This window comes from Topomyia yanbarensis, chromosome 2, assembly GCF_030247195.1.
Source record: "Topomyia yanbarensis strain Yona2022 chromosome 2, ASM3024719v1, whole genome shotgun sequence".
Classification (NCBI taxonomy): Eukaryota; Metazoa; Arthropoda; class Insecta; order Diptera; family Culicidae; genus Topomyia; species Topomyia yanbarensis.
The window spans coordinates 7,111,892-7,183,803 of NC_080671.1; the positions used below are offsets into that span (position 1 = coordinate 7,111,892).

Here is a 71,912-nt window from a genome sequence, read left to right on the forward strand (position 1 = left end):
CTGGTAGCGAGTGATGTCTCGGTTGTATACCATTCGATTCAGTTCGTCTTTTGTTTCCTTTTCGGTATGATGAACCAAAAGGAAAAATTTAAAAATACTGTTTGAAACCGTAATTGACTCCCTTCTAATACAATGTAATGAATATCCTTATCGGAATTTCGTTCTCACACGATATGAATAACGTTTTATGAAAATTATCTTTAGTAAGTCTCGAACAGAGGTACCTTGCCTCGTCCCTCACGGCAAGTGCACTGGTTTTGCTGTCTAGGCTATATTGCATATGTTCAAATGAAATGAAATATGCCGAATATAAATTTCAAGAGGAGCTGCATAACGAATAAACCCACAGCAGTACGATAGCATTATATCGGCTTTATATTTGCTCTATAATGGCACTAAATGCATATGTAAAGCATACATGCTTAAAAGATTCTTGAAGCATGACGCGTCATATCAGTTTTATATCCGTATACAGAGCAAGTGATGATGCTATAGACGAATTTCGCGCCAACTCGAACAAATGTTAGCACCCTCTCAGATTTTAATGAAATTTTCTGTACATGAGAACTTTGTCACAAAAAGCCACTTTGCATACTTTGTTTTTCCAAAAATGATCTAGACTGTCTTTCGAAAAGGGTCAAACTTTTTCTACCATTTTTTTCGAATGGCTATAGTCTAAAAATGACAAATTCTACAAAAAATATTGTAGGAGTAATTTTCACAAAATTAGTCAAATTTTTGAATAAAATTATTGAAAAAAATCTTCATCGACTCCTACACTGAAAAAAATCGATTTTAAAAATTTAAAGATGAATTACAGAAAAACCCCATCTTTGATTTGGATGGAATTTTGTTCCAAGTTAGGTAATTATGTTCCCTACCTACCGTCGAAAATTCAAGTTGGGCACTTTCAAGGAAAAAAGTTATTGGAAAAAAAAAATTCCTTGTCCAAACTGAATTTTTTTTCAGTGTATTTTTATCGAAAACTAAACCAATGAAAGCCATAATCATCTCAGAATCCAATTTTCCAACATGCAAAAAGTATCGCTTCAGGGTACATCTCCGCGAAATCTGCAACATTTACATTCTTCACGAATTGAGTAGTTTATGTTGTTTCTGCTTACGTTATATGATAGGGTGCGCTTTTCCATATTTTGAACATCTTGCGGCAATATACATGAAACTAGAGCTTCTTTATGACGACACATAGATGTCCGTACCATAATATATCCTCATCCCAGTAAATTATAACCGGAAAGAGATTCGGAATATGGGCTGATTTATGATGGAATTCCAACCGAAGGCAACAACCCATCCTGAACGAATCGGTTTTCGAATCGGTTGTTACATTTGCGCTCAAATTCTAAAAGGAAACATTCCGACTGCAATGAGTTGGGAATCTGCTGTCAAAACGAGTGAAACAGAGAGTTGTGAGAGAAAGAGTTTCAACTTTTCTTGGTGGAAACTAATAGGTAAAATGTATGGGCGCAAACAGTTTTTTAAGATTTTATTTGAAAATTTTCAAGTAAGTATCTAAATTAACTTCTACAAACTGTTCCCATATGTTTTCTGCATCAAATGTGTATCCATTTTACAACTACAATATTATAGTTTCTCCGAAATCCCAAGTTTTAATATCTTTTCCATACATTTAAATTCACGTTAGCCACCACCGAAGCAGCGCCATCTCTTAAATATTTTCATGAAAGTATTACCTAATTGAACTGAGTGCGAGCACGTGGAACCAAAGGTAGTAACGTCCATAACGCACGCCTATGGAGCATCTTAACTGTTCGCTCGGAACAAGAATCTCTGCGCCTGCTTATCTCCAGGTCTGATCCGGATCTGATGATATATTTCTTGAATGTCTCCATCAAATGCTACTAACCGTTCCCGAAAATTGCAGATTAGTCTGGATAGTGAAACTAGCACCTTTGAGTAACCCGGTTTCTTCGGATTCACCACAACATTCAGCAGTAGGTATCACGCAGCGGTTTGTGGCGTACCCTTCAATTCAGCATCACTCGCCTTGTGCGCGTAGCGTTTAACTTGATAGTCCTCGATCTGCTGGCACACGTTCTGAATTCCTGTCCAGTTTACGGTCCAGATTCATCCGGCGAACAGCCATCCGATAGCTGTCAGGAAATCATCAAGCGTCTTCACGCCACAGCAACCCCGTTTCAAAGCGATCACCCATTCGCTTCGTCGTCGTCTGAAACATCTCTCGAGCTCTTTTCTTCTCCATGGGCAGCTTCGCAATCGCTGTCTCATCCGGCATGTATTGTTCTCGCTTCATGGTATTGAGATCTTGATTGCCTGCTGCAATAATCGAGTAGTCAGGTAAACGTACGCACTCGGTCTTCGGCTCTCCGAACCTAACACTGTCCAACCAATCTTCGACCGCACGGCAATCGGTTCGTTCGGGTTACCGACCCGTGACTCCAATGGTCCAGAATAATTGAACGTTGTCTAGCCCGAGTAAGATTCTAAGATTAGATGGGAACACTTTTTCACCACATCTGCGAATCGTACGTTCTGCTTCGGCAGCCAACTCCTAATACTGTTCGAGTGTTGAACAGCGGACACTTCTCCTTCGAACCCTTCGTCGACATCATCACCTTCCTCGAATCATTCTCAACGTGGTTGATATTGCCCGTCTACGTCACTATCAACGGTTCTGCAGTACCTTCGACCGCCTGACCACCAGATCATCTACCAACGTAGCCGACGATCCTTCGTCAAAAACCGCAGTAGTATTGAACTGCCGTTTGCCGACGTAAAGTGTTACCTGCATCATGCGGAAAATCACCGCATACCTTTCCTCCACTCGATGCAAAAGGGGATGATGGCTTCCACGACAGTTTTGCATCAAGCATCGAATATTCAAGGTGCTTGTTCAAACAAAGACCACACAGGTTTTGCCGCTCAACCTCTCTTAACCTGGCGGCAATATTCATTCGCTTGAACTCATCACAGCACCTGATGAGATGATCAGTTCGTTTACAGATCCAGCGCGGCTTAGTTACAGGCTCTCTTCGAATTTCATCAGAATTCATCTGGTTCGCGTCATGAAGATGGACGATTCCCTTTCCCCATCTGCGAAGGCTCGCGCGGGACAACGTCGAGAACTCCGTCACCTCCGACACGATACCACTTGTGAAGTTTCGTGAACATCCGCAACGGACTGTCCACCTTCTCGCGCTTATACTGGACTTGTGAACTTGTGTGTTTGGGTGGTCGCATAGTTCCGACGGTTCAAGGTGATCCCATAACTGCTTCACCGTAATCCCGAAACTGATGAACTTCTCCAACAGATCAGCTCCCGGTGACGGAACGTTCCTAAACTTCGACAACAACGTTCGGGGCAGCTTCTCCGGTTTTTCGAACAGATTCCGAAGATCCCTGATCACATCCGGAATAGAATCCGACAGCACTAGCCAACTCCTGACCGCCTCAAGTGCGTCATCCGGTAGACAGTCCTGCAAACGCTTCAAATTCTCTAGGTTTGAGAACTCACAAGCTGCAGTCGTGTACTGCTGATAGAGTGAGCTGATAAATAGCGACCACTCTTCTGGTTCTCTTTTAAACTTGTAAAAGGTTCTGATAAACCGCTTTGCGAGCAGCTAGCTGATCTCTTGTGATGCGATCAACGATGCACCCCGACCCGTTTCCTTATATCTGAAGACTGTTGCGATTGCATCTACTCGGCGGGATCTCCGAAACTTCATCGCCACTCACATCTTTGTCACTTCGCTCGGATTTGCCGGCTTCGATAACGAACGACCTATCTAACAGCACCTGATTTCAGATTGACGAGTTTTTCAGCCATCTGTCGATATCCTTACTTTGGACAGGCTTCGTGTTAATCCACCATCCAGTCCTCCACCTTCTGCTCCCGTTTGGAGGCTGAAGCTCCTGGTGACAGCTCCAGCTATTCTGCACACTATCCGAGAAGCAATTTTTGATTTTGTTCGGATGGCAGACGAAAACAATATTTTTGAAAAATCGCCTTTTTATTTACACTGAAAAAAAATCAGTTTGGACAAGGAAAAGTTTTTTTCAAATATCTTTTGTTCATTGAAAGTGCACAACTTGAATTTTTGACGGTAGGTAGGGAACATAATAACCTAACTTGGAACAAAATTTCATCCAAATCAAAGATGGGGTTTTTTTGTAAATCGACTTTAAATTTTGAAAATCGACTTTTTTCAGTGTAGGAGTCGATGAAGAATTTTTTCAATATTCAAAAGTTTGACTAATTTTGTGAAAATCACTTCTACAACTTTTTTTTTGCAGGTTTCGTCATTTTTAGACTATAGCCATTAAAAAAATTGGTAGAAAAGTTTGACCCTTTTCGAAAGACAGTCTAGATCATTTTTGGAAAAACAAAGTATGCAAAGTAGCTTTTGTGACAAAGTCTTCACGTACACAAAGTTTCATTAAAATCTGAGAGGGTGCTGCCAACTTTGAATACGATTTAGCGCGAAATTCGTCTATATGTTGGCTGTACCTGTATGCATTTATAATGCTAATAGAGAGCTATAGTGCATTGTAAATGCTATAATAGAGTCTCAATGCAACATTAGTGCAAATGTATTGCCAATATTGTGCAATGGCTTAATGCTTATGGTTAGTTGGGATCTTATCTAACTTTAACTTATTTTCGAATGATTTATATATCACCTAGCCTAGTGGCAACAATGTGAGTCAGTTCTATTGTATGACCTAAATTTTCATGCAAAAAGCTTTTAATAAATCTGCGCTACACCCCCCGACCGAGTATTTAATTTTTAAATCCTGAAGTTACCCACACTACTTTTACAGTAAACGGCAAGTTACGGCGGATAGCCTAGAACAACGTTTCAATAGCCTACCGATCGTCAGCATCTAGTTTAACCTGCCTGTCCGCCATTTCGTTTACTGGGTAGAGATGCCGATTTTTTTTAAATAAAGCTGTTGGAAAACGACTTTGCAATTAGCGTTGTAATATGTCGATGCAAGATGCGTATTTTTGAAATGTTCGACAGATCATAGAATAGACTGTGGAAAATGTAAATTGTTCTGCTTGTTCCAGTGGTAATTCCAGATTAAATTCAACAAGCGATTTCGGTAGATTTCGTACCCAAAACCGATCGAGTTAGAACGATTCGGAATGCAGCCGGTTTGACGAAATTCAATTCGCACCAGTCGGAAATAGTTATACTGCAATCGGAATTTTTCGAATTTGTTTCGAAATATTTCGAATTAATTGCGAACAAGGGCTATTCGGCAACCGATGATTAAACTAAATGAAGTAGAATTGACCTTTAAGAAGGTTGAACGCTTGTTGTGCACTGACACACATTTATTCTACCGAATCTCAACATTTTTCGCATGTTTTACCGAATCCAACAAAACCGAGCACTCAGCAAAGACCTCTGTAAAAGTGACATTTGTTTTGCTTACAAACGCATTAGGTGTATGTTTCTTTGCTTAGTTCAGTATTTTTTTCAGTTTGCTCATTCTTCGATAATATTGGTAAAAATTCAACAGACGATCGCATATAGTGTACATTTATCAAGTCATTAAATTAAAACATTTTTATTATCAATTAGTATATGTTTTGTTGAATTATCTCATCTAACCTTTGCATTCTTAAAGTAACTCAAATTGAACAAATCAGGCATTATACATACTAGATAATAGACAAAACTGATCCTGTCAGTTTGTTGCATTGTAAAAACATTAAAGTGAACGTGAGTTAAAATTTAGTATTTAAAATGTTGTAGAGAGACAACACTTCAGTAAAGATAATATGATTGAACAAAACAATCAAACAATTGTCCATCAAATAAATCTTCACATAAAAGTACGTTCCTTCGAAAACGGGAAGGAGCGACATCTGCCACTCGATAGGGCGCAATAGTTCATAAGACAAACAATAGATATTTAGGTATGTGCACAATAACAGCGCACATACCTAATCAAACCGGATCAATTATATAAGCAAAATCAATAAACCACAATAGATCATTACAGCGGGCGTACACAAACACATTGGAAAATCGTGCAACACTTTGGTTTATTTCTTTCTTTATCACTTAATCCACATAATAAACAGAAATAACAGGTTCTTGTAAAAGCAATCTATAGCAACCAACCAAACAAACAGACAAACAATGGTTTTCGTGCATTACAGCATTTTTGTTACACAAACTGCAATATCCAAATATGTATAATCAACTGACTTATATATATCTACAATACAAACATAATCCAAAAATATTGAGTGGCAGATGTCGCAAGTAACAGACCGTCTTCAACTTTCAATCAACAAATCGCATTTCAACATAAATCAACTTCTTGAGATTTGAATCGAAAATCGTAGGTGCTTCTCGAGAACAATCCAAGTTCAGCAGATGGCGAAGGTTCATGGCGACTTACACAGGAGTACGATGGGTTTAGAAAGCTAGTCAACATACAGAAAGGATATTTTGATAGAAAATTTATCGAATAGGAAAGAAAATCCAAAGCAACACGAAATACACTATCTGATGGGAATAAAGCAAGGTCTAAAGATTTTGAGCATTCAATACTGATAGTGTATTTCAAACAATCTAACATGTTTTTACTCATCAATCCAATCAAACATCGGAAATGTGTAATTGACATGGATTGATTTGATATAAAACAAAAATTATTTAAATTAAAAGTATCTACAAAGTATTAGTATGGACTAATGATGCAACAATTAAGAGAGAGTAAAACAGAGAGAAAATTTCAAAAACATGGAACCCTACTTTAATTCATATACTTGTTATCAACATTTTCGTTACTACATACTACATGTTTGCGTATTCGAACAAAAAGTAATAGCTCAATTTCCTCAAAACCAAAAAAAAAAGTCTCATGGATAAAATTAGAAAATAAATGTAGAAGAATAAACGAGTAAAAAATGTGAAAATATTCGGGGTCAAAACGAACATTTTTGAAGCAAAAATAAAAATTAATTTATATTCTCACAGTGAGTATTACAAAAAGTATGGCTGTTTTATTTGGTAGTGAACAATATTTCAATCCCAGTAATTATGTGGAGGCGGGCTGATATCGGTAACCTTGACCTTTAATATTTTGTTTCTTCTTCGATCAAATCGATTAAGTTGGTGATGGTACATTGTAGAACTTCTTTTTCGTTTTGTTGTACGTACAATGAAAAATAAAATATTTTATGAAATTGAACTAGTTGGCAAAGAAAATATTTGTAGTCCTGAGAAAATTTGCAAAATGTTTGTATTATGAGAAAACTATAACTATCTTCAAATGTTCAAACCCTTAAGATGAAGCACCCTTCGAAACGTTGCACTATGGGGAGACAGGTGACCAAATATCTAAAACTACGTCAACTCCAATTTAATTCAATTCTATACAGAGCGTTCATATACCTACACTATAACTAAGAAAATCCTTGCTATCTCAGAAAAATATTATACTTAACTGGGTAATATGGATGTTTGAAGATGACAATTTTGAAAAGAGACATTTCACGTGCGATTTTTAAACTCTTCGTATCTCTATTGAATTTTGAATAAAACATATGCTCATCATACCGGCTTGAACCTTCGTTCGAACCGGTCACAAATCTAGATAGCTCCTGGTTTACCTAGAGTTTTTCAACAGCAACAGTCTTTCTCAAGGCTACCTATATTTTCGATCGATCAGTCTTTCTCAAGACTACCTATATTTTTTCGACAATTAGTCTTTCTCAAGACTACCTACTTTTCCTACTCAATCAGTCTTTTTCAAGACTAAAACATTTTTCAAGAATAATTAATCTTAAAGAAATATTTAATTCTTCCAACATGTCTGGGTCCTCCCAGAAAGGCCGTGTGCCAAAAATTAAAACTAAACGGAAAAGGGTAACTTCTCCACCCGCAAATTCAATTGATTGCAGCAACTCATTCGATGCTTTATCCGAATGTGAAGCTGACAAAATTTGTAAATTTCCTCGTATTGTGCACAATGCCAATGAGAAGAAAAAGCAATCACCTCCGCCGATGACAGTGATGATCTCAAGGCCTGCCGGACTGAGCTTTCGACGTTCCTTCCGGACGTAAAAGTCTCTTTTCAGATTGGCCGAAGAGGAGAATGTCGAGTTACAGCGGAGGAATTGATTGGTCACAAACGACTACTCCAGTATCTTACGGAGAAGTTATATAAATTTTATTCATATAATTTCAAGACAGATAGACCATTCAAGGCTGTCTTGAAAGGGCTACCACAAGGTCAAAGTTTGGATGAAATATCCAACGAATTAAAAAATTTACTTGGCTTTTCTCCTTCTCAAGTTATTCTTATGAAGAGAAAAGCTAGCGGCGATAACACGCCAGTACGCTCTGGAATTATCCACGAGCTTTTTTAATTCATTTTAACCGTAATGAGGTTAATAATTTGAAAGTATTTGAAAAAGCACGTTTTATGTTCCACGTGCGAGTAAAGTGGGAACATTATAGACGACATGGGGGCAGAATTCAAAATCTGACCCAGTGTCGTAGATGCCAAGGCTTTGGGCACGGCACAAAAAATTGTCATTTGGATTCCAAATGTATGATCTGTGGTGATAAATCGCACACGAAAGATACTTGTCCGGTGGAAAAAACCACAAAAAGTTTCAAATGCGCTAATTGTAGCGAAAATCATAATTCGAATTTCTGGGGTTGTCTTGTTCGAGAAAAAATTATAAATTCTCGGTCTAGACAACAAAAACAACAAATACAGGTCAGGTACACTTCAGGAAAACACGTTCAAACGTGTTAATCCGCTTCAAAATAGATTAACAACTTCTTCTATCTCCGTCACACCATCCTTCAATGGTGTGTCATCTTATGCTTCAGTGGCAGGTAACAATGCCAAAATAACGGCTACTCCTAGCACGCCTATAATTTCATTTAAACCCAACGCTTCCTTTAGTCCAATGGATCTAGGTAGCGTAACGGAAGAAAAATTGAAATTCTTACAAGACTGTATGATGCAGCTTATGATTTCTATGTTAAATTCTACCTCCATGTTTGAAGCTTTTCAAACTGGGTGGGAATTTGCTAATAAAATTGTAATGAAATTAAAATTTAGCAATGACTTTAAATAATCATTTAAATTTATTAAATTGGAATGCTCGTTCATTAAAAACGTGCGAAGACGAATTTTTCAACTTCTTGAGGATACATAATGTGCATATAGCCGTTGTGACCGAAACTTTTTTAAAACCAAATATTAAATTGAAGACTAACTCTAATTTTGTTATTCATCGATTTGATCGAATTGTTGGATTCGGCGGAGGAATCGCAATAGCGGTTAATCGCAGGATCAAACATTGCATCATACCGTCTCTTGACATCAAGGTGATCGAGAGTTTGGGTGTCGAAGTTGAAACAGATCTTGGTATCATTTTATTGCTGCAGCGTATTTGCCTTTTCAGTGCACTGGCGAGCAAATTAATTTCTTGAAAGGAGACTTACAAAAACTTACAAGAAATCGGTCGAAATTCTTCATAATCGGAGAACATATATTGAGAATAATTTCAATCATGATCATGATTTACAAAATAAAGCTGACATTGATACGGCATTACAAAATTTAAGTAATTCTATAGTTGATGCTAGAAATTTATCAGTACCAACAACACAGAAAAAATTTAATACTCCTATTATTGACGACGATCTTCAACTTCTGATTCGCTTGAAGAATGTTCGAAGACGTCAATATCAACGTTCTCGTGATCCTTCTATGAAATGTATCTATCAGGATCTACAAAAAGAAATTAAGCATAGATTCACACTCTTAAGAAATGAAAATTTCGCGAAAGAGGTTGAACAAATCAAGCCAAATTCTAAACCTTTCTGGAAACTTTCTAAGGTTCTTAAGAAACCTCAGAAACCAATTCCAGCTTTGAAGGAAGGTGACCACATACTTCTTACAAACGAAGAAAAAGCTCGAAAACTTGCTCAGCAGTTTGAGAGCGTCCATAATTTTAATCTCAACATTGTGAGTCCTATTGAAACCGAAGTCTTACAAAAATATGAAAACGTTGCAAATCAAGTATTGTCTCTAGACGAGATTGTTGAAACAAACTATGACGAGATCAAATCCATCATGAAAAAGTTAAAAAATATGAAAGCTCCAGGTTATGATGGATTTTCAGCATTCTTCTTAAAAACCTTCCCGAAATCACCATGAGATACTTGGTAAAAATATTCAACAAATGTTTTGAATTAGCATACTTCCCTGAAAGATGGAAAAATGCCAAGGTTATTCCTATTTTGAAGCCAGATAAAAACTCAGCAGAAGCATCTAGCTATCGACCAATTAGTTTACTCTTTTCTATTAGTAAATTATTTGAAAAAATCATCCTAACTAGAATGATGTCACATATCAATGAGAATTCTATTTTTCTTCCTGAGCAGTTTGGATTTCGTATTGGACATTCAACTACTCATCAACTCGGAGAGTAACTAACATGATAAAGGCTAATATTTCAGAGGGCTATTCCACTGGAGTTGCTCTTCTAGACATCGAAAAAGCTTTCGACAGTGTTTGGCACAAAGGGTTAATTGCCAAAATGTGGGATTTCAATTTTCCAATTTACATAATAAAGATAATTAAAAATTATCTTACTAACCGTACCCTACAGTTTTCTTATCAGAATTGTAAATCTAATAAGCTACCTGTTAAAGCAGGCGTCCCTCAAGGATCAAGCGTCGCACCAATCCAATACAATATTTTTACCTCTGATCTTCCAAATCTACCTACAGGCTGTAAAAAGTCACTTTTCTGTGATGATACTAGTATCTCAGCCACTGGTAGGAGTCTTCGTATTATTTGCAGTCGACTGCAACGAAGCTTGAATATTTTCAATGATTACCTGAAAAAATGGAAAATTTCGCTTAATGCGGCAAAAACACAATTGATTGTGTTTCCGCATAAGCCAAGAGCTTCTTCTCTTAAACCAAATAATAACCATATTATTAAATTTAATGGTTTGAATTTAACGTGGTCAGATCAAGTTAAATACTTGGGTTTGATTTACGATAAAAAACTCACTTTTAAGGATCACATTGAAGGAATCCAAACAAAATGCAACAAATATATAAAATGTTTATACCCTCTTATAAATAGGAATTCTAGGCTCTGCCTAAAGAACAAACTATTAATTTATGAAAAAATATTTAGACCGGCAATGCTATATGCAGTACCAATCTGGGCAAGTTGTTGTGTTACTAGGAAGAAAACGCTTCAAAGGATTCAGAATAAAATTCTGAAAATGATTTTGAAGCGTCCTCCCTGGTTTAGCACAAATGAGTTGCACAGACTCGCAAACATAGAAACATTAGAAATTACGACGAACAGTATTATAAGCAACTTCCGACAAAAATCGTTGCAATCTTCAATTGCAACGATTAGCTCTCTTTATAGTTAATAAATTAGTTTATAAGATTTGTTTAGCTCCTTATTCACAAGACAAGTAGGTTTAGAACTCCCTACTGAAAAAATCACTTAACTGCGAAAGCATATTATATCTTAATAATAATTAACTGAATCATGTAAACAATATTCTATTCTATTCTATTCTATTCTATTCTATTCTATTCTATTCTATTCTATTCTATTCTATTCTATTCTATTCTATTCTATTCTATTCTATTCTATTCTATTCTATTCTATTCTATTCTATTCTATTCTATTCTATTCTATTCTATTCTATTCTATTCTATTCTATTCTATTCTATTCTATTCTATTCTATTCTATTCTATTCTATTCTATTCTATTCTATTCTATTCTATTCTATTCTATTCTATTCTATTCTATTCTATTCTATTCTATTCTATTCTATTCTATTCTATTCTATTCTATTCTATTCTATTCTATTCTATTCTATTCTATTCTATTCTATTCTATTCTATTCTATTCTATTCTATTCTATTCTATTCTATTCTATTCTATTCTATTCTATTCTATTCTATTCTATTCTATTCTATTCTATTCTATTCTATTCTATTCTATTCTATTCTATTCTATTCTATTCTATTCTATTCTATTCTATTCTATTCTATTCTATTCTATTCTATTCTATTCTATTCTATTCTATTCTATTCTATTCTATTCTATTCTATTCTATTCTATTCTATTCTATTCTATTCTATTCTATTCTATTCTATTCTATTCTATTCTATTCTATTCTATTCTATTCTATTCTATTCTATTCTATTCTATTCTATTCTATTCTATTCTATTCTATTCTATTCTATTCTATTCTATTCTATTCTATTCTATTCTATTCTATTCTATTCTATTCTATTCTATTCTATTCTATTCTATTCTATTCTATTCTATTCTATTCTATTCTATTCTATTCTATTCTATTCTATTCTATTCTATTCTATTCTATTCTATTCTATTCTATTCTATTCTATTCTATTCTATTCTATTCTATTCTATTCTATTCTATTCTATTCTATTCTATTCTATTCTATTCTATTCTAACCCTTACACAGCCAGTATTGAAAAGCATCCTGGAAAACACTCCAGTTATTCTGTAGTGTTTTTCTTGTCAATATTAATATTTGAAGCATATTTTCATATGTCGCAAATATTAAAACGGCCAGGCCTACTGTGCAGAGTTGGGTTTGAAGATGTTTCAAAATTAGACGGCAATTAAAGTATTCATGTAATGAATAATTTAATTAACGAATTATTTTGAATCTTAAAGGAGGAAGAAACGAGGACAACCGTACCGACCGTTTCAGTTTAAAGGGGATATAATAAATCGTTGGGAGTGACTTGCCTAAGAAGGTTAATGTCACTCCTTTGGTCCTTTAGGATGCGACAGAGGTATTTACACCTTGCCCTGGCTAATAAGCCTAGATTAAAGCGCCTTTGCTCGCTCAGATTAACTGAATCATGTAAACAATAGGGATGAAAAGTCACTACTTGTGGCTGTACACCCAATATACTAAATTAGAAATGTAATGCAAACAAAACAATATAATCAAATAGAAAATAATATAAAAAAAAAGAAAACATATGCTCAAATATGTCATGTGAAAACTAAGAATACCTTTTTGGGATGATATTATTCAAAATGCATGTTCATTGTATTGCTATGGACTTTTATGAAAAATTACGGATCAAAGTCCAAAAATGTCTACGAATTAGATCCGGGAAAAAAGTCTCTCAAAGACCCCCTACACTCTCAATGGGGTATGTAAGTATATTGTTTCTTCTAACTTACAGCGAAGGTTTCAGTTGTCCATATTCGCTCTATACTGAGAACACTTCAATTGATGTTTCAATGGCAGTCACAACTAGTAGAGAGGCAGAATTCAGTACAGTTTGAATTCTCCGTGTTGTACAAGTAAATTAGCGACGGTTACAATCAGACTTTATTCATTGTACAGATAGTGGATCTGACTACATTCTTGTCATACACATTACTGTGTAGCAACAAATGACACTTATTTGTACTGAAAACCCCAAGGTCCTTTTTTCATGATCAATGTGGCTAGAAACATATTTATTCGCCAAAAATTAAGACTTGCAATTTAAAGCATGTTCATCCATCAAAAGCAGTTTTTTTTTGTCCAGAGACACTTTCAATGGTTACTTGCTTTTCCAAGAATTAAAATACTTATTCTGATAGTTAGAACCATTTATTTTTACTAGTATTGGTTTGTACAGGACTCCTTTATCCATATCTCCGAGCCGAGAATTCCGAACGAAACAATTCGCAAGCTATAAGAATGACTGGAAAGAGACTGCATTGTAATCAACTCAATGCACGGCTTTTGTGCTATCGATATGGCCTAGACACTTCAAAAGAATACTTCGAAATATCTACCTGTCTCATTCACGAATCGCATTCTCCCTCTATCGCTCTCTATTTAAAGGCTTGAAAGTACAGGGAACTCTTTCTCACTTTACTATTTCTAATTGCGCGTTAAAATAGTGATCCAAAAAATTCTATTCTGCACAAAAATCTTTTTTTTTAGAAATCTGTGACCAAAAAGACATCTTTGAATTCCAAAACTAACTAACGACCATCAATAAAGTAGAAACACCAGCTGATCTTAAACGATGCCATCAAGAAATGAAGAATGAAAACGAAAAGGTGAAAACAAAAAGGAATGGAAACCCCAGAAAGTCCATTGTATATTAATTAGCCATTTTTCAAATAATGGGATTTTCACAAACATTTCAGAACTTTTTGAAAATATGGTTCTCAAATTCGTACAATCCGGTTCATTAGTTTACTTTATTCAAATATTTTTTTAAATTTCATTCTATAAACTCATTTTTCAGTTTCTTTAATTCGTTGATTTTATTCGTCTTGTTTATTTTATTCATTTTGAATATTTCCCTAATTTTAAATTTATGAATTATTTATTTCATTCAGCATTCTTTTTATTCATTTGAGTTCATTTCATCTATTTTATTCGTTTCATTCTTTGGATTTACTCTGACCAGTTTATGCTTTTCATGCATTTTATGCATAACATTCATTTAACTTACTTTATTCATTGTTTTCATTCTATGCATTTTATTCAGAATTTCCTCTAGTTTGTCTACTCTGACTGCATTGAAAGTATTGGTAAGGTCGACGCAAATCATTGCAGTGACGTTGTTCTTTCGTTTGCTTTGCTTGATCCAATTCACCACGTAGGATGTGCACGTCTGGGTGGACAAATTTTTGCGAAACCCAAAGGAAGTTTGTGGGACAATGTTGTTGTTTAAGAGATATATTTGTAAGCGCTCAAGGACTGCGGTGTTTGCAATTTTGGTGAGTGTGGGGACCAGAGATATCGGTCTCTTGCTCGATGGGTAAAATTTGGTCTCTGCCAGGTTTTGGTATAGCTACCACTTTAATTTTTTTAAGCTCATCTTTCAAGCAGCTTCTTCTCCACATGCCATTCAACTAGGGTGACCACACGTCCTGGTTTTGAACAGACTGTCCTGGTGTCCTGGGAAACCGAGGAAAACGCTTGGATTGTCCTGGTTTATATCCTCCAAGCATAATTATTTTTCATAAGGTCTTTTGATTTACTCTGATCCAGGTCGCGGTTACGGCTGACCGCAACAGTAACTGCAACGTAAACTCCGAGGTAAACAATCTTTCAAGTAGAGTACAATCAACAAAACCTAAAGTACTCGAAGTTCCCAATTGTCGTCGGACGGTCTCTGGCAGTCGGCTGATAACCATTAAAATTTCGGCAACTGTTAAAATTTTCAAACTTGCGCTGTTAATTCTACTATAACTCAGCCGCACCTGTTCACTTTTATTTCTCTTTGTTCGAATTTCGCCATGTTTACGCTTTAAATGTTAATTTGCAAAGATGGAAGGCGGGCAAAAACAATAAGAGACAATTGGATTTAGTCCACCAAAAAAAATAGGCGAGACAACGAAACGATAACTATTAGCGAATAACTTCAATGAGCGCTGTCTCGAACTGGTGGTTACGCAACCACTTCTGAGACTAACCTGCCATGTCTAACATCGTACATAACAGGTAATATGGAATGTCGCGCTCAAACTGATATTGCTTACACACCTATCTGCCGCTTTTGATAGTACGATATGACAATTACTCACAGGAATAGCTCAGGGGGGCTACTTACACTTTTGATGTTACTACTTTACTTCAACGACATATATTTAGTATTAAAGACTCCTCGGTGGTCCTTCGGAGACAATTTAAAAATACTTCGTCTCATCCGCTCAATTCGGGGTTGCAGATTTCTTCAACATCAGCTTTAAACTTTCGGTGATTGTGTTGTAGCAATAATCGCGTGTGTCTAAATCGAAAGAAGTGCTCGGTGAGCAAATTCTCACGAAAGACATTCTGGTAGACCCCTGAGGAGAGTATCAACAAGCTCCTTCGAGCGAGGGGCAGCGGGGGGGAGGCTCTCTCTTCGATTGTCCTGGTTTTTTACTAGCCTGATATGGTCACCCTAATTCAACTGTTCAATGATCTTGTTCACTATTTCAGGTTGTAGTAGACGAAGTATCTCATATGACAAGCCATCCGCACCTGGTGCCGAATGTTTCTTTTTCGAATTAAGAAGCCTCGTCCAGCTCTCCATAAAAGGCAAGTTATCCTCAACGAACGGTACTGGTAAATCAATGGAGCGTGTTTTCCGAAGTTTACATCCAAAAATGCTTGCGCTTCCGCCTCATCATCGTATAGAATATTATTTTCTTTTTTATGTACACGTTAATTTGCCTACTTTATACCAAATATCTTTAGAGCTAGTAAAAGGCCCAACTTCATCAGGAAACATGTCTAGTTTTCTTCTTATCTCCTCTCACTTTTTCCGTTGAAAGATGGCCACCTTACCTTTGTGTTCTAGTAAATTTTCCTGACTTGAAACGCGGTTGAAGTTTCTTCTTGCCACTGTTTTCTCTTTCCATGCTTCATCTACTTCGGTGGAACACCAGAATTTTGGTTCTTTGTTATTTTTCCTCCTGTTTTTTTTTATTTTGCTCGCGTGACTAACAAGATCTGCAATTCTCTTGACCTTCCGACTGCATGATCAAGAACGCTCCATTTCATGTTTCCAAACAGATCCGGCGAACACATGGTGATGTCTATGGCTGTTGATCGGCGATTTTGTTGCATCGGAACAAACGTATAGGAACCATCATTCAAAATTAAGAATTTGCTTCCATTTACATTATCCGTAAGGGCTTCCCCCTTTTTATCACAATGATCATCTTCCCTAGTTATGTGGTGGGAATTAAAGTCGCCGCCAATAATTACTTTCCTGTAGTTTTCCAAGTATCTAAAAAGCTGCTTGATATCCTGATCGTATTCTATCGTTGAAATTGTTGGACTAATGTATATAGATGCGAGAACTAAGTCAAACTGTATAACGTTTATAATAACTACTTGTGTATGTCGTGAAACTGTTGAAGTTGGAATTTCTCGGTAGTTATTGCTGTTGCTGTTTAAGTATATTCCTAGTTCTGCCCCCTGGAATGTGAAATGAAGTGAAAATTTGCAATTTTATATTGTACAGTATCCTCTAATAAAACATTTGTCGATGTCTCAGTTAGAAAAGCTGCTGTGTAGTTGTTTCCTGAACACCCGATGAATCTCAGCTTTATTTTTGTACAAACTTTGAATATTAGCTTGAAATATTTTGAAATTTGTGTGCGCCCCTTTTTTTTTTTTCAAATTTTAAAATGCGGTATTGTATGGGTTGTTCAGCACGACAGTATTGGCCAATTTGAAATGTTTTTCCATACATTGTTTAAACATATTTTTGATGTCTTCTTGTGGACCTAGCATACTAATGAAATCTGAATAAAAACTTATCATGGATTCCTGTAACATCTTCTTGCTTTGCACCTGTGCCTCCTTTACCATTCCTTCCCAGCGTTCTTTTTCCGTAACACTATTCCGATTATACATAGTTGTTCCATTCGAAGATGAACGCTGTGTGTCAGTAATCAATGCATTTCGTTGTGCTGTTGTTGATTTTAGTTTTCCCTTTTCTTCCACTCGAGGTTCGCTTATTACCAATAGATTTTTGTTCTTTGTGGATTTTCACCGCTGCTTGGACCGCTTTTCTCTCTTCGTTTGTTTTGATCCATTGTTGCTGCATAGGATCCTTCCAATTGTATCTCTCTTTTGTCATATTCGCGTAACTTTCTGTCAGTTGTGGAAATTCTTCGGGATCAACGTTTAGAGGTTCATACATATTTCTGAGAATGATTGGTACCTGCTGATTTGCCTCCGTACATGTGAGGTTTTGTCTGGACATTAGAGCCTTAATATCCATCTGCCTTTTTCTTTTCGGGCATGACTCATCCTTAGAATTGTGATCACTGCTTCTACAATGGGCGCATTTCTGAAAATTTCTGCAGTTCTTAAAATCTGCCTCGTCATCATGGCGCACTTTTCGCATCTCTTAACGCCTTTGCAGTTCTCCTGACGGTGTCCAAAATGCAGACATTTCAGACATAGCACAACCCGCGGAACAAATGGACTAACCCGACTTATGCAGCAAAATAGACGCACTTTGTCTGGAAGCTGTCTAGCTCTAAAAGTGATAATACGATTAATTGGAACCCTGGCACCATTTTCCTCACGTTTCGTCATGCGTTTTACGTCCATGATCGGCACGTCGCAGTCCAGGTCTTTCCTTATCTCGTCGACTTCAAGCTCTGCTGGAATACCTGCTACAACACCAGTTATACATACTAAATGCAGCGGTGCGTAAGCTCGGAAGGGTCCGTTATCATTATTAATCTTTTCGATAATTAGATTTGCCCTTAAGTATAGCTGCTCACAAACACTAGAATCTTGTGTCGACCGACGTACTTCATATCTGTTATAAACTGCTTGAATCCTTCCATCTTCTGCAGTGTAGCTCCTAGTGAAATTTTTTTGATTTTCATCGTTCCGCCTTTGTTGTCTCGCAACTCGACAAAAATTCGATACGGAGCTGAGTCATTGTTGGTATAGGTTATGTTGATGTGTTTTTTTCTCTCCTAATGCAGCAGGTTCGGAATTAGAGTTAAAAAATTCTTCATCTCCTTCCATCTCGTGTCGATCCTTTACGTTTTTCTTCGCTTTTGTAGCAACGATTTTTATTCCTCCGCCTGGATCTACCGAGTACTTTCTTTCAACCATTTTATCCTAAACCTACCACTGCTGCGTACTTCCACGTGTTGTCAAAGATGGCGTCTTTTCGCCCGAACGCAATTTAATAATTTTCTGTGTGATCGCTAATTTCTTCCTTCAAAGCCACCTCTGATCGAACAGTTTTTTGTTGAGCTTCAACGAGCACGTAACGTACAAAATATGTATCGAAAACTTCAACCGCGTACTTAAAACCACTTCTATAGAGCGTCGATTTCAATTCACGACCGGAACGATGTGAAGTTCATGCTCGAATGATTCTAGAGTTAAATCACTTAGCGTAGATATGAAAAACACAAACATCCACCAGTTGTACACAAGGTCAGTAAATAATTAAAAAAAAAAGTTTAAAAAACAGCCGAAAATCAATATAGTTACAAAATAATATTGTGATTACATTTTCCTCTGTAATCTAACAAAGTTTCTCTTCATTGACCTGATGTAAAGTGTAATTAACAGGCCGTCGTATAATTCTCGACAAACATATGATTAGGGCCTAAAAGCCAACTGCCAAAACTCACTTTGAGTGGAAATTCCGGACGAACCGTTGCTCGCCAATCCCAGATGTTGGTAGTAAACAAAAGAGAAAAGTTTTCTCTTTCATTAACTGCTGCGAACTGTGTTTGGCCATTAACGGTTTGTCCGGAATTTCCTTTCAAAGTGAATTTTGACAGTTGGCTTTTAGGCCGTAATCATATGTTTGTCGAGAATTAATAAATTACAATTACAGTTACAATTACAAAATACTGTTAATGATTATGCCAAAGGAACTTTATACCAAACGGCTTGCACCCTAATTTTGTTGTCAGCGCTATTCGATGCAGGGTTGTTACTTGAGTTATTTCGTGTGTCGTAACTGGTGTAACACTGTTTTGACTTTTCGTTTTTAAATTTTTTGGCGTTATTTTTCTTCATCCTTTCGCCGCGCGACCAGTTGATAAACGAATCAGCCGTTTGATTTTCATTAGTTTGTTTTTTAACTGAAAACTTATCTTCGTTCAAATCGTTTTCTATGTGAAATAAAATTGTGAACGTGCTGTGATATTCAATATATTGTTTAATTTGTAGTGTTTTAATAATATTGATTATATCCGTCTACAATAAACTGTCAACTGCATTGCGGTTTTCGTTTACGATGTCCTCATATATTAGTGATTTTAACAACAATATTCAATCCTACTTCATTAGTAGCACTTATGGAAATGAGACTCTGGTTAACAACAGTTTACAAGTAAGTTAAGCATCTAATCCGTTTCCGGCATTGTTTTTAAAAAGTATTCTCATTGCAGTACCTATCTCTTGTCACGGACCAACGAGTGTTCGATTTGTCCGCATACGGGAACAATGTATTTTTCATCAACCTGCACAAGTTGATGAGTTCGGGTACGAAAAAGATGTCCCTTCTGTGGTCTGCCGTGTCCGTCTTGGAAGCGGCCACCGCCAGTTGTGAGGAAACCCGTGAAGCGTTAGTTAAGAAATTTCACTATCTTCCAACGTTGGCCAAGATGCTAGAAGAAACTCACAACGCAGAACAACAGCAGAGACTGTTGGCACTGATTGAGTTGCTGACGTACGGAGTGCAGCTGGAGTGCCACGAGCCTTATGTTGAAGCCTTGATTCTGAAACTGTTGGCTGTGATGGAGCAGGGTCACGGTCAGAAGGACAAAACAGAGCTCGTGACGTTGGCTTTGTCGATCTTGGTTAATCTCTGCTACATGAACCTTCCGATGACGTATCTGTTAACGAAGAATATTAGCACTTCGACGTTTTGTGGCCAAATTAAGCAGTTCGGGCTGGTGGCTTGTAAAATGTATATTATTTTGGAGAAGAATGACTACATGAAAGAGATGGATTTGCATTATTGGCTAAAAATGAGTTTTAAGGAGGTGAGAAATGTGTTGACGTCGAGGTAATGATTTATGTTTTAAGCTGTTTGCGTATACTTTTTAATGAATAACCTAAAATTTACAGAAACAGTATTGTTTTGCGCCATGTAGTCGATTATCTGCGATACATCCGTCAGTGTAATGCTGACGAGGCTTCAAAGGAGAACAGGCGGAGTACTGTCAGCATCGAGGACAATTTTTTCCGAGAAAACTTGAAGGAGTTTTTGGAGGACATTGAAAAACATGTCAGCGGTCAGTCGAAAGAGAAGGATGTTGTTCACACGAGGAAAAAACGAAGAGCCGAAGAGAAGGCAGTTAGCAATGCCGCAGAAACGGACAAAGACGACTGTATGGATATATTATTCGAGATTTTAGAATGTATTGTTTCGTTAGAATCGGTTGGCGAAACTTTCATGAATTCAATGGTAGAAGTAGCCCTAAAGTGGATTCGGTCGAGGCATAGCTGCTCAAAAGCAGTGGATCTACTGCGAGCGATTCTTGAAAAACTTGGAAAATGTGAGGAAACCAGTAGTAGTTTGGCTACTGTGGCAGACTCCTGTCAGAATGCATTGGCTGAGCTGAAGTTAATTATAAAGGATAACGACGATCACAAACTTCTGATCTCAATCTGCAAACTACTGACCACGATGGTGAAAGTTCAAAACACGTCTCATTCGGATCTTGATCAATCTGCCGAACCAATCTTCCGGCGCATTTTTGGACCCATTTTAGACGGCAGCCAATCGTTCGACTATTTCCTACCGGACAGTGAAATTCGAGTGTATCTGTGGGCTTTACACACATTTAACGAATTTGCAAACGTAGCTCCCACGCTTTGGTTCGCAAAGATTGGTAATTTGCTGAAGCAGAAGCAACTTCACTTTCTGATCGCAAAAGGATTAACCTCCGGTGAGGAAGATCTTACGGAAGCCATGCTGCATGTGTCCTCATCAGTGGACTTTCCTCGCCGGGAAGTATCTCATATGGTTAGCATGCTGAATGCTGGCTGGCGAAATGCACTTTCCGATTCACAGAAGCAGAAAGTTGCTAGCAGCAATGTTTCTAGCTTTCCCAATTCTGCGGCACTTAGCCGCGATATGCTGGATCGAATGAATCGAACCGTATCGCACATACAGGATATGGCTTCGGCCGGTCACATCAACGACGTGACGAAGGTTGAACTGATTGAATTCTACAATCTGAAGATCAATATGGAGTCGCAAATGATGGGCGATTTGCGAACTAGTCTTGGCAGCATGTCGGCGCAGATATGTACGTTAATGCATCAGAATCAGCTACTGACAGCGGAAATTAATAAGGTTCAGCGGCAGAATTTGCCGCTGGTGCTGAAGGTTTCTGCGTAAGTGTTTTTTGAAGCGAAAAATTGCAAACTCATAACTCTTTGTAATTCCCCAGACAAGAAGCAGAGAATCGTGTGCTGGAGAAGGAGCTTAACAACATTAAAAGCGCTACCGCTTCGTACGACAAGAAGATTAATCAGATGAAACAGGATTTGTCTGATTACATACGAAAGGCGAGTGAAAAATCCCAACAGTGTGTTGCTCTGGCCAAGGAAGTTGAAAAATGCCGAGCGCGGAATGAGAGCTACGAAAAGGAAAATACGCGGTTGCAGCACGAGTTGGTGGAAATGGTGAAAGAATCTGTTTATTGTATATTCTAAACTGAAACTAAATTTTATGCCTTTCCATTTCTAGACCAAAAACCGAGACGATTCGCGCACGCTACTGAAGGTCTCCGAAGACACCTGTCAGAAGTTAAGCGAGCAGAAAGAAGCCGATAAGAAGATGTACGAAACCAAGATTCGTGAAAGGGAGAGAGAAATTTCCAAACGCACCGATTTGATTGGGCAGCTGGAGCAGCAACTTTCAAAACGGGATAGTGATCTTGCCAGGCAGGAGAGCGAACTGAAGGATCTGTTGACGCAGATTGCAACCAAGGAGGAACGAATTGCTCAGATCGAAGCGGAATTGAAGGAGAGTGAAAGTATACAGAAGGCAATTTACAGCTTGATGAACAAGGGGAAAAAATGATACATGGACAGAGTTCTTAATCAATGTTAGTTTCTACTCTAGTTTGCTAGAGAAAGTCTTGACTGTTTTGAGTTTACTAACCTTACATTTGGTAATATTCAATTCAGTGCGTTGTGCTGCTGATTGTAAAATACTGATACAAATATACCGCAACATTTTAGCAAGTGAAAACCATGCCATACCTATGAATTAGTTGTTTTTAATTTCAAGGTTAATACCTCTGTAATCAACAAGTTTATCGATTATTTTTAACTTTCTGCTTACCTTCCGTGCATCCGTCTTACTTCATCATAAGGACCTTGGCTGTTTGAGAAAAGTGCCATTCAGATGTGACTATCTTTAAACTCATAGCAACAGAAAGTTTGAAGAAGATTCAGAACTGGATGAAAATTCCCAGTAAATGGAAGTTCAAGGGAAGTAATAAAGGAGAAGCGATCGTAGTTAAATCAAGTAGCAAGGCGTATGCAGGGTTTTTTAATGTCATGCGGGAAAGTACGGAAGTCAAGGAGTTAGGTGCAGACGCGCGGAAACTTTGGCACATTCGCAACGGGGAGATGGTACTCGAGCTGAAGAAAGATTCGAAAGCCAGTAGCTTCTTCTACAAGGAGCTAACCAGAAATCAAGGCGCAACGCAGTAGCCGGAAGTGATCCTCAAATGCAAGGATTTGGATGAGGTTTCTACGGAGGAAGAAGTACTGTTAGCTATGCAGTAGCAGTGCGAGTTGGCGGAAGCGCAGATGGCCATCCGTATGAGAAGGGGACCGTGTGGAACACAAGTTCCTTCGATTAAACTTCCAATTCAAGCAGCTAACAACGTACCAAAAACCAGAAAATTGAAGTAGGCTGGTCGGTGTACCCGCTGAGTATTAGCCCACGGAGGTATGTTTTAAGAGCCGAGAATTCAGTCACATTGCACGGAACTGCAAAGGGCCGGATAGCAGCAGTGTCTGATATGTGCCCAGAAGGAAGGCAAGGCAAACAGCGGCGGCTGCTAAATCACAGTGAAGGTAACGCAAATAAACCTCAACCACTGTGACATGGCTGTTATGGGCCATGTTCGGAGGTGACCGATAGAGAGTTCACACGACCCATACGTTAAAACATATACTTTATTAAAATAATAACGCGAACTACACAGAGTGATAAAAACGCGTGTTACTGCTACTGAACTACATTACATTCTGATCCAGCCAACCGGATGCTGTTCGTTGCGTCAACTGAGTGACAGGCGGGCTGCCACCAGTGAGCCCAGCAATTCCTATTGGGTTGTAGGGATGGCCACGTCTCCAACATCTCCCCTCCTAATGCAGCTGATAGGGATCGGACCATAGCGGAGCTCTTCGGACTCGCGAAGAGCGACGAGGTATTTGAACAGCTGAATCGGCTTCATTTGCAGACTGAAATTCTGATGTCGAACTTGGCGATGTTGAAGATGAAGAAGACGATACTGATAACTGTGACGATGACTCCGATGACAAGGTGGGCCTTCTCACCAGAGTATTTGGTGTTGACGATGGTCTCAAACTAGAGCAGCTTGCAAGAGGTGCTACTGGCGTTGAGTGTGTTAATGGATCCGTTGTGCGCCGAACCGGAAGATTCCAAGCATCAAGTAGAATGTTGAGTGGAAGTTTCGTACTATCTGTCGATGTCGATACGTTGAGACTTTCCGAAACAGTGCGATCTCGAAGCTGGTTAACATGGGACCGAACAAGCCTTCTATTGTCGAGCTGAACGTTGTACATTGCACGACCTACACGTTCCAGTACTGTTCCTGGAGCCCAGTGCCATTGGTTTTTAACGAAGACTTTTGCGTATACCGGATCTTTGGCTTTGAACTCACGCTTCAAGAGTCCGCTCTCGCTAGGCTGTTCAAACTGCACAGGATCTGGTGGAGGACGGAGGAGATCCAAACTGGTACGGATCGGACGACCGAACATGACTTCTGCTGGCGATTCTCCACCCGGAGAAGAAAAACAAGGTGTGCTCCGGTATGTCAGCAAAAATGTACTAAGTGCTTCACGCATTGTCGCTCTCCCCTCCTTAATTTTCTTAACTGACCGTTTGAACGTATCCACAAACCGCTCGGCTTGGCCGTTCGATTGTGTGTGAAACGGCGCTGTTGTGAGATGCTCGACACCGTTATCCGCGCAGTAGGATTGAAATTCTGCACTGGTAAACTGTGAGCCGTTGTCGCACACTAGTGTCTCTGGCATTCTCAAGCGTGCGAACAGTTCTCTGAGGATTTTCACTGTGGCGGCAGTAGTGATGCTGCTAGTCTGCACAATCTCAGGCCACTTCGAAAAAGAATCCACGACGACCAAGTAGTATTCCCCGTCGATCGGTCCAGCATAGTCAAGATGAACACGCTGCCACGGTTTTGTTGATTTAGGCCAAGACAAAGGCGCTGACTTCGGTGGTGTTTTCGCAGCCATCGCACATTGATGGCAGGATTTTACATAATCAACAATGTCGTTATCGAGAGTTGGCCAACAAACGTAAGACCTGGCAATCGCCTTCATTCGCTGGATTCCTGGGTGGCCACGATGAAGCTGCTGAAGACTGCGCTTGCGATGGGGCGAAGGAACAACATCGCTAAATAGTATACAGCCTTGTACCGTGGTAAGTGACTCACGTCGTACATAAAACCGCTTGTGCTCTGCATCAGTAACGGTCTCAGGTCAACCGTCAATCAGGTATCGATAAACTGCTTTGGTGATAGGATCGGACTGTGTAGACCGTTGTACAATTCTAAAACTCAGAGGGAGAACGGTTAATGTATCTTGTGTAACTGACCTTAAGTCATTCTCCAAAGAAACCGAATCAATAACGTAATCTTCCTCAGGGCTGACGTGCTGGTTGATCAGACGGGAAAGTATGTCAGCATTGCCGAATTTCGCTGTCGGGACGTACTCAATGGTGAACTCATAAAGCAATAGCGTAAGAGCCCAACGTTGTAACCGGTTCGATGTGTAAACAGGAATTCCTTTTCTCGAACCGAAAATCCTCAGCAGCGGCTCGTGATCGGTCTGAAGATGAAAGCGACGGCCAAACAACATTTTGTGAAATTTAGTCACTGCAAAAATTATTGCAAGTCCTTCACGATCGGGCTGACTATAGTTTTTGTCTGCTGCTGTCAGTGCTCTGGAGGCATGCTGTACCACCTTGAGAGTACCATCCGGAAACTTGTGTGCTAAAGTTGCACCGACACCAACAGATGACGCATCTGCCGACACAACTATATCGAGCGCAGGATTGTAGTGTGTCAACAGTAGATCGGATTTCAACACCTCCTTAAATTTGTTAAATGCCGCCTAGCATTTTTCCGTCCACTCAAATTTTGTATCCGCCTTGAGCAGCTCATCAAGAGGATACCGAAGGGTGCGCATACTAGGAACAAACTTGGCGTAGTAATTTATTGCTCCTAGAAAAGAGCGAACACCGGAAACGTCAGTGGGCGGTGGCATTTCGTTGATGGCTTGAACCTTTGATGGATCTGGGCGAAGACCGTTGCGGTCAAGCAGATGGCCTACATATGTAATTTGCGGTTGAGCGAATATACACTTTTGTACCCGAATGGTAAATCCAAAATCGCTGATCCTTTGCAACACTGCACGAAGGTTTGCTCAGTGATTTTCAGAATTTACACCACCAACAACGACGTCATCCAAATAACCACACGTATGAGGGAGTCCTGCCAGCATAGTATCGATAAGTTGCTGGAATGCTCCCGGTGCTGCTTTAACTCCCGGTGTCAGACGGTTGTACCGGTAGAGTCCCCGATGGGTGTTGATGGTTAACAATTCACGGCTGCTTTCGTCCACTTCTACCTGCAGGAATGCATCCGACAGGTCAATTCGGCTAAACACTGTGCAATTTGCCAATTTATTGAAAACGGCAACGGCAACGGATATTGATGCGGTTGCAGGGCATTGTTGAGACCGGTGGAATAGTCACCGCAAATTCGAATAGATCCGTTCGTTTTTCGGACGACAACGATCGGAGCTGCCCAATCCGAAAAGTCTACCGGTGTGATGATTTTTGCTCGTTCCAGTCGGTCGAGTTCGTTATCCACACTACTGTGTACCGCATAAGCCACTGGACGCTTTGCACGAAACACTGGAGTTGCACCTGGTTTCAGTTCCAATTCCAATTTTTGTTTTCGTACACAACCCCAGCTCGTTCCTAAACACACTCGGGTATGCTGCTTTGAATGACTGCAAAGTGACAGAAGAGACAGTGACGTTGTTGCAGTACGTGCTAATGGGCACTGACCAGAGATCAAATGTATCCATCAAATCGATGCCAAGGAGGTAAAGCGGTTTTTCAACAACGTAAAACTGACCGGTATGTTGTTTGCCATTGAAGAAAATGTCACAACTGAACTTAAACAAAAACTGCAAACGGTCGCCTGATGCTGTTGCGGCTCGTTCGTTTGCCGGTACTGTGGGTGGCTTACCTATTTTCGCTCACAACCGTTTCGAAACGATGCTTATGTCAGATCCCGTGTTCAACTGCAGACGCACATTTACACCGTTCAACATCACTTTAACAAAACGGCGCTTTTTGTCGACGGTATTTATTGTTGATAATACCGTAAGAAAACTCCAAGTATTTCTGTAGGTAGGTTTGAGATAACTTTATTTGGTTCTTGTTCGTCAAGTTATATAATGCTAACATAGTTCGATATCGATTGATATTTCATGCACTGTTTATCACAGTCCCTTATTGACTGTCGTACCCTATCATACCATCTGTCTATAGTAAACAACACATCCATACGCGGCGTCCATATGCAAAAGCTCAAGTTACCCACTTGAAACTCTTGTCACATGACGTTCTGTCAGATGACATCTCAGAGCTTTTTATAGCACGTTCCGTATGACAGTTCTTACTGTCAACTGCCGTTCCGTGAATGGCAAATTGTTTATACACAAAGAATATTTCGTACGTATATCACTGCGAAATATTCTTTTTCAACACTTCCCCACAATTTGCACATTCAATACACCGAATAACCTTCTGTGTGTATTTTTAGGTAACCCCTTAGTGAAGGCATCTGCAGGTTGATCGACGCTCGGGATGAACTGTAGTTTTACTCTACCATTTTTGATGAGATCCCGGATGAAAAGGTATTTGATATCCAAGTGTTTCATCCGTTGATGTGATCTTGGCTCCTGTGCTATGTTGATACATGGGATGCTGTCTTCCATTATGATGAATGGTGTTATGTTTACATCCAATTCATTGAGAAGTTGTGTTAACCACACTCCTTCTTTCGTAGCAGCGCAAAGTGCTATCAGTTCTGCTTCACTTGTTGATGAGCTTACCGTCGGTTGTCGTTTCGTTGACCACGAAATAAGATTACCGTATAGTAGAAATGCGTATCCTGAAACTGATTTCCTATCATCAGGATCATTTGCAAAATCTGCATCGGCAAATCCTACTAAAGCAGGATATTCGCTATTTGATGAATAAATTATTTTTGTGTTGCTCGTTCCCCTCAAATATCGCAATATTCGTTTTAATCCTGACCAGTGCCAATAGGTGGCGCAATTAGCATATTTGCTTAGGGTGTTTACCGCAGAGCAAAAATATCAGGTCTAGAAGTTAGTGAAAGATATTGTAGGCATCCCAGCAGTTCTCTGTATGGCTCTTCAGTGATTTTTGCCTCAGATTTTGACCATTTCGTGTTGATATCCAATGGTGTCCCCATTGGTTTACAATCAGCCATCCCAAATCTACTAAGAAGTTTCTCCACGTATATTGTTTGAGAAATTTCAATAGTCTGGCTTTCCAAATCACGATTTATCTCCATTCCCAGGAAGTGCTTAACCTCTAACATGTCTTTCATTTGGAATAACCTTCCAAGTTTCTTTTTAATCCACGTAATTGCTTCGATGTTTTTGGCAAGTAGCAAAATGTCGTCTACATGTAGTATTACTATAATGCCTCTAGATTTTGACTTGTAGATGCAGTTGTCATTTTTGAGAGGGACAAAACCTAGTGTTTTCATTGCATCATCAAAATGTTTATTCCAAGATCTGCTTGCCTGTTTCAATCCATACAAACATTTGTGTAGACGAACAGTTTGTCTTTGCCCATTTACGTTTGGTGGAAGTTTCATGTATATTTCTTCTTCTAACTTCCCATGTAGAAATGCAGTTTTGACATCCATTTGATGTACTAACAATTTATGCTCGTTAGCAAGGGCTAGGGCTAACCGAACACTCTCTAGTTTGGCGACTGGTGCAAATGTTTCACAGTAATCGAATCCAGGACGCTGTGAACACCCTTTTGCCACTAATCGTGCTTTATATCTTCCATCTACTTTCATTGAGAAAACCCATTTTGAGTTAATCGGTTTAACTCCTTTTGGCAAACAGTTAACCACTGTCCAAGTGCCATTTTGATGTAATGCATCAAACTCTTCTTGAATAGCATGCTTCCATTCTTGCCAATCAGAAACTTTCTTCAATTCCTCAATAGTTTTCGGAATCTCTTCGTTGAAAATCATTGCTGTTTTTGCTGTATAATCGGAATACCAACCCGGTATCTTTCTCTCCCTCTTGCTTCGACGCAATGATTGACCATCATCGTCGTCCTCTCTTTCGTCTGTTGGATTTTCATTTGTACTTTCATAGTCATTTTCGCCAACTGATTCTTCAAGTGAATCTAGATTATCTTGCTCTGTTTCGATGAGTGTGTATTCTTCATGCTGTTCTTCATCAGAAGGATGTATAGCAGCATCCTCGTCTTCGTTCTGTTCTCCTTGGTTTAAACGTGTACATATAATTAAATCTTGACCAGATGATTCTACGAAATCCATGTTTGTGTGGTCAATATCTTGATTGGCTCTGGTAGATTCATTGAATACTACATTTCTGCCAATTTCTATTGAACGCATATCCTTGTTCCATAATCTAAAACCATTATTTGCGTACCCCACAAATATCAAAGGTTTTGTTTTGAAATCTAATTTCTGACGCCTCTCTTTAGGTATTTGTTTAAATGCTTTACACCCAAAAACTCTTAAATGATTCAAGTTTGGTCGCTTTTTGAACCATTTTTCATACGGAGTTTTGTCCTCTTCTATCCCACTTATTGGAGATCTATTGATTAGATATGTTGCTGCATATAATGCTTCTCCCCACATATCTTTCGCTAATCCACTTTCGTAAAGCAAAGCTCTGACCTTTTCCATTAAAGATCTGTTCATACGTTCACTTGCACCATTTTGCTGCGGTGTGTATGGAACTGTGAACGTCATTCTAATACCATTTCTCTTGCAATGAGCTTGAAATTCGTTATTCGTATATTCCCCTCCATTATCACACCTTAGCATTGAAATACGTCTTTCGAAGAATGCTGTCGCCATTGCTTCGAATTCTTTAAATTTCTCGAAAACCTCCGATTTCTGTTTCATGAGGTAAACCACGAGAAAGTGCGTATAATCATCTATAAAGGTTACAAAGTAACGATAGCCATCATAGGTTTCCTGCTCCATGCTTCCACAAACGTCCGAATGTATGAGTTCCAGTGGTCGTTTTGATCTTGGCAGCTGCAGTTGTTTAAATTTGGATGCAGCCTGCTTCCCCGCCATACAACCATCACATAGATTTGTTTCACTAATATTTCCAGAAGTTAGATTGATACCCTCAACCATTCCCTTCTTAATTAGTTTCTCCAAACTCGTATCACTGATATGGCCAAGTCTTTTATGCCATGTTTCCAAACTCACCTTCTTTCCAAACAATGCCAAGTTTGTTCCATCTTCCGCCGAATTTTCTTCCCGAAATAGATCAAAGTGGAATAAACCATCAACGAAGATTCCTGAAGCAATAACTTCATCTTCAAATTCAAAGATAACCTCTTCATCTGTAAAAGTAACCCTTTTACCATTTTTGCTAACCCTTCTAACCGAAAGGAGATTTTCTTCAAGACCCGGAGTAAAAAGAACGTTGTACAGTTTCAATTCTTTTATTGTATTGTTACCCACAACACTCTTTAATCGCATTTTTCCAATTCTTCTTCTCTAATTCTTGGACATCTTCCAGCAGCTTCTCGTCATTAACCATATGGTCGCTTGCTCCTGAGTCAATCACGAATCTGACTCTCCTACCACGATCCGCTTTGGTCATCATTGCAAAGCTCTTTTTAGGCTCCATCTTTTGCTGCTTCTTGAACTTATCTTTCTCCTTCGCGTTAAACTTTTTCATTAGTGGGCATTTATTTTCAAAATGCCCAGTTTCGTTGCAACCGAAGCATCGGGTTACCTCTCTCCTTGGCTTGTATTTTGAAGAGAGCGCAACGTTTTTCATTTCTGCTTGCTTCTCTTCCCCAGCTTCAGCATCAATAAACATTCGTTTGATCTCCATGATCGGCTTGGCACACAGTTCTTCATTCGTCAGTACCATCAGAGCGCCTTTGACGTGTCGGTACTTGTCTGGCATGGAGATTAGTAGAGCATGAACTTTTTCCGATGCTGTCATTTTTGAACCCATACGATCTAGCTCGCGAATAATCAGATCGTATTAATCAAAAATCATGGACAATTTGTCGTGATGTCTTTGTTTGATGGTATACAACCGGTCCCGCATATTAACCATAGCGGCAGTACCGCCCTTTTGGTACGTTCTGACCAGAGTATCCATGGCTTCTTTTGCATAGTTGAGTCCAATGAGTTTATTTAAAACATCATTGTTGACCATCATGACAATCTCGTCCAATGCTTCGACGTCGTCATCAAGCCGTTTTCTGAGCTTAGCCTTCCTGGCTGTTTCTAGCTCTTCCGAGGCACCTACTACTGGTTCGTAGAAGTCCTCTTCTTCGGGCGTTCGTAGCAACGTGTGCTGGAGTTTCATCTTTATAAGATGATGTTCCATTCGCCATTTCCAGGCTGGGAACCGCAACTCCGAACCGTCGAATATCGATTCGCGGTTAATGCTACCGAAGTATGCCGTTGTCGGCACGGTGCGCTCGAGAGTTCCCCTCTCGTAGCCACCACCTCTTCTGTCCTCGAGAGTAACCCTCTCGACAGATCCTCCAGCTTGCTGCTGGGTTGCCATTCTCTGCTTGCTCCCGAAACGCTGGTGCTCGCTGGATGCCGTTTCTTCCCGAAACGCTGGTCCTCGCCGGATGCCGTTTCTGCCCGAAACGATGCTTCCCGCTGGCCGTTTCTACCCGAAACGCTGGTCCTCGCCGGATGCCGTTTCTGCCCGAAACGCTGGTCGTCGCAGAATGCCGCTGCTACCGGAACGATGGTTCTTGTCGGCCGTTTCTACCCGAAACGTGTATCCTTCAAAACAACTATTTTACAATAGAGTCCAGGTGGCTTGTTCCAGTTAACTACTGGGCCCATAACCTGTTGATAATACCGTAAGAAAACTCCAAGTATTTCTGTAGGTAGGTTTGAGATAACTTTATTTGGTTCTTGTTCGTCAAGTTGCTAACATAGTTCGATATCGATTGATATCAGTGTTGCTGAACTCGTAAAAATAACTCTTGTATTTCTCATTCGCGTGTTCTCATTGCGCCCAACACTCGTATCCGAGTGTTCTCCATGCATGCCTTTCTTTCGTTCACTCCCCAGCCGGGTAGAATTTCTGCGAGTGCCAGTCGGCCAAAAGCGACTCAAATTGCACATATTGAAATCCACTCTTTCGTTCGCACCCACCCATTGGCGCTCACTCCTACTGCTGCTATCACTCGTCCGTGCTCCCACTCGCCCATGCTCCCGCTCGCCCATGCTCCCACTCGTCCGTACTCCCACTCGTAGCCACTCGCGCTCTTTAACCCACTCGTATCCTCTCGCACTCTTAAACGCGTTCGCCTTCACTCGCACTCTTGCAGTCGCTAGCGCTCTCGCTCCCACTCGCATTTCGTTCTTCGTTGGTAGACCAAGAATGTAGGAAAATGAATTTATTCGGATATTTTATGTACAAAGTCTAAGCCGCGGCTGTTTGAAGATCGATTTGCACAATACGCCTGGCTTTCGTCACCGGTACAGCACGTCATGGGAACGTCAAAATTAGTTATATGCAGTTAAATGGAGTTATTCACACAAAACATCAACAGCACGGATTGCTTTGACGTACGGGAAGTGTGAACGAGAGACGCATTCAACTTATCTTGATGGAACGACGACGTGGCGTTGACGGACATTTACGTTGATGGAAGCTAATGTATCGTCTGCATTGAGGTTGATATGACGCTGGTATAACGGAAAAGGAAAATAAACGCACCCGAATGAAATGCAGTTGCGTTAAAACGTAAATTTAAAAAAAAAACTGCAAAATCGCTTGGATTGACACTTTTAAATATGTGGAACCTTAACATGTCAAATATATATAATTCCCCTCAATGCTGCATATATGCACTTCTTAAAATAATTAGTTTTTGGTCAAATATACTTATATTGAAGTTTGAGATTTTTTGTGGGATAATGAAATGACAGGAACAGTTTTTATTGTCAAATATGTCACTGAAAGAATATATGCATAAATCGCTCAGATAATTTTCGTAAAATATCGAATTAAATAATTACTACAAGAGTCAGTCCCATAAAGATAGGAAATCCCAAAGAAAACGGGACAAATATGCAATCATGGGTAGTGTTACGACGCCAGTATGCAGCCAATTGAGCTGCTCATTTGCGAGCGGAACCCTAACGACGAAATCATCATTAATCACTGAAAGCAATTGTCAAAACAAAGACGATAGTGGTTCGGCAGAGTAAACCTAGTGCAAGTGCCAGTTATCAGCTCAGTGAATTTTCTAATTTTTCCTATTATTTTCTACCTTATTAGTTGAATTTTTTTTACTATAATTATATACTTCTACGAGAAATTCTTAAGCTATGTTATCATAAAGTAAGTAACATCTATATCGTTGTTAAAATTCGGATTCTATATATACATATTTACACATGCATTCTTAAACTAGACATAACCTTAGCGAATGAGTCTGCCTAGTGAGTCAGCAAGAAATAGCTAAACGATTGGAAAGGTAACTTACAGCTTACTTAATCGCAATGCCCTTAAATTATTATTATAATTACTATAGGAAATAGTTGAAGTTTAGTTGTGGCGAAATAGGAGATTAAGTCTCATACCGCATGAAAAGAATTGGCCTATCACTATAAAATTGTAAGTAGGACTTACGCTTAAAACTTTATTGCATTAATCAAATCAAAATAAATTTCAGCTACAGCTGATCCTAATACGACTACGGTTTTTGTGATCTGCTACGGGAAATAGTGGGCTTCTCGTTACTTGAAGTAACAGGTAGTATACATCTATGACCATTCCTGGTACATTTTGCATTAAATGAATCGGATATTCGGATTAAATACATGGTTTCGAGATAAACGTATTTAATGCGGTTCACTACAAAAATTCAAACCCATTAACAAACATTGGCTTCTATAGAATATGTATGTATGAGATCGACTACCGTCATAAAGTGAATTTCTAAACATAAGGACTTAATTTATTGAATATTTCGTGACCAATTCCAATATACGCTGTCGTTGTCCTCCAAATTACGACAGAATCAGAGCAAATCTATCAGCTGTAAGAAAAGTACTCTATGCGTTATATATTATAAAACATTCGTTCACAGTACTAAATTGATACAACTAGCGGACTATATTAGAAGAAATCTCTAATGAATGATTTTGCGCACTTTCCACTAACCTGAACTCTGCACTTCAAAAGTGTGAGTAATCAAGCTGCTAATGAAAACTGCGAGCTGTCAAAACACATGTATTTGAAGTTATAGAGATGGTACTCTCATAGACAAGCCAGTCGAACTAACCAGTCTTTGAGATAATTTTTTAGTAGAATGTTAAGTGCGAATAGTTTTTGTGCCACAAGCAATACTTGCATTGAAATAGTAATTTTTACTTGCTCGTCAACTCCTCACGCTGGCTTTTCCCAGATAACGAATTAACTGGTTTATTTTGCCGATTGGTATTTTCCCGAATGGGTTGTTTTGCCGAATTAAGTATAAAAAGTTATTTTCAATGGCAATTAAATAGTATAAAGGATGATTCAATATTTAAATTTGACAAAAAGCATGGATGTGAAATGATAAATTATAGAATAAATGTAAAGAATAGTTAAGGTAATTATTAAAATCAAACTTTAAATGAAAATAATTTCTCTTTGAGCGTTTTGGTGGAATGCTGAAAATGAAAATTTTGAAAATGCTGAATTTAAATGAAAATTAAAATGCCTAAAGAAATGAAATATCTCTGCATTAATTCCTACTATCGTGATTCACTTGCTTCTCTTATTCATACACATAATCTTAGGTTTAGATCATTTCAGCAAGTATATACCAAAGTTTTATAAATCTGTACTAATTGAGATTTGAACACGACTGAACAACATTGTTACTACTAATAATACTGTAATACTGATTCTTCTTGACGAAAAAAACAGTTTGCACAATACTGTTCAAATAATTACTCACGATAATTTACTATATATTAGTGAGACGGAACTTTATTCCATTTACCATCTTAGTAAAATTGGTAGTAGCAGATTAGTTTTTTTTACTTTTTTCAATAAATTATATTGAATTCGTGTTTCCAATTTTCATTGTTCAAAAAAGAAACTATCCTTAAAAAGCGTTAGATTTTATTGCTGGATATCACATACATGCTTCCCTTCTGCCCAGAAGTGCGTAATATACGCCCTTTACTTTTGCTCAGAAGTGTACCCAAGCAACCAAAAGTGCGTATAAGGAAGCTGCATAAGCTTCCCTTTTTAAGTAATTTTGCGATACGTTTTGTATACTAATAGCGGCTTAAGCAGCTTTCAAGTTCCATTAAAGCTTAAGCAGCTTGAAAGTTCGCTAAGAACTTTATGTGAACTTTAAAGTGTGCTTTTTAAGTATTATCCGAACTTCTGGTTGCTTGGGTATAATCGGTACAAAAATGCAAACCCATTAGCCAGCATGGACTTTTATAGAATATGTGGTATTATTTCCTTAACCCTCCGGAAGTCGCACTTATGGCCCACAGAACGAGCAGCTGCTGTTGCTCTAAGACGATTTCGCTAGATTTTCAGAGCAGTGTGCACTCAGTGCACTAGCGCGACTTCCGCAAGGTTAAGGGGTTGCCTGGTGTAGGGGATAAAAAAACATTAATGTTTTTTTATTCGTTTAATTGTTAGTATTGAACCTCTAAAAAAGCGCAGTGCAATCTCGTTGGCCACACTGATCTTCTTTTGTTCTAAACAACCATGCGTTTCAACGGTTTCAGTCTATCGGCAACTTTAATAGCATCTTTCTCGAAACCGCATTTTTCAAATTGCCGATAACTCAAAAACCATTCAACGAATTGACTTGATTTTTTATGAGAATGCATAACATGTGTAGTCGATGAACTAAGGGAAAACGGAATACAAAAATCTTCCTCGTTATTTTGAAGGAAAGTGACCGAATTTTATTTTTCGGTTTTTCTTATGCCATTTTCCGAAATTCCAACAGTTCTATTTTTTTTTTGGTTCATCGAGTAACTACAAGTCTATGTTTTAAAAATCTTATTGAATTTCCTATTTCAGACAATTGTATCAAGAGTTACCATGTCCTCCGCGGCATTCCTCGACATGGAAATGGTTGAACGTCTTCTCTTCGAACGCTCGTATGTGTGGCTTTGCCTGACTGAAAATTTTTCATTCATAATGAATATATACATAAACCTTAACGAGAGGTCCATTGTCACCTTGCCATCAAAATCGTATAAAAAATTACTTTCCGTTTGAGCACTTTATAGTAGACGCCCCTTAAAAGACAAGTTTTTTTTAAGAATAATCTGAAAAACAATATATTTAATTTGTTCTTTAAATACGACCGGTATAAACCTGTATAGACAGATAACGTATGTATGCAATGACAATTTAATGCGAACGCGCGCACTGTTAGTTTAATTAGTGTTTGCTTGCATTGTTCTAGGATTTCATCAGAATGCCGTACTTGATCCCTTCGCTCCTTTACGAGCGCTCCCAGTTGCTAAAAGAGTGTATACGAGCTGTTCTAATAAACATCTTCCGAGCTGTAAAGAGTGCTTAGCACACGGGAGTGGGTGGCATGCAGTGAAAACTCGCAGCCGAGGAGTCCCATCATGGGAATCCACTTGCCGTTAGAGCTAAAATCTAGCGAGCCGACAAGAGTGCGAGTGACACACGAGCCTATAGCGAAGGCAGATAACTCACATGAATCAAGCATATTTGCCGCTCGTGCTGATCGTCACATATTTGAGAGTTCTTCGAAAACGTGTGTACAGCAGTAGGGAGCATACAGTGTGAGTCTCGCGCTCGCTGGCGAACGAGGAGGGTGTGTTGGCTTCTCGCTCTTTTAGCAACACTGATTGATATTTCATGCACTGTTTATCACAGTCCCTTATTGACTGTCGTACCCTATCATACCATCTGTCTATAGTAAACAACACATCCATACGCGGCGTCCATATGCAAAAGCTCAAGTTACCCACTTGAAGCTCTTGTCACATGACGTTCTGTCAGATGGCATCTCAGAGCTTTTTATAGCACGTTCCATATGACAGTTCTTACTGTCAACTGCCGTTCCGTGAATGGCAAATTGTTTATACACAAAGAATATTTCGTACGTATATCACTGCGAAATATTCTTTTTCAACATTTATCATAAGACTTACACTTTTTGTAGCATACGCTCCCGGATGCTTTTTGTTTCGACTAGCTTTGGAAGTTCGCTTGGCAGTGGAACAATAACCCTCACGGTGTCCGACAATGCCGCAATCTTTGCATTTGTGGCTCCTATGAGTACAGTCTCGAACGAAATGCATTCCTCCACAGAACCAGCAGGGCGTTGAGGGAATGTTTTTGTCTGGTTCGGCTGTTTCCACTGGCGGCTTCTGTTGATGTTTTGAAAATTGTTGTTTTCGCTTGATGAAATTTACCGATGACGTTGATGCTGATGACTCGATCATTGCCGTGTCCCGCTTTAGGCGCAACAATCGCTGACAATCTTCCGAAAGATGATCGAGAGTGACATCATCGCGTTCCTCAATCTTCGACAATAGCCGCGTTCGTATTTCGCCGTCTCCTTCCGACTTTAGTCCGCAAACAAACATAAGACATTTGAACTGCTCCTCGGTTAGTTTGCTCAGCTCGAATTCAACGCAGGCCTTGTTGATTCGACAAGCATATGTGACGTAGTCATCGGTCGGTTGTTTGGTCACCTGCAAACACTGATACCGTTTACTGATGACGGACTCCGCAGCGCCGAAAAGGATTTTCAGTTTTTCAACTGTGTCAGTAAATTTGTAGCCCTTCGGCAATTTCGGCAGGATGTAACTCACATATCTTTCGTGCTCAGATGATCCGAGTTTTCGCATGAGCAAGCGGACTTTCGCTTCATCGTCCAGCCGTACAGCATCTTGCTCGAACAAATCGTCGTATCTGCCATACCATGCAGCGAAGGTTATGTTTTCATCCGGATCGTAGCGAAACTCTTTAATGTTGTTTGCTAGTGAGTCGAGAATCATTTCAGGATTTGGAGGGACCTGAATACTGATTGATGAGATGATACTCCGGAAGAAATCTTACTGCTGCTGCATTAACTGTTGTTGCTGCTGCTGCATTAGCTGATGAAAGAGCTGGTAGGATGCTTCGGCGGAAGACGAGCTGGTACTTGAAGATTGCTGCGCTGATGGTGGACCGTTGAAAAATGGAGCAGAATGTCGCTGATGATTTTGCTGCATTCCCGGGTGTTGTGGGTTTACTCCTGGCGGTAGTGGACCGCCTGGCAAGCCGTTTCCCGGCTGATGCTGCTCCGGATTGAGGTTAGATTCCGCCATACTTTCGTTTTCACGTGGGTGATAAAGATTGGCTTTCGACCGCCAATTTTACTAAAAAAAACTCGTCGCCACTGTTATGGGCCATGTTCGGAGGTGACCGATAGAGAGTTCACACGACCCATACGTTAAAACATATACTTTATTAAAATAATAACGCGAACAACACAGAGTGATAAAAACGCGTGTTACTGCTACTGAACTACATTACATTCTGATCCAGCCAATCGGATGCTGTTCGTTGCGTCAACTGAGTGACAGGCGGGCTGCCACCAGTGAGCCCAGCAATTCCTATTGGGTTGTAGGGATGTCCACGTCTCCAACAATGGCAAAACAACTGCTGTAGCAGTTCGTGTCGGAATTGAGGAACGATGTATGTATGGCAAGTTCCCATGCCGCAGGAGATGTGTTTTTTTTTAATTATTAATCAGGACCAATTGCCCGGAATCTAGATTCTGTTGAAATGGTTGCCACTTGTTCCTAGGTTGAAGTGTGGCAACATATTCGTCCCTCCAACGTGTCCATATCTCATCAATGTAACATTGAATGCGTTGCCATCTGTTTAGACGGCCCTCCTGGATGTGGCTGATATTTGGTTCTGGCAGTAAGAGGCTGATTGATAATAAAATGCCCTGGAGTGAGGGCCACGTAGGAGTCAGTCGATGTGGAGAGTTGGCACAAAGTACGCGAATTGAATTGAAACACACTTCGATTTGTGTTAAGATGGTCGATAGGTCCTCGTACGTACTTACCTCACCGTTCAGGCTAGAGCCTTGTTGTCTCTTGCTGTATGCAGAAGCCGTCTCCACTCCACTCGGTCCATTGCTGCTTGTCGCCAGCCTCGCAATCTTCGAAGGGTCCGCAGATCGTCCTCTATCTGGTCGATCCATCGTGCTCGCTATGCGACTCGTCTTCTTGGTCCTGCTCTCAAGAACCATCTTCACCGGGTCGTAGTCCGACATTCTTACGACGTGTCCAGCCCACCGCAAACGTCCTATTTTTGCGATATGCGCGATGGATGGTTCTTCCAGCAGCTGATGCAACTCATGGTTCATGCGCCTGCGCCACGTTCCGTCTTCCTTCTGCACGCCACCATAGATGGTACGCAACACCTTTCGTTCGAAAACTCCAAGGGCGCGTTGGCCCTCCACGAGCATAGTCTAGGTCTCGTGGCCGTAGAGGACCACCGGTCTAATCAGCGTCTTGTAGATAATCAACTTCGTGCGGCGGCGAATTTTGATCGACCGGAGCGTCCTCCGGAGTCCAAAGTAGGCACGATTTCCCGCCAAGATCCGTCTCTGAATTGCTCTGCTGGTATCATTGTCAGCGGTTGCCAGTGAGCCCAAATACACGAATTCGTCGACCATCTCGATTTCGTCACCGTCAATCCGAACTCGGGATGGGAGGTTCACATTGTCGTCTCTAGAACGACTCTCTCTTCCTCTCATGTATTTTGTCTTTGAAACATTGATGGCAAGTCCAATCCTGCTGGCTTCAGCTTTCAGTCTGCCCAGGTAACCAATAAGCAAGCTGAATGCGTCTTAACGGCTACTTGATAAGCACTTAAGTCGTTTTAAATGCTATTTAAAAGTCGCTTTTGGCAAAATATACGGCTACATTACTGCTGTGCTATGAAAATGCTTTTTTACTACTGTTGTGCATTCAGAATGCTGCTTACTGGCAAGAAGTTTTTAAACAGTTTTTCAAATGCTGATTAACAACAGTTATGCATAACGAATGCCAGCATACTGCAAGAAGCATCAGGAATGCAAATTTTACGCTACTTTACTGCATACACTAATGCTTGTTGGTTACCTGGGTGATGTACGTTTCCGACATCGCCTCAAAGTTCCGTGCCATTATGTCAATGTCGTCGGCGAAGCCAAGAAGCTGGACGGACTTCCTGAAGATCGTGCCACTCGTGTCTATCCCCGCTCTCCTTATTACACCTTCTAACGCAACGTTGAACAGCAGTCACGATAGACCATCACCATGCCGTAACCCTCTTCGTTATTCAAAGGGACTCGAGAGTGTCCCTGATACTCGAACAACGCACATCCCCCGATCCATCGTCGCTTTGACTAATCGTGTTAGCTTATCCGGAAAACCGTACTCGTGCATTATCTGCCATAGCTGATCGCGATCGATTGTGTCATATGCCGATTTGAAATCGATGAACAAATGATGTGTGGGCACGTTGTATTCGCGGCACTTCTGCAGAACCTGCCGAATCGCGAATATTTGGTCCGTGGTGGCGCGGAAACCCATGAATCCCACTTGGTAGTGCCCCACGAACTCCCTTGCAAATGGTGACAATCGGCGGCAAAGAATTTGGGAGAAGACCTTGTAGGACCGGCGCTAAGTAGTGTGATCGCGCGGTAGTTGCAGAAATCCAACTTGTCACCCTTTTTGTAGATTGGGCAAACGACACTCTCCATCCACTCCTCCGGAAGAAGGTCCTCGTACGTCAACGTCGTATTTTGGAGTGTCGCTCGGAGATGCTTCATCGTGCTCTTAGTCACTCGGGTGATTGCAGATGTTCCCGGATGATTCGGCTGGCACCCACAAAATTGGTTCCGTGGTCAGACCAGATTTCCCTACAAAGTCCTCGTCGGCCACAGAAGTGTTTGAGAGCTGCTAAGAAAGCGTTTGTGGACAAATCCGAAACAGCCTCAAGGTGGACCGTCTTTGTTGTGAGGCAAACAAAAACAGCCACATAGCCCTTTACTGTTTTTTGCTGTTCGTAGATTGGACGAATGGAGAAGTACCGGGTCCGCATAATCTACACCATAGTGTATGAACAGACGAACTGGAGTCGTCCGGACTGCAGGCAAACTTCCCATTACCCAGTAAAGTTCAGGCGGAAATGAGCCGGAATTCCGGCTGGTTCCAGTTAGTACACCGGTTCCAGTGACACAACCGATTCTAACTAGAATCGGTTGTGTCACTGGAGCCGGTGTACGAGCTGGAACCAGCCGGAATTCCGGCTCATTTCTGGTTGAACTTTACTGGGTAGTTGCGTTGAAGATTTTCCCTTCATTCGACAGCAGCGCATGCAGCTCGTCACACAACCACGCACCACCGTTTGGCAATACGATCCAATATCTCTGGTTTAGCGTTGCGATCATCAAGGTTGGCCTTGAGTGTAAATTTCGAAGATGCACTTCTGACAGAAGCAGGTTGGTACACCGGTGCTCCTTGGGTACGGTCACTGGATGGCGGACTTCGCACGGTTGGATGGAATTTTGGAGTCGACCACCAAGTCGCAGAATGCCATCAGCGTCGATGTAAGGAAATAATGTTCTTACCTTACTATTGCCCGGAAGAGGGAGGTTCTTCATCAGACAACCTATTTCCACATTCAAGCAATCTTATTGAGCTACTCGCACCAGTTGCAAACATGAGCCATTAATTTCCTTTGAAGTGAGTGGTCTGTCCATTCGGGCTGCACCGTATTGACAAGCCAAGCCGTTATGCCGCAGCTGGTTAATCCAGCACAAAATGCGTCAAATTTGAATAACGATTGAGCAAGAATGTCATTGTTGCGTCGTCTCATGGTGGTACCGGACGGAACCGTTGGTCAGATCTGTCCTAACGCTCTCTACTTAGCGCAGGATACGCGAAACCGCTGCTAGCTTTCGAAAGAAAATTCCTAGCTGCTGCTACTCTATCAGTCTCTCTCTCTCGACTGAGGACTACAATTTCGGTCGATTAAATTGTACTTCCTGGAATTGACTATGAAATCTATCATTCGCTGCCTAGTTATTTCGTGCCAATTTGAACAAGACAGCAGTTGCAGATAGCTTTATTGCGGTGCCAAAATTAATGCAACTCGGGATATAATATAAATTTACATATAATTTCTCCTCCCTGATATTCTACCAGAATATATAATGCTCTGCATTATTATCACTCCAATCAAATCCTTCTTACTCCTTGTCGTCAGTGCTGAGCGCTATTTTGCATTTTCCGGCTAAATCAACGACAATGCGATAATCGACGAAACTTTTACTGTAATGGAACTTGAAACCGAATAATAAATGATTGTTCCATTCGAAAGCGATAACCTTGTTGTCCTCATGTTTGCAGCTATCATACGCTGGTAGGCATTCTGACCAATGGAAACGTTCTTCGATATGAGCATTGAACGATCAAAATCATTTCAACAACTTATCATCGACCGAATTCGTTACCTATAAAGTTCAGGTAAACTTCACCACCTAAAAATGAATAATCAATCGGATCATCTTGTTAGGAATTAACCCACGAGCAAACAAACAAATGTGTACAAATTCTTATCCATCATCCAGAAAGCAATCGTTTTATAGCCCAATATTTGATCTTGCGATTCATGTATGTATGAACCAGGTTACCATTGTTCCAATCCTCATCCCTCTTGAGTTGATATTCTTTCAAAGAGCATCGAAAGTATTCAAGTAATGTAAATTTTAAAAGTCCGTGTAAACAAGTCTTAGGTAAACAAGCACACCGAAACTGTCAGAAAAGTGAGGTTATACATTTTCATACAATGCTCTATATTTTTGACAGGTATATGAATGAATCATTTCAGCATCAGTGATGCCAGGTCTATTTAAACAATAGCCTGCAGTAAAAATATAAAAGTCTGCAGATTGCTACAAAAATCTTCAATAAATGCGACGTAGAAATGTAGTACGTATATAATTTAAATGATCAAAAATGTTGAAGGCTGGTGTATAAATTGGCTGGCATAGGCTTTGTTCTGCTAAATATTTGTAATCTGCAAAAGATCTGCAGTGAAAACGCAAAATCTACAGATTTACTAATATATATGCAGATCTGGCATCCTTTTACTATTCCCCACAGGAAATTCATCCAAATGGTGTAAAAATACGGGGAAACAAGGCAAGATAGGTATTCAGAATATGGGGTTGAATGAGCAGCTTGCACTATTTTTGATTTTTTCAATAGTTAGATCATCTCGGCAATAGGAAGTAACTTTTGTGCTTTTGTATTTTTGTGTCTTTGCATTTCTGTATTTATGTATTTATGCATTTATGTTCTTATCTATTTGTGTTTATGCATTTATATATTTATGCATTTTTGTAATTATGTATGTATGCATTCATGCATATATGTGTTTGTGTGTTTATGTACTGTTTTTTAGTATTGTTGTGTTTTAGTATTTGTATTTTAGTATTTTTGTGTTTCAGTATTTTTGTATTACTGTAGTGTTGAATCTCTGAAATTTAATTTTTTGATCTTTAGAGTTTTTCTGTCATTGATTTTTTAAACTTTCGAGTTTTTTTACTTTTGAAAATTTGAATTTTCGTAATGTTGATTTTTTGGATCCAGGAAAATCAAAAAAAAATTAAATTCTTGAATTTTTTAATCCTTGAATTTTTGAATCTGGCTTTTTGAATTCTTGAATTTATGAATTTTTCAATTTCTGAATATATAATATTTTGATCCCTTGAATTTTTGATTTATTGATCCTTTAAATTTTGGCTTTTACAAATTTTTGTATTTTTTTATTGATGTGTTTTTGTATTTGTAATTTTTTGTATTATTGTCGGTTTGAATTTCTGAATTTTTGACTTTTGAATTCATGAATTGTTGAAAAATCGAGCTTGTGAAATTTTGAAACATGTGATTCTTTGAATTTTTCAATCCTTGAATTTTCGTTTTTTTAAATTTTTGTGTTTTGGAATTCTTGAATATTTGAATCTTTAAATTTTGATATTTAAAATTTTTGTTTTTCTTTTATATTTTGTTTTGTTTTTTTATTTTTGCATTTCTGTGTTTGTGTATGTGTATGCTTTTGTGTTTTGTAGTTTTGCGATCTTAAATTTTTATATCTTTAAATTCTTGTATTTTTGAATATCTGAATTTTCGATATTTTGAATTTTTGATAATCTGATCTTTTGACATTTTGTGTGTTTGTATTTTTGTATTTCGGAATCATTCTATTTTTGAATTTTTTTATGTTGGTATTTTTGTATTGTTGTATTTTGTGTTCATGCATTTATGTACTATTGTAGCGTTGAATTGCTGAAATTTTTAATTTTTGAATTTAAGCATTTAAAATTTTTGAATATTGAAATTTATGAATTTTTAAATTTTTGTATTTTTGAATCATTGTTTTTTTCTGAATTTTCAATTCTTTTTAAATTCGTGAATTTTCGAAGCATTGCATTTTCGAATTTCTGAATAAATATCTTCAATTTTTGATCTTTTTAATTTTAGAGTTTTTGCATATTTTGTATTTTTAGCGCTTTTGTATTTTTGTATTTTTGTATTTCTTTATTTTTGAATTTTCATATTTTTGTTTTTATATATTTTTATGATTTTCGGTTGTATAATTGTGACTTGGAACTTTTGTATCTTTGTAATTTAGAACCTGGATTTGAAATACTTGAATTGGGGGATGCTTGCATTTTTTTCAATTTTTTCTTTCGGATGCTTAAATTTTTAATTATTCCATTTTCGATCCGTTGAATTGTAGAATTAGTGCATTCTTGAATTTTAATTGCATTATTTGAAATTTTGGATTATTGTGTTCCTGAATTTTTGGGTCTTTCCTTTTGTACACTTCCATTTTTCAAGATCATCTGTTTTTAAACATTTGAATTCTTGAGCATATGAACTCCTGAATTTTTAAAGAATTGAATTTTAGACTTTTAGTTGTAAAATGTTTAATTTTTGAATATTCAAGTATTTTAATTTTCGTGTATGTATGTTGTTGTTTTTCGAATTCTGTAATCTCAGAATTTCTAAATTTTTGATTACAGATATCTTGAATTTTGGATATTTTTAGCAAGTTTTTGAATTCATAAATTACTTGCGTCATTGATTTTCAAAAATGTTTAAAGTTTGCGTTCTCGATGTTTTGTACGCTTGATTTTTGTAAAAAAAAATTTTCTGTTATAAAATTTCGAATTGTTCAGTTTTTCAGTTCACAAATTATTGAATTTGTGCTTTCTCGCTTATGTTTAATAACACTAGTATCAGTGACATAGTGCTCTGCCAAGTGATGTTATTCAGCAAAGCTAGCGTTGTACGGTTTGACCACATAGTCAAGGCGAAGGATCCAAAGCGGCACGAAGCCGCTGAGGATTCTCCTGAAGAGGTGTTGTCAAACCCGCCGTCGGATGTGCAAGCAAACCTGTGATTCACTTGTTTGCCCGGCTTACTAAAATATACCCATTCAAACCAATTCCAAAACCGGATCGGAATCTTGAATGGATTCAATATGGATTGCAGCTCAGCTCAACTGCAACAAATTATTGCGACTCAGCAGGTTTCGGAATCGGTTGTTGCATTTGAGCTGGATTCCATATTGAATTCATTCAGGATTCCGAATCAAAATGCGAATGGTTTGACCGGGTAGGTGCTAGCTAGATTTAAGCTGACTGAGCAGTATCGATTTGATCTGCAGTAACTTGGAATCCACGAAACGCACTGTGATTGTGCCTGAGCATATCATTTACACAAAATATCAAAATACTACCGCCGTTGCCACGTCACATCGCATTTTTGTGTACTATCCGAGTTCGCTGCCGCTTAAAACTAGCCGTCGCCAATATATTTGAGTAAATCAATCACACGAGTGGATGGCAGATGTACTGCCACTTCCGGCGAATGGTTTCCAAACACGTCATCCGGCAGAAACTAGGCCTCAACTGTGCGACCGAGCCGCATCACACTAGCTTTCCTGCATAATATCACTCGGCAGAGCATTGTGTCACTATTACCAATGTTATTATAAGCACACAATTTAATAACTTGCCAATTCAAAAGTTGAACAGTACGAAACTCCAAAACAGAATAAATTATCTAAAATTCCACACATTAAAAAATTCAGAAATATAAAACTTTAAGAACATTTTTGAATTTAACCAAAATTAAATGAAATTTGTAAATCATTTTCAATTTTTCGTAAATGTAACATTTCTAAATCTATGAAACGAATTTGCATTGTCTTTAAACGTCAAATTTTGACGTTTTCCGACAGCGCATACACGTTTCTTCGATTTAGAACAACTTTGAATTATTAATTACTCTATGAGAGGCGGGATGCCCCACCCGAAGGTACCACCCGCCGGCAGGCATGCTAGCGACCGGGTGGCGTGCGAACAGCAGACAAAAGGCATATGAATGGCGGGGCTAATATTCACAGCAAAGGACGCAGCCATCCGCCTGGTTGTTGCATCTGAGCCTGCATTTCGTTCGCCCGTCACTTGCCTGCATGTATTGAGGCGATTGGTGTTGGCAGGTGGGGCATCTCGCCACTCGTTAGCTATCCATCTGCCGTGGTAATGTGGGGCATGCTCGATTGGCTCCGGAATTTCACGTGTTCAATTGGCTCCGCTCAATGTCTCCGCCTAACTATGAATATAGTAACTATACTTTTTACCCATTATTTTTCGCAGCGGTTAGAACAAAATGCGTAAAAAATATCCATTCATGTAAATCGCCCCAGAATGAAAAATGTAGAATAAATAATTATTTCCAAATTCCCAAAAATATTGCGAAATACACCTATTTCACTCTAAAAAATAGTTTTCCTCTAAGAAAAATCTGGAAACCTATGCCCATAACTAGGGTGACCACACGTCCTGGTTTCCCAGGACATGTCCTGGTTTTGAACAGACTGTCCTGGTGTCCTGGGAAACCGAGGAAAACGCTTGGATTGTCCTGGTTTATATCCTCCAAGCATAATTATTTTTCATAAGGTCTTTTGATTTACTCTGATCCAGGTCGCGGTTACGGCTGACCGCAACAGTAACTGCAACGTAAACTCCGAGGTAAACAATCTTTCAAGTAGAGTACAATCAACAAAACCTAAAGTACTCGAAGTTCCCAATTGTCGTCGGACGGTCTCTGGCAGTCGGCTGATATCCATTAAAATTTCGGCAACTGTTAAAATTTTCAAACTTGCGCTGTTAATTCTACTATAACTCAGCCGCACCTGTTCACTTTTATTTCTCTTTGTTCGAATTTCGCCATGTTTACGCTTTAAATGTTAATTTGCAAAGATGGAAGGCGGGCAAAAACAATAAGAGACAATTGGATTTAGTCCACCAAAAAAAAATAGGCGAGACAACGAAACGATAACTATTAGGGAATAACTTCAATGAGCGCTGTCTCGAACTGGTGGTTACGCAACCACTTCTGAGACTAACCTGCCATGTCTAACATCGTACATAACAGGTAATATGGAATGTCGCGCTCAAACTGATATTGCTTACACACCTATCTGCCGCTTTTGATAGTACGATATGACAATTACTCACAGGAATAGCTCAGGGGGGCTACTTACACTTTTGATGTTACTACTTTACTTCAACGACGTATATTTAGTATTAAAGACTCCTCGGTGGTCCTTCGGAGACAATTTAAAAATACTTCGTCTCATCCGCTCAATTCGGGGTTGCAGATTTCTTCAACATCAGCTTTAAACTTTCGGTGATTGTGTTGTAGCAATAATCGCGTGTGTCTAAATCGAAAGAAGTGCTCGGTGAGCAAATTCTCACGAAAGACATTCTGGTAGACCCCTGAGGAGAGTATCAACAGGCTCCTTCGAGCGAGGGGCAGCGGGGGGGAGGCTCTCTCTTCGATTGTCCTGGTTTTTTACTAGCCTGATATGGTCACCCTACCCATAACCGCAATACAAAATTTTAGATAACATTTAGAGAAATTTATATTACTCTACCCTCCAAAATAGTTGATATTTTATATGATTTAACCATTCCTAGTTGCCTACACTGACGTTGTTTTCGGATTAGGTCCAAAATAATTAAACTCTACCTCAGGATCCTCTGAAAACCGCGGATAAGTTTACCGTGAGTTGCAGGTTAACTCGCTTGAATTAATTCATAAAGGATTTTTCACCCATTATTAGGATCGATATACCCATTGACATTACCTCATCGAGTGATGGTGAAATGGGTGAAAGGTACCCTTTGTTAGAAACAAAATAGGAACCCATTTTTTCACAGCTCGAATAACTTCCGAAAATGGGAAATTTGCATTCATAAAATGGGTAAAGTTGTTTTGCCGTGTGGTGATAGCAATCTGTGCTTTCGATGCACCAAATGCTAGGAATGGGCGATGTCGATGCGATTTTTTTCAAAATCGATCATTTTGTCTCGATAATCGATTTTTTGGCCCAATTTTTGACAACATTGATTTTGTTGACATAAAAAAATCGATCTGATAAAATGGATTTTTCTTTATAAATTTCCATTGAAAAAGATACGATTTTCTTGCAATCGATCTTTTCATATCGAAAAATCGATTTTTTTCATCCGATCTTTCCCGGTTCGATGTTTGACAACATCGATTTTTATTAATTAAAAAAATCGGCGAGATGAATTTTGGCGAAATGTTTGTTACTAAAACGGGCATTGTGTATTTAGAAATTGGCTGCACTGCCAACAGCCATCAATTATTCAGCAGGGCACAAGAAAAGCAAGAAAACCAAAAATAAGAAGCCAGTTGTCTCGTCTTGTCTTAGGTTCGTTCCATTCATTGATTCCGCGTGATTCATTTCCACTCAGAGTATTCCACTTCGATTCTGCCAATTCGTGCAAGGTAAAAAGTAACAAGACTAGAATAACAAAGAGACGCCATCTTAATTCAGTGAAAACAATTCAACTAGCAACCAAGCTACGGGTCACAAGCAACACTGCAAATGTGCAAGCCTCACAAAGCTTGTTCGTTGTTATTCCGTTTGTTTCTTCTAGCCAAAATAAAAATCTGCTGCGACTTCTGGTCTGTTAAGTTTCTCGACCAGCTGAAACATAGTTATATCAGCAGGAATGGTATTCTGTAGCAGCAAAACCACATTAAGCCAAGAACAATTGCGATTTGTTCGATTGCAAGCGGATCCACAACAAAAAGAGGCGTGGTTAATGTCTTATACATATGTTCCTGTCTTGTCAGTTTGCTGGAAACAAAAGAGCTTTGCTTTGTTTGGCTGATTCAGACTAATAACGGAACGACTTTCATTTTAAATGTTTGCATCATTTGGTATTCGTTACCCTCATGCTGAATTTCGTCCTCCCATCAAACCATGCCATTTTCGCTTTAGCGTTTCTAAATTGTAACAAATTTGATTTGAGGATATAACTTTTGTCTTTAAATTTTTTAGTAATTTTAACGGATTGGATAACAATACTTCCTTAAAAACAATGCCACATAATGCTAAACTTTTACGATTGACAACTCTCTTGTTCGTTTGGAACACGCTCGTATAATATAACTCAGTGAATAAAAAGCGTAGTTACTACGGTTTTTATTCGCTGAGTTATATTATGCGAGCGTGAATGGCATTGACAGTTAAATTGGAATTCCAAATGAAACATGGCGTCTCTTTGTTATTCTAGTCTCTTTAGTAAAAAGTATATTTATGAATGAAAAGTTCTCTTATACACTGCCAGTCAAGAAAAACCGGACCGACTAAGCGCATAAATGAAATTGTTTTCGTTTCTTGTATATTAATTGTTTCGATATATGATTAATTCGCTACATTCATGCATCTAAAACAAAATATGTGTTTTTAGGAAAGATACAATAACTATAGAAGGCCAGTTCTCTACAAGAAATCTGATTTGATTGTCGAAAACATGATTTTTCAGCATAGGGTTGTTTTTTGTCGTACAGAATCGAAAACTTTTTTTTTTCCAATTTTTCATGTTTCAGATTGTCCCATGTTGATTTAAAATGTATGAACTTAGGTTACAACCTGATCAGGTTCGGAGTCAAGCAAAAACGGCATAACAAATCGATTTTTTGCGCCTGTTTTATATGATTTGTTAACAAAGCTTCCTCCCAGTACATAGTCAATTAAAATTTATTAAATATGCAGTATTTCATTTGTACACGGAGGTCAAAAGAATAAAGAAAAACTTTGAATTCATATTCGAAAAACTCATGTGTTTTGCTACTACCCTGCACGGGCAATTTCTATGCCTACTGTACATTAGATTGCCCAGAAAGAAAACGAATTTTTGAAAACTTAACTGGCCTGAGTTGATTTCTAGTCCCACCAGGAGTGTCTACTCCAGATTTGAGCCAAATCAAACAAGTCTAGCTACCGGACCAACGTGTTCGAAGTTTTTATGGGATATTTCAACAATTTACATGGAGAAACTAACTTGCATTTTCACCGCTAGGTGGCACTGTATGCATCAGTTTACTCCTGAAAATAAAAATAAGAAAGGCAATTTTATTGTCTACAACTTTGCGGAAGACTGCAAATCAATCCGACTTCCTCGGGAGAATTTATTAAACTTTTAGTGAAGTGATGTCTGAGTCAGTTTTACATGGGGCCTAACAGCACATGGTGGTTAATCAGTAGTCGATTCCCACGAACTTATTTGTTTTTTTTTTTTTTTGCGATATATTGGAATAGTATGTTTGGAACTATTTTAGTACGAGATGAGTCATATTTTGACTACAAAATTTTAGTTCCACATTTCACTGCAGTTCATCTGCTGGGCCCCAATCGTTAGGTATAAAATTTCGTTAAAATATCTAAAAAAGGAGAATTCAAATACTTGAATATTTACCACTCTATTAACCACCAAAATATTTTGAAAACCAACTCACTTCAAGGATGGAACCAGTAGTTCGAACAAGTTTATAGATTGCGAATCCTGGAATACACACCATCGACACTGATTAACGACCAGAGCCGTTCGCTCGAGAAACTCTTCCTTAATAGGATAATTCGTTCGGAAATAAGGTTCAACAAGAACAATATGCCCTGCCTTTTTTTTTAGAAAAAGTACACAACATTCGATTCCAGCTACAGTATAAAGTTATTTATAATCTCCACGAGGGCAGGATTTTCCAACATTGTGATATGACTTCCCTCGATGGTGTGCAACGTTATCGATCCCGTCGTACAGTTGGACAGTCCGTAATCGCTTTCGATATCCGCAAAGGAAACATCCGTCGGCCGAACTAAAGTGATCGGCAAATTCAGCGACTGATCTTCTTCCAGATCCAACTGAGCGGTCATTCGTATCCTCCGCAGCAGAGCCTTCGCCATCTTTCGTGTATAGTTGGGAGAGTAGACGTGTTGATCCTTTGCCAAATCGATCAACTTCTCGATTCCCTCGTCGAACGAAGGTGTCTGTATTATGGAGAGTATTTTCTCAACCGGTTGGTTCGGGATCACAAATGAAATTAAGGGAAACATGAGTTTCTTCTGGAACTCTTCCGGATTATTTCCCATTTGCTGCAGGGCTAGAAGTTTCATGAATTTTGGAGCTCCATCCAGCAGCAGAAGTTTTCCGTGCATTCCTTTAGCCTGCAGACGCTTGGAGACCTCCACTGTTATTAAAGACCCGAATGAATATCCTACAATTGCATAACTGTCGTGGCCACTGAACATGTCGCATAGTTCCTCGATCACACAGTCAACCATGTCCGGAATACTATCGCATTCCAAGGTACTCATCAACTGTAGGATGAAGACCGGTGTATTCAGTTTCTCAGCAATCGCATACCACACATTACCGGCCACACCCTCAAGACCGGGTATTATTAGAACTGGGCGACCTTCGTCTTGGACACCGGAGGATGGCAAACGAAGAATCGTCGTATCGCTATTTGTTTCATCGCCCAAATTTCTTAGCAACATTTGCACACCAACCACAACCTCAACTTTTCCCTTACTGTCTTTGTCCAACTCATTCTGCTTCCTTCGTTCATCCAACTCCAACAACTTCGAAAAAGTCAACGTTCTCAATTCCTGGTGAGACAGTACCAATTCGAAGTCTCTCTCGAGAACCTGCTGGATCTCTACCGCCATCAACGAATCCATTCCAATATCCGCCAAGGTGCTCTCCATTGAAACGGACTTCAACTCTCGAATGCTCATTATGTTCATAACTGCTTCGATGATGTTCTTCGAAGCACCTCCGACCCGTTTCTCCGCTACCACCATACTTGCCACGATCGGCTGCTCACAGGTCAGTAACCGATCTAGCTCTTGCAAACACGAAGAAATTCTCTGCTGCAGCGTTCCACCAATCTCTATGTCCACCCTATCTTCTGCCATGTCAGCAACTAATCCTACCTCTCCAATCGCTCCCCACTGTATCGCCTTCGCCGGTAACCCCTGAGCATGCCTTCGTTCGATAATTCGCTCCATGATAGAATTCGCCATGCCGTAGTTACTCTGTCCAGCATTTCCTCGACCACAGGAAACACTGGAGAACACTACAAACTGCTTCAACTGCGGACACAGCTCCCGGCTAACCACATCCAAATATTCGGTAGCATTCGCTTTGGGAGCAAAGCACTCACCAAACGTCTCCGGTGTCTGATTATCTAGAATAGCGTCACGCAGTTGAACAGCTAGGTTGTATATAGCCGACACTGTTCCGAGTTCGGAAGCTTTCCGCAGTAACATACGGCAACCGTCCAGGGTAGCGATATTTGCGGTGCACACCAGCACTTGAACTCCATAACTTCTCCACATCCTGGAAACGCATTTGATTTTAGATAGTGATGTTAGTTTAGCCAGCTATTCAACTCACTTGATTCTGTATTCCTGGTAGGATTTTGTTATACCTCTGCTTGAGCTTAAAACTACTCTGCGGCAGCCTCTGATAATCAACCAGTCGGCCAACTCCAACCCAAATCCACCCAGTCCTCCAATGACAACATGTACCTGCTCCGGGTTACAGTAAACCCTCGGGACATACTGTATCGGAAGTGTGTCCAGATCGGTTTCATTTTCTCGTATCTTCAACAAAATTTTCCCCATATGCTTTCCACTGGCCAGAAAACGCATGGCCTGCTCTACATCAACCGCATCAAAGACGGTTCGGTTCAATGGTCTTACTATACCGCTACCCAGGAAACGTATCATTCGTTGATGGTAAGCCTACAAAGATAGAATGTTTGTTGTTTTTTTTTATAGAACGACGGAATGTGAATTAAGATCTTACTAATTTATAGTCTGAATTCTCCTTGAACATCAGATCGAGCATAACACTCGTGAATGTTAGACCTTTCTGCATCAGACTCATTGCTATCTTGGAGTTCCTGGCAATATCGTATTTTCCAATTTCCACGAAATGACCCCCTTTCCCTAGACAACGTATCGAAGCTTGCAGTTTCTCCTCAGCTAGCGAATTCAGCACGTAGTCGACACCCTTACCATTGGTTCTGATTTTAATCATCTGCTCGAATGAAGTATCTCTGGAATTACCAATGTTTTCCCTCTTCAACTCAGGAAATTTTTCCAGTAAAAACTGCTTCTTCTCCTCCGTACTAACCGTGGTAAATACCTTCAGTCCTTCAGCAAGTGCCACCTGTATCGCTGCCTGTCCAACACCTCCACTGCCGGCGTGGATCAGAACAGATTTACCCTTCTGAATCTGGATGCACATGTAAAAAGCAATGCAAACAGTTCCATAAACAATGGGAATCGTGCAGGCTTCCTCCATTGTCCACCCATCCGGTACCGGATAAGTCAGTAAGGGATCACAGTTGACCATCGTAGCCAATCCTCCACCAGAAGTGATTCCCATTACTCTCCTACCGTCCTCTAGAACTCCAGCAAATTCGTACCCCAACTCACATTCCTCATCCAATCGATTAGAAGTGAGAGCATCCGAGGACAATCTACCCGTCGCGATCATTGCGTCTCGAAAATTCAACGCACTATAAACCACACGAACTTTGTTTGGCCCACTAGAACATTCATTCATGGGCCCTGTAAACCACATCATCGAGGATAAGTCACCCTTCACTAAACCGTTCGCATAGCAGTGATTGGTCACGGATTCCGTTTTCCTAGCATTTGTCAACAGCGCATGACGGTAACTACCCCATTTTCCATGTTTGAACACGTTCACCGCCAAACCCAAATTAAGCTGATTCTGGTAGAAAGGATCATTCAATGCAAACAGAGGTGCATTAGAGTCATCCACGAAAACACAGCGAACATTTTGAAGCTTTGGTTCTTTCCGAATGCAATTGACAAGTCCGATGATACCCGATATCGAATCGTTTTGAGCGTACAAAATAACCGGCCGAAACTTGACGGCTTTCTTCAGTTCTGTTAACCAGCTGAATTCCTTCATCTGTACCTGTATTGCTGCGGGAGTTTCGCTCAACGAACGGCTGTTGCACTGAAGCAGAATGAATGTTTCCTCCTGATCTATGCGAAACGTAGCAATAAGATTAAATTCACTTGGTGGCCGAAAAGCATTCGTGTCAAACTTGGCAGCTTCTCGGATCAGTAGAAATCCAACATCTACCAGGCAAGCTTTAGCGTCCTTTAGAAAACTAGCTTCAGTCAGTTTGTTGTCCGAGATTAGAAACAGTGAGTTTGTTTGATCGGATAATTTCTCATTCTTAAGAACAACATTGTTCACTTCTATTGGTTTTGCTGTGAGTAATGTTAAGCTGGACTGAACCAAGGGTAGATCAGCGATAGCTTCTCCGAATAAATGACTCAAAACTGGAAGTCCATCACTGTGCACTTCAGTTACCGCAACCGACAGCATCGGTACGTTTTCCAAGGCCAACTGAACACACATCCTGATCGCTTCCAGGGAAGAAACCGGGTCATCAGAACTATACGGGATGAACTGATATGTTTCCAGTATTGGTACTCCGGGAGGATTTCTTCGCCCAATGATATTGACTCGGGGATTCGAAATGACAATCCCACCACAAACTGAAACGTTGGTTCTGGTGCAGCATCTAACGTCTAAATATTCCCGCTCCTGATCATCTTTCTTCAGCGCCTGTAGATGATCTTTCGGGCATATTGCAACTTTTTCGATTGCCGTTGGAACCATCAACGAACGCGTGTCTACAGCGACAATTCCGACCTGTAGAATACAGTCCATCAACGCTACCCAGCTACCTTTCCACTCGATTTTAGCCTCGGATCCATCGACCCTAGTTTCCAGGACCGATTTAAACAATCCAGAATAGTGATAACCTCGCAGACGAAGTTCTTTGTAGAAATCTCTAGTCTGCATCATTGTTGCCGTAGACACCTCTTCAATAATTTCTTCCTTGGCAGACGAATCGTGACTTCGTGCATATCCTGTCACCACTGCAGTGACTCCTTCCAATATCTACAAAATAAAAAAAAAGTTTAAGGGTAACCGTACTCAATTCGTTCGAACGTCATACCTCGAAGTATCCGGATGCAGCTTGATACGATACGATCAGATTAACCGTTTGACCCTTGGCGATTGTAGTGGCCCGTAGAAACTGCACGTCCTCAAACTCAATGGAAAAGTGAAGCAGTTCACAGTGGGAAAGATGTGCCAATAGATCCCAAACCAGCAGCAGATAACCGGTTGCCGGGAACAGCACGCGCCCGTCGATGCAATGGCCCACTATGAACTTGTAGTCCTCATCGGTCAGCGTAATTTTAAAGTTCAGAATATTGGACTTGCTTGTCTCGTCCCAACCGTAGCGAACAACGTGCGCATCCTCACGGTGATCCCAACGAAGCAGTGGTGAAATCATGGTCGTTCCACGTGAAACCGGAAACTGAACCGCCGGATAGAGTTTGGCAATCTGAAGGTTCTGCGTGGTGAGATGTAAGCTGAAAGAAATCAAAGTAAGCCGTGTCGTTACACTTATCTCAAAACTATTCTCTTACCGCCCAATTCTGCTAAGCAACCGGCTAACAGCGTCTGAAGAGTCCAGGCCTCGCGGAAGATAATTCGATTTGTAATTTAATATATTCAGCACCTTTTCGCAAGATTGGAAACTATCAAGTTCCAAAATGTGAGCGTTCTTGGGAATACAATCCAGAAGGTTAACAATGGAGACTGAATTATGCAGCTTCGGTGTATGAAAAATAGACGATGTTTGTGGTAGCCTAGCGTTGAACCATTTCGATGTTGGAATAACCGCACGTGACAATACAGTATTCATGGTCTGGCGCAGTTTATTGGATATTGATGATTCTATTGCAGGTTCAGAACTAAGGATTGTAAAGGCCAGCTCTTCCGCTACATAACCAGCAGAATTTAACTGGCGAATTTGTTCGAACACGGTCTGATTAGAAGCAGCCATAATACCAACTCCGGACGAGGCATTCTTCACCATACCCTTCAGAATAACTTGATCTAGCTTATTATTTATTTTTACGAAAACGCTGCAATTTCCTACTGCCATGCACTCAGTGTACACCAGGCCATGACAAAAAGCTACTCGAATGACCTGTTCCAAACTCAAGTGACGATCTAAGTAGGCACAGATGAACTGACCCACGGAGTGTCCCCCATAAAAATCAAACTTTACTCCAATCGAGTTCAATAAATCGACGAGAGCCAGCTGAAGCACAACCGTTCCGACCATACTGTTCAAAATGGGTTCTTTACCAGTGTGTTTCTTAAACATGTCAAATTTTAAAGTTTGAAAAACTCCATGACACTTAGCCAAAGTTGCCTCAACTTGAGTAAATTGTCTCAACTCCTCCAGCTCCAGTCGCCATCGACGATTGATTCCGCCGAAAATCGCCACCAATGGTAGTGGTTCCAGCTGAATTCTTGCAATGTTCGACTCATGCAAAATCGCTGGCTTTTCCCCGTTCTTTCGATAAATGCCGTAACCACGGTAACGATGTCCAGGTATCGCCTGCTTTTGAATGTTGTACAGTAGAGCAATAAACTCACTATCCAAGGGACGTTCCGCAATATCTCGAAGCATTACTTCAACGGCCTCCTTTGTTCTTCCTGACCACACCACGAGCCTTGGAAGCTCGTCCGCTGGTAAACCGAGCTGCTTCTTCTCTTTAGAATTTCTGCACAACAAAGCATGCGCATTTGCTCCACCGAAACCAAACGAATTGATGCCAACAAGTGGACCAGGTAACGGAGTCACTTCATCTACCACCTTCAATCGTCCCTCGACCAACGAAAGAATGGATGGTTTATTTTCTTCAAAATTAATATTGGGAGGAATCAAATCGTTCTCCAAGGCAATAATGCACTTTGCTATAGAACACACTCCCGCGGATGCCTCCGAGTGTCCAATGCTGGATTTCACAGATCCCACCAACAATGGACCGGTTCGTCCTGTACAATAAACCTTATCCAACGCATCGCACTCCTCCGGATCTCCGACCATCGTACCGGTACTGTGGGCTTCAACATAATTCACTTTTATCGGGTTGATACCTACTTCACTGTAGAATTCAGATAACAACTGTTGCTGTACAACCCCAGATGGATAGGTGATCCCTTCGGACTTGAAACCATCGCAATTAGTCTTCGAATGAAGCAGGTGACCGTAGACACGCTTGGCGTCTTTGGCTTTTTGTAGAAATACAGAACACGCAGCTTCTGCGCGCGTATAACCGGAACCTTTTTTGTCGAACGGTCTGCAATATCCGTCCTTCGCCAACACTCCCAGTAGCGCAAATTGGTACGTAATAAACGGATGCAGAGTCAGGTTACTTCCCATCACTATAGCAGCATCGCACTCCCCATTTTTGATACTCCTGTACGCAATATCCAGTGCGTACATCGAACTACTGCAAGCCGTGTCCATCACCATCGAAGGTCCTCTGAAATCCATTGTGTAAGACACCCGATTCGCAAGCTGGGACTTTGCACTCCTAAAATCAATATTCGAATTAGAACCCTTCTATCTTCCATCCACCATCACTCATTCTCACCCCAGCACACCTAGACCATCCGGTGGGCACGTAACGTAGTACATCCGTACTTCTGTCTCCGAGAAACACAACCCGCAGAAAACACCCGTTCGAGAACCACGCAAACTCTCCGGATTCACTCCGGCATCCAGTATCGCTTCGTACGTGTGCTCCATCAACATCCGCTGCTGCGGATCCATCGTATCGCGCTGCCGTCGATCGTAGCCGAAAAACTCCCGATCAAACTTGGCCAAATTGTTAACCTTACCGGCGCGCCGCGGCACATCAGGCATTGTGTGTTTGAACCGTACCTCCGAATCGTCCACCAAATCTCGCTTCTCGTACAGATTACGCGCTAACTCTCGCATGTTGTCCGATTGCGGAAACCGACCGGAGATTCCCGATATCACAATACTCTCATCGGAGCCAGCCGGTAGAATTTTGGGCGATGACATTTTTCTGGTTCACAACGAGACGGTGCGATTGTAGCTAATTGATTAAGCGACGGTAATTTGGCACCGTTCAATTTATAGTGAATTTCAGAAAGCGCGACCCGAAGGTGCAACAGAAATTTGAAAGTTTAATTTCACCATCGCCGGTCCCAAACAGGCTGGATCCGGTGCAGTTTGTGCCGTTAGACATGGGTGCAATGTTCGATGGTAGCTGTCTGGGTGCATAGAACAGTTTAAGTACATTATGTTTTCTTTGATGGTAGCTAGCACACCTATAACTAAATTAGTTATGGAATTCGCGTTTCGACTTCGTCTCATCAGAAACCGACACTAGCTTAGAGACAGGACCAAGCTAGCGCCGGATTGACGCTAGCTCCAAAAAACGAAAACACTATTTGTGTTTCTTGGCCCGTAGTCCTACGTGATGTCCCGCAAAAAAAGGAGTTCTGATTAAGCTGATGAGAATTAATAAATTCGAAACTTGGTTTGGCTTAGCAAGCCAATGCAATATGCACTATGCTATATTTTTCCTTAGTGCAGAAATATATTATACTGCAAATAAAAGCATAAGAGTCCCATATTGAAAAATAGCAAGCCGAGAAAAACGCTGTTCAAGATTTGCATTTTAATTGAGTCAAATGGATGGGACAACCATGTTTTGGTATTTTTTTGATTTTTTCTAAACAAACCTGGTAATCTTATTGGTGCATTGTGATTCAGTGGTAGTATCTAAAGACGCTGAATTACTGAAGGGACAGAGGGATTCAGCGTCGTTAGCGATACCGAATACAATCCAACAGATAACTCATTTTCGACAAACATCCATATGGGACTCTTATGCTTTTATGGGCATGCGTCGAAGACGGACACTCTGGGTGAGATGGACAAATTGTGTTTCTCGCAAAATGAAAAATTTAGTTGAATGGTACTGATACTATAAGCCTTTTAGAAGATTTCAAATGATTCCGAAAGATACTTCTATTATCTAATACGCGAATTATCAGATATTTAAGCAACACAAAATTTTTTCTCGAGAGCGCGCTGACGGATAAAAATTTTTGACACCAGAAAATAACGATTTAAACCTGAAAGCTGTTAATCTTGGAAAATATTTTTAGGTTGTGGTTTCAATCCCAGCCGAGGTCGTTGAGATTTTCTGAGGTGAAAAATCTGTGGTCACGTCTTCCTTCGGAAGGGAAGTAAAGCCGTTGGTCCCGGTCCATGTGTTGATGGGCCGATATCTAGGGTCCAGCTGGTGGAGTCACCTCTCTGGCGTCGGTGATTGGCACTCAGTGCGGGCAGTGGCCGACGGAAAATAAGCGAGAATAAAAAAAAAAGCGTCTCACTCTCCCCTTGTCCTATGTCCATATTACCCATGCCAGGTGTCCGTCTTTCCCATTCCAGTTTTGAAATGCCGATTTTGTGCCTCTTTTTCACAACCATTTAAAACATCTTTCTGTTTTAAATTTTATTAGTATAAGTTACTATATTGATGGAATATGATCTCAAATTACGGGTTGCGTGCAATTGGCGAGCAATGCATCAATTGATGAGTCGAATTTGTTATTTAACCCTTTATAAGGCCCAGAGTTTGGTATGAATGTTATATTAATAGAAACACGGTTCTTTCACTTAGTTTAGAATATATTTACATTTATTTCGTAATAAAAACTATTTTGAAAATATATGTACTTGCTACCGCTCGTCAGAAAACGTCAGTCTTTCTAACGTTTGATGTATTTCCAACGAGATTGGTGCGAATATGAAGATCGAGCTGGATCAGAAATTCAGAAAGAAATGAAGCTGGGTTACTGGTTATTACCTGATTAACAGTAAATAACCACTGGATTCTGAGGATAAGTTGAAAAATGAGACCACAGATTACAGACGTTCATTCATTCATTTTATTTTTTTCTTCGTAATTTTTTCATTCATAAGTTTTCGGATAAAAAATAGTTGTTTTTACAAATTTGCATCACCAACTTATAGGGTCTAGAGTATTTTTTTCAAAATCGAGCTAATTTTATTGTGCAAAAGGAAATCGCCGTATTTTTTTCAAAAAACTCTTCACCAATCTGAAACTTTTCACTGTATCTAAATAAAAAGTAATAAGAAGAGTTGCCAGACTCCTAACAAGTAGATTTAATAAGATTGAAAGACTTCTCACCTCATATTCCTGCGTTATGAACGAAACGAAAAGGTGGCAATGTGGTTGCCACTGCCTTATAAAGGGTTAACCTTGACGTGTCTGTCTTGGGCACAGTTCCCCTATATGTCTCCTTAGATTATCCGCACTAGTGCGTAACTAAATGCGTATCTATTATGACTACGCTAAACAATAATATTATATTTAGATACCCGGTTTCGCACCGGTGTAGCCCCTAGACTTGCTCAGGGTGGTGAAATTATGATTGGGTGGAGGAATTGGTAGCAGTCGCATATACGCTAGAGGGTACTCATTCATTGTGCGGGAGGGATCAACCAACACAGCACCGATGTTGCAACTCAAGTTTAGGCGGGCAAAGTGGAAACTCTCACTGTAAGTTGCTCACAAGCCCTGCACTGAACCAAAACTCTGTCAGACAAACAACGACGAGGGCTGATAACTCCTTTAGAGTTCGAAACCGAATATCAAAACTTGGAATGTACGTTGCCAATAATGACCAACTCTACCGTAACTAACTCCAGGTGCACTTTGTTAACATGATAATGGGTTTATTCCTATCTACTACATCTATCATTTCTTATTGTAGGGACGTCACTTAGTTTTTCTTTGATTTATGTTGGCGTTCTATGCTGCTCTCCGGAGAGGGTTCCCGGACGAATGTCAACTGCTCGTGGCGATTGATGCTCGTGCTGAATCTTGGCGTACCGTAGTGGGACTTCATTCAAGTTGGGTTTCCCTAGTGTAATCACAGCGACGGTGATGCGAAACGTTCAGCAGGCGGGTTGCTGTAGCCTCGCTGAGGTGAAATTAACCACATGGGGATGGGTCAAATTCCACGCGCCGATGCTCTCGTATTTGTACCGTCCTGAGAGCCGTGAATTTTCTGTCCGAGTTGAATCTAATTCGCAGTGGTAGAGGACGATGTCAGGAAGCTTCTTGGGTTATATTCGCTGTAAATAGAATGGCATGCGAACGTGGTCCTAACCCCAAGATATAAAGGTCCACTGGGAACCTAACCAACGGTATTAGCAATTATGCCACATTAGCCTTTAGCAGAATTTTATATAATTTTCATCAATTACCTTCTTATCGCTAAGTAGTTAAGTAGCTTTTAACAAATTGTGTGGTTTTAGAATAGAAATTTTAACTAAATATTAATTTCAATCAACAACTGTACATATTTTAACACTAACCCAACAATTTTACTATTTTAACACCGTATGCAGAACACTGCATTATTTTACTCCTAGACTCCAATTTAGCTACAATTAGAATTAACATTAGTAACACCGTACATCACATTTGCCTAAAAAACCTAACCTATATTAAATTTACAACCGTCGCGCACTTCCTACTTCGTTGAAATTCACGGACAGAAAGAAGGTTCAGTAACTTGGCTGAGCGTACTAAAGCGCGATCAGTGAGTCTGATTCGGAGAATTAACGAAATCACCCGAACTTTGACAAGGAATGTGTTTCCACTCAGCAGCCGTTATTTGGTCGCTTCACCCGTGGATTGTCCTAGGCGACTGATACCCTAACCCGCTGTGAACAAATACCGCTCTTGCTGGAATGGGACTGTGAGTACCTTCGGTGGTATTGAGAGAGGATTTGCTAGTCAAAATAAGGGTCGGACTTAGGGATTGGGAACTCACAAGCGAGTCTAAGGCGTGTAAACGATTTGTTTTCCTCCCGATTCAAACGTCAAAACGGCACAATACCAACGCAGTTGGATAAGTCTATAGTTTTCATCTCGTTTCACTGTCTTCCGCTTGGCGGAATTTGATGTGGGGTGAAAGCTTCATTTTCAGCATGTTTGTGCCACCTGGTGGTGAGTGGCTACATTGCCTGTGATGATAACTCCATAGAAAATCCTCCCGATTTTCCCACCGACTAAATCGGCTTGCGTCGGTACGATCGACCAATTAATCGGTCGATTGTTGCACCGACTCTTATGTGGGTTTAACCTCGGGTTTAATATGGGCGTCTGCCGACGCGACAGCCGACGAAATCTGTTGAAATCGGTCTATTTCAACCAATTAAATCGATCGACTAGTTGATCATTTGAAACTGGAACCAGATTTAAACAGATTAAATCTGGCGATTAATATGGTTACGAAAATTGTTTACTGACGAAACCCAACTTAGTCGGTTAATTAATCGGTCGACCCCGAAGCACCCGATTTCGTCGGTCGACTGGGAAATTTATGAACTGTCAAATTTTCTATGGGGAAGTTATAGGTATGGCGAATTCTCTGAGGTAACGACGCTGAATTCCTCTGGATAAAGACTCGACACGTCAATCGTTTGTTTACCATTTATCTGTCAGTGTCATTCCAATCGAGCACGAGACCTGTCAATGTCATTCCAATCGAGCAGAAGACTTGTCAAATGCTGCAATCTGAAGAAGGAATTTTGGAAAGTATTGTGATAGTGAATTAAAATATTTTGAATAAATTTCTGAATCGAATCTCTAAGGCAAGATAAAACATATAACGTTTATCATTACGGTTCGTTCTAAAAGTTGCTTCAACCATTGCAGCTATCTGCAATGTTGTAATTTTCTGGTAAACCTAAGAGGAGAGACGACAACAGGCTTCTTGCTCTTCTTAATTTTCTGTACTAGGCCCTGCCGTAATTCTAAAGACAACAAGCGTTCATCGTTGCCAGATTCCTTTTGTATGCTTTTCACAATTGCTGCAAATAAATGTACCTCGAATATCGGCCATCAACCAAGAAGTCACAATACTAGCTTCATTTAAAAATTGAATTTTGTTTTTATTCGCGTCTCTCTTAACAATACACGTAGTTATATCGTCATTCAGGATATCTATTCAATTTGCACAAAATGTTGCTGTGTATGAAAAGTAGCCAGAATAGATTCAGCAACACTGTTTTTCATCCCGTTTGAAAATATAATGAACGCTCTTGACTTGCAAAACGACCAATCAGAAGCTGGTTCAATATTGAGGTTAGGACTGGATCAAATTAGCTACGCGATTGTCTTCTCTTCTCTTAGCTGGTAAACCACAGAATCGGACCCATTCCGCACGAAGGTTGTAGTTACCGGGAAGCGAAAAAAAACCAATATTTTTAAAACCGGCGGTAGTTTTATTGGTACAAAACTTCACACAGCACTTCATGATGAAAAAATTATCGACGTTGCAACTCTGCGGTAACTGTAGTATAGAGTCAACTGAAGTTAACACTGTGACAGTGGTGCTAGTTTGTAGAAAATAATGTTGCCAAACCATTTTATTTAATTGGGATAAGATGGCGAGTCTTTATTCAGTAATTCAGCGTCTTTACTCAGAGGGTGATTAGGTTTCGAATGATTACTGCTGGCTGATAATAGGGTCGTCTTTTGCAGGCTAACTTTTGATAAGCCTATTTGGTCCGATCCTGATTATTTTTTTTTTTTGCGACTCTTCTTCAGGACTCGCCCTAAGAAGAGTCTCATCCGGGCAAACAAACCTTGGCGTGCAGTCTTCCTAAGGGAAGTGGCGCATAAACTGCACGCTTGCTAGGGATCGACCAGGGCTGGCTACAAATTGGCGCCCAACTGCAGGATTTTTCGAAGATTATTTGGAGAATATTGTTGAAGTTATGATTGTTTTCGTTATTTATTACCTTTCTTATGTATATATTTAATCTAGGTTCATATTTGTAATTTATGTAGTATTTAGGGTAATGAAACATATTTTGGAGACCGTTTATTTTTGGAGAAATATCATCAGGCATATTACTTGGAGAAAATCCATTGAGGATACGGAAATATTTGAGGGTTTCAAGGAATATTTGTGTGATGTTGTCGTTGTATGTGAACATTTTTTTTAAAATAAGGCTGTATATACCTTTCTTATTTTTTGTACATTTTCTATATAATTTATTAATTTATACACATTCAAATATATACTGAAATGGCTTCAAAGTTTCCGAGAGCCGACTTCGGTCGAGTATCAAGCATAATCGATGGTTTGAGAAGGGAGTGGGATAAGGGTCCAGATGAAAGGTGTATTTCTCGTTTGCTTTGGGTTCCATGCACTCGACTCATACGATGAGTCTCCACTGTCTTCGGTATATTCAATCAAAACCTCGCCTCCTGATTCAAACTCAACGAGCGCTTTAGAAGGTGACATCTACGAAAGACCAATCTGCTTCAATGAATTTTCCAATATCTCTCGTTAGAGGACACTAGAAAGTTGGCAGACATCTTGGAGCAATAGAGAGTTGGGACGGTGGCTACATTCTATCATCCCGAAGGTATCAACGAAACCTTGGTTCAGAGGAATGGATGGGGGTCGGGATTTCATTCGTGTGATGTCTCAGCTCATGTCCAATCACTACACGTTCGACGCTCATCACCGACGCTCGCAAATAGCGGTATCTGCGCTTGTGGCGACGGTTACCACGATATCGAACATATTGTCTGGGCATGCGCCGACTACTGTTCTGCCAGATCTCAACTATTGGATTTCCTTCGGGACCGAGGAAGATCACCTAAATGTCCCGGTTCGAGATGCACTGGCAAGTCGCGATCTCCTCTGTATGTCCCTCGTATACACCTTCTATAAAAACCGTCAATGTATGGATTTAACTGCCTCAATTATTTTTCCTATCATTCTCAGAAGTGCCTTCTTCCGCCTGTACCGTACACTAACGATGGTTTGATGCGACTTCAAGCTAACACGAAACATCTCTTGTCTATTGAACCAATAAACACGGGACCTACAGCACAAACATCACACACGCAACGTGGTGTGTTGCTGCTCCGCGTCTTCAACGGGTTTTGACAGTTCTCCCAGGGGATCTGAGCCTTAAGCGATTTCCACAAATACAGGATCGGATAAGTAATGATCACGTTATAGTATGAAGTCCAGATGAAGTTGATCACTACAATTGTCAGCCCCGCACCCTTCAGTAGGGGAACTATGTTAAACACTGTCACACATCCCGTCCCGGAAAATTGTCCCAGACACACTTCAAGAAAAAACAACGGAATCCGCTCCGCCGCCACTTCTGTAGCAAAGATACGGAAACCGCCAGACATTCCCGATTCCGATTACGTAACCCATGCACGACAAAATAAACTCCGTTTTAGAAGCCCAGCTTCCTCTCGGATTTACAGACGCCATGCTACTCACACGATACAAAACCATCAACTGATTAACGACCAGAGCCGTGCGTTCGAGTCACTCTTCTTCAATAGGATAATTTGTTCGGAAATAAGGTTCAACTAGAACAATCTGCCCTGCATTTTACTAACGTTTATTGACGCTGTGTCACAGCGCCGTAGGAAAAATATATAACATTCGATCCCAGCTACAGTATAAAGTTATTTATAATTTCCACGAGTGCAGGATTTTCCAACATTGTGATGTGACTTCCCTCGATGGTGTGCAACGTTATCGATCCCGTCGTACAGTTGGACAGTCCGTAATCGCTTTCGATATCCGCAAAGGAAACATCCGTCGGCCGAACTAAAGTGATCGGCAAATTCAGCGGTTGATCTTCTTCCAGATCCAACTGAGCGGTCATTCGTATTCTCCGCAGCAAAGCCTTCGCCATCTTACGAGTATAGTTGGGAGAGTACACATGTTGATCATTTGCCAAATCGATCAATTTATCGATTCCCTCGTCGAACGAAGGTGTCTGCATAATAGAGAGTATTTTCTCAACCGGTTGATTCGGGATTACAAATGAAATAATGAGAAACATGAGTTTCTTCTGGAACTCTTCCGGATTATCTCCCATTTGCTGCAAGACTAGAAGTTTCATGAATTTCGGAGCTCCGTCCAGCAGCAGAAGTTTTCCGTGCATTCCTCTAGCCCGTAGACGCTTGGCGACCTCCACTGTTATCAAGGAACCGAATGAATATCCTACAATCGCATAACTGTCGTGGAAACTGAACACGTCGCATAGTTCCTCGATCACACAGTCAACCATGTCCGGAATACTATCGCATTCCAAGGTACTCATTAACTGTAGGATGAAGACCGGTGTATTCAGTTTCTCAGCGATCGTATACCACACATTACCGGCCACACCCTCAAGACCGGGAATTATTAGAACTGGGCGACCTTCGTCTTGGACACCGGAGGATGGCAAACGAAGAATCGTCGTATCGCTATTTGTTTCATCGCCCAAATTTCTTAGCAACATTTGCACACCAACCACAACCTCAACTTTTCCCTTACTGTCCTTGTCCAACTCATCCTGCTTCCTCTGTTCATCCAACTTCAACAACTTCAAAAAAGTCAACGTTCGCAACTCCTGGGTAGAAAGCACCAATTCAAAGTCTCTCTCGAGAACCTGCTTGATCTCCACCGCCATCAACGAATCCATTCCGATATCAGCCAAGGTGCTCTCCATTGAAACGGACTTCAACTCTCGAATGCTCATTATGTTCATAACTGCTTCGATGATGTTCTTCGAAGCACCTCCGACCCGTTTCTCCGCTACCACCATACTTGCCACGATCGGTTCCTCACAGGTCAGTAATCGATCTAGCTCTTGCAGACACGAAGAAATTCTCTGCTGCAGCGTTCCACCAATCTCCATGTCCACCCTATCTTCTGCCATGTCGGCAACTAATCCTACCTCTCCGATCGCTCCCCACTGTATTGCCTTCGCCGGTAACCCCTGAGCATGTCTTCGTTCGATAATTCGCTCCATGATAGAATTCGCCATACCGTAGTTACTCTGGCCGGCATTTCCTCGACCACAGGAAACACTGGAGAACACTACAAACTGCTTCAACTGCGGACACAGCTCCCGGCTAACCACATCCAAATATTCGGTAGCATTCGCTTTGGGAGCAAAGCACTCACCGTACATCTCCGGTGTCTGATTATCTAGAATAGCGTCACGCAGTTGAACAGCTAGGTTGTATATAGCCGACACTGTTCCGAGTTCGGAAGCTTTCCGCAGCAACATACGGCAACCGTCCAGGGTAGCGATATTTGCGGTGCACACCAGTACTTGAACTCCATAGTTTCTCCACATCCTGGAAAGGCATTCGATTTTAGATAGTGATGTTAGTTTAGTCAGCTATTCAACTCACTTGATTCTGTATTCCTGGTAGGATTTTGTTATACCTCTGCTTGAGCTTAAAACTACTCTGCGGCAGCCTCTGATAATCAACCAATCGGCCAACTCCAACCCAAATCCACCCAGTCCTCCAATGACGACATGTACCTGCTCCGGGTTACAGTAAACTCTCGGAACATACTGAATCGGAAGTGTGTCCAGATCGGTTTCATTTTCTCGTATCTTCAACAAAATTTTCCCCATATGTTTTCCACTGGCCAGAAAACGCATGGCCTGCTCTACATCAACCGCATCAAAGACGGTTCGGTTCAATGGTCTTACTATACCGCTACCCAGGAAACGTATCATTCGTTGATGGTAAGCCTAGAAAGATATAATGTTAGTTGTTTTTTTTATAGAACAGCGGAACTTAAATTAAGATCTTACTAATTTATAGTCTCGACTCTCGTTGAACATCAGATCGAGCATAACACTCGTGAATGTTAGACCTTTCTGCATCACACTCATTGCTATCTTGGAGTTCCTGGCCATATCGTATTTTCCAATTTCCAAGAAATGACCCCCCTTCCCTAGACAACGTATCGAAGCTTGCAGTTTCTCCTCAGCTAGCGAATTCAGCACGTAGTCGACACCCTTACCATTGGTTCTGATTTTAATCATCTGCTCGAATGAAGTATCTCTGGAATTACCGATGTTTTCCCTCTTCAACTCAGGAAATTTTTCCAGTAAAAACTGCTTCTTCTCCTCCGTACTAACCGTGGTAAATACCTTCAATCCTTCAGCAAGTGCCACCTGTATCGCTGCCTGTCCAACACCTCCACTGCCGGCGTGAATCAGAACAGATTTACCCTTCTGAATCTGGATGCACATGTAAAAAGCAATGCAAACAGTTCCATAAACAACGGGAATCGTGCAGGCTTCCTCCATTGTCCACCCATCCGGTACCGGATAAGTCAGTAAGGGATCACAGTTGACCAACGTAGCCAATCCTCCACCAGAAGTGATTCCCATCACTCTCCTACCGTCCTCTAGAACTCCTGCAAACTCGCATCCCAACTCACATTCCTCATCCAATCGCTTAGAAGCGAGGACATCCGAGGACAATCTACCCGTCGCGACCATTACATCTCGGAAATTCAACGCACTATAAACCACACGAACTTTGTTCGACACACTAGAACATTCATTCATGGGCCCTGTAAACCACATCATCGAGGATAAGTCACCCTTCACTAAACCGTTCGCATAGCAGTGATTGGTCACGGATTCCGTTTTCCTAGCATTTGTCAACAGCGCATGACGGTAACTACCCCATTTCCCATGTTTGAACACGTTCACCGCCAAACCCAAATTAAGCTGATTCTGGTAGAAAGGATCATTCAATGCAAACGGAGGTGCGTTAGAGTCATCCACGAAAACACAGCGAACATTTTGAAGCTTTGGTTCTTTCCGAATGCAATTGACAAGTCCGATGATACCCGATATCGAATCGTTTTGAGCGTACAAAATAACCGGCCGAAACTTGACGGCTTTCTTCAGTTCTGTTAACCAGCTGAATTCCTTCATCTGTACCTGTATTGCTGCGGGAGTTTCGCTCAACGAACGGCTGTTGCACTGAAGCAGAATGAATGTTTCTTCCTGATCTATGCGAAACGTAGCAATAAGATTAAATTCACTTGGTGGCCGAAAAGCATTCGTGTCAAACTTGGCAGCTTCTCGGATCAGTAGAAATCCAACATCTACCAGGCAAGATTTAGCGTCCTTTAGAAAACTAGCTTCAGTCAGTTTGTTGTCCGAGATTAGAAACAGTGAGTTTGTTTGATCGGATAATTTCTCATTCTTAAGAACAGCATTGTTCACTTCTATTGGTTTTGCTGTGAGTAATGTTAAGCTGGACTGAACCAAGGGTAGATCAGCGATAGCTTCTCCGAATAGATGACTCAAAACTGGAAGTCCATCACTGTGCACTTCAGTTACCGCAACAGACAGCATCGGTACATTTTCCAAGGCCAACTGAACACACATCCTGATCGCTTCCAGGGAAGAAACCGGGCCATCAGACCTATACGGAATGAACTGATATGTTTCCAGTATCGGCACACCGGGAGGATTTCTTCGTCCAATGATATTGACTCGGGGATTCGAAATGACAATCCCACCACAAACTGAAACGTTGGTTCTGGTGCAGCATCTAACGTCTAAATATTCCCGCCCCTGATCATCTTTCTTCAGCGCCTGTAGATGATCTTTCGGGCATATTACAACTTTTTCGATTGCCGTTGGAACCATCAACGAACGCGTGTCTACAGCGACAATTCCGACCTGTAGAATACAGTCCATCAACGCTACCCAGCTACCTTTCCACTCGATTTTAGCCTCGGATCCATCGACCCTAGTTTCCAGGACCGATTTAAACAATCCAGAATAGTGATAACCTCGCAGACGAAGTTCTTTGTAGAAATCTCTAGTCTGCATCATTGTTGCCGTAGACACCTCTTCAATAATTTCTTCCTTGGCAGACGAATCGTGACTTCGTGCATATCCTGTCACCACTGCAGTGACTCCTTCCAATATCTACAAAATAAAAAAAAAAGTTTAAGGGTAACCGTACTCAATTCGTTCGAACGTTATACCTCGAAGTATCCGGATGCAGCTTGATACGATACGATCAGATTAACCGTTTGACCCTTGGCGATTGTAGTGGCCCGTAGAAACTGCAAGTCCTCAAACTCAATGGAAAAGTGAAGCAGTTCACAGTGGGAAAGATGTGCCAATAGATCCCAAACCAGCAGCAGATAACCGGTTGCCGGGAACAGCACGCGCCCGTCGATGCTATGGCCTACAATGTATTTGTAGTCCTCATCGGTCAGCGTAATTTTAAAGTCCAGAATATTGGACTTGCTTGTCTCGTCCCAACCGTAGCGAACAACGTGCGCATCCTCGCGGTGATCCCAACGAAGCAGTGGTGAAATCATGGTCGTTCCACGTGAAACCGGAAACTGAACCGCCGGATAGAGTTTGGCAATCTGAAGGTTCTGCGTGATGAGATGTAAGCTGAAAGAAATCATAGTAAGCCGTGTCGTTACACTTATCTCAAAACTATTGTCTTACCGCCCAATTCTGCTAAGCAACCGGTTAACAGCGTCTGAAGAGTCCAGGCCTCGCGGAAGATAATTCGATTTGTAATTTAATATATTCAGCACCTTTTCGCAAGATTGGGAACTACCGAGTTCCAAAATGTGAGCGTTCTTGGGAATCCGATCCAGAAGATTAACAATGGAGACTGAATTATGCAGTTTCGGTGTATGAAAAATAGACGATGGTTGTGATAGCCTAGCGTTGAACCATTTCGATGTCGGAATAACCGCACGTGACAATACAGTATTCATGGTCTGGCGCAGTTTATTGGATATTGATGATTCTATTGGAGGTTCAGAACTAAGGATTGTAAAGGCCAGCTCTTCCGCTACATAACCAGCAGAATTTAACTGGCGAATTTGTTCGAACGCGGTCTGATTAGAAGCAGCAATAACACCGAATCCAGACGAGGCATTCTTAACCATGCCCTTCAGAATAACTTGATCTAGCTTATTATTTATTTTTACGAAGATGCTGCAGTCGCCTACTGCCTTGCTCTCCGTGTACACCAGGCCATGCCAAAAAACTACTCGAATGACCTGTTCCAAACTCAGATTACGATCTAGATAAGCACAGGTAAATTGACCCACGGAGTGTCCCCCATAAAAATCAAACTTTACTCCAATCGAGTTCAATAAATCGACGAGAGCCAGCTGAAGCACAACCGTTCCGACCATACTGTTCAAAATGGGTTCTTTACCAGTGTGTTTCTTAAACATGTCAAATTTTAAAGTTTGAAAAACTCCATGACACTTAGCCAAAGTTGCCTCAACTTGAGTAAATTGTCTCAACTCCTCCAGCTCCAGTCGCCATCGACGATTGATTCCGCCGAAAATCGCCACCAATGGTAGTGGTTCCAGCTGAATTCTTGCAATGTTCGACTCATGCAAAATCGCTGGCTTTTCCCCGTTCTTTCGATAAATGCCGTAACCACGGTAACGATGTCCAGGTATCGCCTGCTTTTGAATGTTGTACAGTAGAGCAATAAACTCACTATCCAAGGGACGTTCCGCAATATCT

General features: G+C 40.4%; 5 protein-coding genes and 2 long non-coding RNA genes across 7 annotated transcripts in view; 2 read left to right on the forward strand and 5 right to left on the reverse strand.

Annotated features, from left to right (window-relative positions):
- The first annotated feature begins 19,606 nt into the window (after positions 1–19,606).
- Positions 19,607–22,798, forward strand: LOC131682423 (uncharacterized). The gene is made up of 5 exons (XM_058963872.1): positions 19,607–19,903; positions 19,962–20,581; positions 20,644–21,918; positions 21,975–22,209; positions 22,274–22,798. Exons 1-5 carry the CDS (start codon positions 19,808–19,810, stop codon positions 22,607–22,609), a joined length of 2,562 nt encoding a protein of 853 aa, XP_058819855.1. The 5' UTR covers positions 19,607–19,807; the 3' UTR covers positions 22,610–22,798.
- A 1,112-nt stretch (positions 22,799–23,910) lies between these two features.
- LOC131678469 (uncharacterized protein K02A2.6-like) lies at positions 23,911–25,041 on the reverse strand. The gene has a single exon (XM_058958646.1). It carries the CDS (start codon positions 25,039–25,041, stop codon positions 23,911–23,913), a length of 1,131 nt encoding a protein of 376 aa, XP_058814629.1.
- Positions 25,042–33,304: 8,263 nt separating this feature from the next.
- On the forward strand, positions 33,305–35,148 carry LOC131683064 (uncharacterized). The gene is made up of 4 exons (XR_009304343.1): positions 33,305–33,477; positions 33,551–33,613; positions 33,671–33,753; positions 33,812–35,148. It is a non-coding gene; the product is annotated as an uncharacterized LOC131683064 (long non-coding RNA).
- Positions 35,149–36,456: 1,308 nt separating this feature from the next.
- On the reverse strand, positions 36,457–38,141 carry LOC131678473 (uncharacterized). The gene is made up of 2 exons (XM_058958647.1): positions 37,290–38,141; positions 36,457–36,477 (listed from the first exon to the last, which is right to left on the reverse strand). Exons 1-2 carry the CDS (start codon positions 38,139–38,141, stop codon positions 36,457–36,459), a joined length of 873 nt encoding a protein of 290 aa, XP_058814630.1.
- Positions 38,142–51,243: 13,102 nt separating this feature from the next.
- Positions 51,244–58,541, reverse strand: LOC131678474 (fatty acid synthase-like). Its single transcript, XM_058958648.1, has 6 exons — positions 58,108–58,541; positions 56,083–58,047; positions 55,605–56,025; positions 53,399–55,546; positions 52,985–53,334; positions 51,244–52,927 (listed from the first exon to the last, which is right to left on the reverse strand). The coding sequence occupies exons 1-6, from the start codon at positions 58,539–58,541 to the stop codon at positions 51,244–51,246; spliced, it is 7,002 nt and encodes a 2,333-aa protein (XP_058814631.1).
- Positions 58,542–60,706: 2,165 nt separating this feature from the next.
- LOC131684541 (uncharacterized) lies at positions 60,707–62,126 on the reverse strand. The gene is made up of 3 exons (XR_009304662.1): positions 62,026–62,126; positions 61,788–61,967; positions 60,707–61,717 (listed from the first exon to the last, which is right to left on the reverse strand). It is a non-coding gene; the product is annotated as an uncharacterized LOC131684541 (long non-coding RNA).
- A 3,830-nt stretch (positions 62,127–65,956) lies between these two features.
- LOC131681528 (fatty acid synthase-like) overlaps positions 65,957–71,912 on the reverse strand; it is an 8,495-nt gene continuing 2,539 nt past the window's right edge. The window contains exons 2-6 of the mRNA XM_058962346.1: positions 70,866–71,912; positions 70,388–70,808; positions 68,181–70,328; positions 67,768–68,117; positions 65,957–67,710 (exon numbers count right to left, since the gene is read on the reverse strand). The exon at positions 70,866–71,912 is cut by the window's right edge and continues 918 nt beyond it. Of these exons, the coding sequence (XP_058818329.1) occupies positions 66,027–67,710; positions 67,768–68,117; positions 68,181–70,328; positions 70,388–70,808; positions 70,866–71,912 (5,650 nt within the window). The 3' untranslated portion in view covers positions 65,957–66,026. The remainder of the gene's footprint in view (positions 67,711–67,767; positions 68,118–68,180; positions 70,329–70,387; positions 70,809–70,865) is intronic.

Bases quoted from the DNA above. Each gene is read 5' to 3' on its own strand.
- LOC131682423 (XM_058963872.1), top strand. From the start codon at position 19,808: ATGTCCTCATATATTAGTGATTTTAACAACAATATTCAATCCTACTTC. The intron at 20,582-20,643 runs GTAATGATTTAT...TAAAATTTACAG, and splicing joins AGAAATGTGTTGACGTCGAG to AAACAGTATTGTTTTGCGCC. The intron at 22,210-22,273 runs GTGAAAGAATCT...TTCCATTTCTAG, and splicing joins AGCACGAGTTGGTGGAAATG to ACCAAAAACCGAGACGATTC.
- LOC131678469 (XM_058958646.1), bottom strand. From the start codon at position 25,041: ATGGCTGCGAAAACACCACCGAAGTCAGCGCCTTTGTCTTGGCCTAAA.
- LOC131678473 (XM_058958647.1), bottom strand. From the start codon at position 38,141: ATGATTCTCGACTCACTAGCAAACAACATTAAAGAGTTTCGCTACGAT. The intron at 36,478-37,289 runs GTAAGTCTTATG...CTGTCTATACAG, and splicing joins GAGCGTATGCTACAAAAAGT to GTTTATACCGGTCGTATTTA.
- LOC131678474 (XM_058958648.1), bottom strand. From the start codon at position 58,541: ATGTCATCGCCCAAAATTCTACCGGCTGGCTCCGATGAGAGTATTGTG. The intron at 53,335-53,398 runs GTAAGATCTTAA...CTATCTTTGTAG, and splicing joins AGAATTCAGACTATAAATTA to GCTTACCATCAACGAATGAT. The intron at 52,928-52,984 runs GTGAGTTGAATA...ATGCGTTTCCAG, and splicing joins TACCAGGAATACAGAATCAA to GATGTGGAGAAGTTATGGAG.